Below are 72089 nucleotides of genomic sequence, written 5' to 3'. Positions count from 1 at the left end.
AGACTGAGTGCAGTGTGCCTAATTCCATAATGACGTAGCTTCCTGGCCAAAGTTTCGTGTTGCACACAATCAAAGGCCTTAGATAAATCACAAAATATCCCTAAGGCATCCTGTGTCTCCTCCCAGGCCCTGTAAATATTTTTAACGAGCTCAACACCATCGTCAGTTGTCGAGCGACCCCTTGTAAATCCAAATTGTTTCTTGTGTAGCAACTTGTTATTGTTAAAATGTACTAGCATTTGATTTAATAATAACTTTTCAAAGATCTTGCTAAGAGTTGGTAGTACAGAGATGGACCTATAGTTGTTGGGGTCTGATGTACTAACTGACTTAAATATTGGTAATTCTCTACTATGTTTCATGAGGTCAGGAAACACGCCACTAAGGACACATTTATTGAATATAGTGACAAGGTATAGTGTGATTACATCAATTATTGAATTGACTACCTTGACAGAGATCCCCCACAGATCGGCCGTTTTCTTAATATCTAGTGATCTGAAGGAACTTATTACATCACTTCATCACTTATTACATCACTTACACTTACTGTATTAAATTTAAAGCTAATATTACATTCTTCCACATGGTTTTTTAATAATACATATACCAAGCACATATTCCATATACCAAGTAGTGACCGACACCTCATTTCGTAGTGTGCGTTAAAACAACAAAGCGAAGCGCCGCAGGTGGTAGGCTAACGACCAGGTCATTACAACTAAAAATCGCAAACACTAGAGCCGTCAGGAATACTACAAAGTAATTATACTGTTTGTTTTTTTTATTCCTCGAAGTCCTCTCTATAATTATGTAGAATGACTTCTAAATATATATTTCGATTAAAATTCAAGATTAAAAAAAATTTATATATATACTAGAAATAGTGGGTTCGTTACCCGGCACTGTTGAGTTTCATGCGATCAATTTAATGAAATAATAAATAATCTCGTACAAAATAAACGTCAAATGGAAATCTGCTTGTGTCCAATAAAAAATCTACCTCATATTAAATCAACCTATCCGCGTCGATGCAGGAGATTTTTCTAGATTTTTTCGTCATTTTTTTTTTATAAATAAATATAAATATTGGACAACATCACATACATTACTCTGATCCCAATGTAAGTAGCTAAAGCACTTGTGTTATGGAAAATCAGAAGTAACGACGGTATATAAAGGACCTCTATTATTAAAACTATTTGTCTAATGATTGTCAAATAAATTATTTAATGAAATATAAATAATCTCGTACAAAATAAACGTCATATGGAAATTGCTTGTGTCCAATGAAAATTCTACCTCATATTAAATCCACCAATCCGCGTTGAAGCAGGAGTTTTATTCGCATGAATGGATAGAAAATCGATAAACATGTAGATGGCACGCTCCTACCACTTCTGAATTCATTGTTCTGTACACCGTCATAACTTCTAGCCCGTTAACCGCGCACATTCGCTACCTTGTTATGACGATGAAAATAAATGTTCAAAACAATAAACTGGATAACATCAAGTACCTACTCTAGAGCGTGTTATTGTGACATAAAATAATGAAACAGATCGTTTCTAACTAATATTTTAAATATCAATACAATTCTCTCACAATATATATGATACTGTAAAAGCTCGAACTAAGGTAAATCTTAAGATTTACCGACATGAGTTGGTAAATGTAAGTATTTATTGTAAAGGGACGACTTTTTCGGACTTTTACCATTCCAACCTAACCTAACCAACATATAAATCCTAAGATTTACCAAGTGAATGATGGTAAAAGTTCGAATTCCAAAGTTTTATGGACATTTACCATTCATAATCGGTAAATCTTGGGTTTTACTGGAAAATCTTAAGATTTACCGTAGTTCGAGCTTTTACAGTAACATATACATAAATATTTAATCATCTCTTTTTGTCGAAAATAAAAAAAATGTTGAAAATATTCAATGCCATATCCGCCACTTATTTCCAAATAGTTTTCGCATGCGGCTTCGCCCCGCGTTAGGGGCTCTTGTTGGTGTTAGGTATCAACAAGGAGCCTATGTTGAAGTTCAAGATTTTATATAAAATTTCCGTGAATTCAGTTTACCTGTGAATGTCTTCCTGACATTCTTAGCCAGTATTTAACGAAACATAAGAGTAAATAATAACTTTGATATGATATTATATGAAATGAATAGTTTGCCTAAATGTTTTAGATACCTATATATTATTTAATTTAAAATAGGTATTCAGACTAGCAAATAGGTCATATGATGTAAGTAGTCTCCCGTAGATATTTGTACTGTAAGAAATATTATCAATGAAACCCGAACATTGGGAACTAAGTCATATCAGGTCCCTTGTGAAGGTATTTACACTGACCCTTCAACCCGCATAACAACAATGCTAAGAATTGCCGTTTATTAGTATTCCTACCCAGGCGGGTTTGCACAAACCGTACAACCTAATATATATAAAAGTTTTTATTGTATTTCACCATCATACCCTAAAGTATGAATATGTATGACACATGAAGTATGAAGTAGGGATGGGTTTCATATTGCGATTCAAAGATTATTTGTTTATATTTTGCAGCTATATCCAATATGAAGTATGAAAAAAACGACTTGATAGTATTAGTATGATAAATTGGTAGTCTAACATTCTCGTGCTGCGACAATCCCTTTCTAGTCGTGTCGTATAGGTCATCGGACTTACGACAGTGAGGTACTAAATATATTCATGCATTTATATATAACCTACATGGTAAGCTAGTTTCCATGTCAAAATAAAATGATACTAAGGAAGGAAAAGTAAAAGTAAAGTAACACCTGTAAATATTCCACAGTTGGGCTAAGGCTTACTCGCCATGTGAGGAGAAGGTTTGGAGCTTATTCCAATACTGCTGCTCCAATAGGTTGGTGTATATACATGTGTCAGAATGTCATTAAAATTAGACACATGCAGGTTTCCTCACGGTTCATTCACCGAACACGAAATGAATTAGGCATACAAATAAAGCGCGTGAAAATTCAGTGATACTTACCTGGGTTTGAATCAGCAATCATCGGTTAAGATGCACGTATTCTAACCACTCGACTTATAAATGTGATAACAAGTATTTAAAAAAGTAATCGACCGGTGCGTGGCCATACCGAGTAAAAAAATGAACCATCACTTAAGTATACATAAATTCGCTCCATTTTCATAATTATGTGTTCAACCGACGAAGGCAAAACCCACCTCGGAATCTGGGGTAGCGAACAAACGGCGCAAATATTCGCTATTCATTCAAAATTAAATTTTTATACCATTCGCAGTTGAAACATTTAGATCTTGGAGTATTAGTACACTTGTACTAAACGTATAATACTCTACTGCCTTCTCTGGTGACAGGGTAGAGCTGGTTTATCGCCTAGACTCTGGAAAAAAGGAATTGCGATTAAACGAGGAAATGCCGATAGCGTTCTAACTACCCACGCTTTCATACATATTTGTACGGTAATTTTCTATACGATTTTGTCAATACTCATTTAAATCTTCTATACAAATTTGTTACTCTACAAGCTTAAACCGCTGAGTCGAATTAGATGAAATTTGTTATGGAGATAGAAGTCCCGGTGACGGACATAGGCTACTTGTTTCAATTCACCCCTTGAAGGGATAAAATGGTTGTGACGGTTTGCGTACTACAGTTTAAGTTTTATAAATTTCACGCGTGTAAAAGCGTAGTTTCAGCTAGTTTTTATGTAATGAAAATTGCAATTAATAAAATTAAAAAGTATTTTTTATGCGTGCGACAGACTATCGTTATGAATGAGTGTAAACCACTTATTATTGCATCGTAAAAGCTATCGTGTCAACATTGATCATTACGCTTCCAAGGTCTAAGCGTTAATTTTTTTTTTTTGTAATAAAATTTATAGCAGAGTCGATAACGACCAATCGCTCGTGAAATAATATGAACATAATAATATGTCCTATGTCATGAAATTACTTTAGCATATATATTTTTTTATAATTTATCTACAGACGTTCTTTCCGTAACATAGTTATCATAATATTTATGATTGTTATATTAAATTATTTATTATTTAATTTATCTTTTCTGCGTTTTATTTTGAGGCAACATCATAATTTGAATTTTGGATAGCAAAATGTCGAAAAGTTTGCATTAAGCTCCACGAAGATGACTTTTCATTGACTCTGAGCTGATCTTTGATGAGTAGTTTTAGTTTATTACTTATCATGTAATTCTACATTTATCAGCTGATCTGGATAGTATTTAGCGAGTTTGTTCATTTTTATCTGGTCATTTTTATTATGAATCGTCATTTTAGGATTGTATATTTGACAACATCACATACATTACTCTGATCCCAATGTAAGTAACTAAAGCACTTGTGTTATGGAAAATCAGAAGTAACGACGGTACCACAAGTACCCTCGTACCACCCATACCCAAGACAACATAGAAAACTAATGAATTATCTACATCGACTCGGCCGGGAATCAAACCTCGGGACCTCGGAGTGGCGTACCCATGAAAACCGGTGTACACACTATTCGACCACGGAGGTCGTGATAGATTGTAATCCAGAAGGTCCTTGATGCTCTACTTTAGCATAATTATAAATATTAAATTCGAAATTCTATTTATACCGACGAGTATAAACGACTAAGTTCATTATAGTGTCACATATTTATTGCAGGCTGTGACCATCCTCTAATTATAAATATAGTGATTCGATACATTAAATTTTCCACTTCGGTAAAATACACATAAATTAACAAATTAAAACTTAGAGGTACTGCTTGAGATTGCATCGCACTACTCGCTTAAGATTCACGTGGACCTAACCACTTGGCCATCTTGTTTACAGATTAGTTTTAAAACTTTTACGTTTTAAATTATCGTTATTATTTATCATAGCGATGTGCACATATTAAATTCAGTAACTAGCTGGTGCCCGCAACTCCGTTCGTGCGATTTTAAAGCTATATTATATAGTTGACAGATCTGTGTATCTTTGAGTCGGTCGCATCCAAATCGGTTAAACCGATTCCGAGATTAGTTGTAACAAACGAACAGATAAACAGACAAAAATTCTAAAAATCATATTGTGATCTATTGCGTTAATAAATACCCCCAATACAATTTTTTCTCAAATATCTTCAATGTACAGATTTTAATCAGTTACAATTTTATTATATGTATAGATAGATGAAATAACGAAATCCATATCTGACAGCGGCCCGCATTAAAAAAAAATTTACTAATCACTTTTCGGAATACACTTTTTAGTTTAATTCCAAAATTTATAACGAACTTCCTAACTTTACCAGCTTTGAATAAAATTTATGACTGTGAGTACTATCTTTCGTTTTAGTATTATATCATTTTAATTTAATTTTATACGTTGATGTTTATATAAGTGAATTTTACGAAGTCAAATAAAATTAAATAAAACATACCGATACCATTGATAGAACTAAGAAGCTCTATTCGTGAAAATAACGAGAATCAAATTAAGATTTGGTGCAATTATTGACCTTGATATTATTGTATACAATTTGATTTAAAAAAAAATCTCATCGTAAATATATTCTACAAAACATTGTCAAGGAATAACTTTCATATTCATCTCATGTCTCACTCTCACTCAAAATTTCAAATATGAAAAGATTGTGTCACTTTTTATATAATAATTATTTCTAAGAAAACTAGGTAAGGCCCTTATTACTTAGTAATACGAATACTTATAAGCCTTTTAATCGAAGCTAAATTTTCTTTAATGTCATTTTCAAAGCTAGTTGGGGGAGGTGCGGCCCACCGGTGAGCAGAAATAGTGTGTAAACAAATTTGTTCTTTATATCGATGACTATATGAGTCAAATTTATTTAAATCAACCTTTTAATACTTTAAATCGTTTGTCAACCGCAATCAGAATGAAAAATGGTTATTTTTATAATAACTTTTCCATATTAACGTTTATGCAATGCACCGCCTGACGTTTTTCTTTTCAACATCATACAGTAAAATCACTCTATAAGAACTAACTCGATAGTCATCGTAGAACAAGATCGTAGATGCCGGATATGGATATGCGAAATTAACTATTAAAATTATAATATTTAAATGATACACGGATCATAATAGCTTATGACAGTAAATCGATTTACAACATTTAGCGAGTGAGATATTAATAAACCTTCGTGATAAAATACATTTGAATTTAATTGAATTATGTAAAATCTTATTTAAATATTTTACTTGGTGGTAAGGCTCGGAGCAAGCCCGTTTAGATAGGTATTCCTCCACCAAAGAGTAATAGTCAGTATTTTTGTGTTCTGGTTTGAAGGGTGCGTGTTCACTTGTTCAGTCTAACTACAGGTTCGAAAATCATAACATCACCATTCCAGTATCCGTGACTATGGGCAGTGGTGAACAGTTACCACCAAGCCGATCTATTGCCCATTCATTTGAACTGTCATAAAAAAACAAACAATAATAAAAGTTTAAATAAAACTGTATATAAAATAAAGAGACAGAGAGAAAGAAAGGGGAAAGTTCGCCTGGAGGGGGCGTAACGCTTTTTCCTTACTTTTTTATATCTGCTAGTTCTTTCTACTTTAAGCCGCACAAAACAACATCGGTCGAAAATATTAGGATTTTGATTTTATCCGTAACGTTTATTACTACACCTAATTAATTGGAACAGAGATACACCTTTAAAGTTTGTGTATCTCTGTTCCAATTTAAAGAATATGTTCGCTGGGTTATTTAAAAGTACCTACAAGGGACATAACATTTAAAATTCTACAGTTGGCAGCTCTTTAGGCCGTTGGTCCTGTGATTGAATTCATTCTGATCTTGTCGGATTTGTTTATTATAGAGTTAGGAAAAATATTACATACCTAATTACGTTAATTATAGTTGCACAAAGTATTAATCAATAATTATATTCTAAGAATAATTATTGAGCCCAGTTGGCTCAGTGGTTGAAATGCGTGCATCTTAACCGATGATTACGTGTTCAAGCCCGGGCAAGCACCACTAAATTTTCAATGTGCTTTATTTGTGTCAATAAGGAAACCTGCATGTGTCTAATTTCAACGAAATTCTTCCACATTTGTATCCAACGAACCCGTATTGGAGCGGCGTGGTGGAATTTGCTCCAAATCTTCACAATGGGAGAGAATGCCTTAGCTCAGCAGTGGGAAATTTACAGGCTGTAAATGTAAAAAAAAGGTATATTCTTATACCAATATTTATATACGCGGCCAAGATTGATCAGAAATATGTCAATCTACCACCCCAGGCGCATTTTTTTTTTTTTATCCCAATGTAAGTAGCTAAAGCACTTGTATTATGGAAATCAGAAGTAACGACGGTACCACAAACACCCAGACCCAAGACAACATAGAAAACCAATGATTTTTTTCTACATCGACTCGGCCGGGAATCGAACCCGGGACCTCGGAGTGGCGTACCCATGAAAACTGGTGTACACTCTACTCGACCACGGAGGTCGTCATATTCGTCGCATTGAACTCTTAAAAACAATTGAACCAATAATATTTATATATGAAATTAATTTTCTCAGACCTTCCTCCACGATCTTAGTATTTTAGGTCACAGCAGCAATTAACTGCTTGAACAATAGTTTCTGCAGTGTTTCCTTGTACCCGCTATCGAAATTTTCATTCATAAGGCTACAATAATAACTTAAGGCTATTACAATCTCTTTACGAGACAGAAAGAACTCGTAAATCTGAAGTTACACATAACTTAGAATGAATCAAAACGAATTATCGTATAATGGATCCGTTTTAAGTTAAAGTTCGATTACTTATTAAAGTTTACATTTTCTCGTTGAAACACTTGTACCTGTCACTTGTACCTTTCATCTTTACCTCACTATCCGTTAGTCGTAGCAAAGATAGAAGCTACCTTTGCGTATTGCGCCCCGTTGTCAATTTTACTATCCGTAAGCAATACGATTAGTTATTGGAATATAGTGACCGGGCGTAAGTAGAATTGCTTTATTTATAATTTATCACTTATATTTAAATAAGTTTATTTAAATCAAATAAGTAATATAGGTATGTTAAAAAGGTTTTTACGCCGATTGAAATTGAAAGCTTAATTTTTTGTTTTTAATCTAACTGATTTGACTACTGTACACCTTAATAAGCACGACGCTACCTGACTGTCCGTACAAAGTCCTACTGATTCTCCAAATTAAATTTGCGCGAAAAAACTTTAACAAAGACCTGATTACCGTGACAATAAATAAATGTCGCTAACAACAAAATTTTTTTTTTTTTTATCATTATTTGTTTTTCCTTGTACAAACGCCGTTAAATGGTCGGTTTAGTCACAAAACGTCATATTAACACGCAACGCATTACAAAAGAGGTTTTATATGTGCTGTTTTAAAAAAACATACATATGAATTCTTGTACATTACCTCTGGATAACAGCTCGTATATTACCAACTGGTACGTATAACGCTTCCTGTTCTGTTCAGGAGAATGATTTAAAGCTAAACCACTTCCCTGCTGGTTGGTAGAATACATGTGTTGCCTCCGCTAAGCCGCGATGGCCCAGTGGTTAGAAAACGTGCATCTTAACTAATGACCTGGCATGCACCAGTAAATTTTTTATGCGTACGGTATCGACGTCATTACATATAGATTTTAAATACTGATTTTCGTTATACCATAATTATTTTCTTTGTCAAGTTCGGTTTTGAGTTAAACTGGGGATTTCATCTGAGATAAATATTGATCATAATTTACATTAAACATTGATAATATGTTTTCTACGTAACATAACCCAGGTTTTGGTTTCAGAAATAATAATTGCAGGTAATTATTGGTTATATTATAAACGTCTAAAACGACTTTGTATTTGACGCCACACTGGAGGGATCCTTATTTTCATGGTCATTCTTCTTTGCAGTTTATAGCGCTGCCTATGTGAATTTCATATTTGTTTTTGTACATTCATAATTACTTAGGTAATTAAGTACTTTCTTAATTTTTGTTGACTGTATAAATTGTTTAAACTGCATTTTAGTAACACTCCATCTTTACATACTTTACCTACATATAATGATAAAGTAATTTATCTTATATATTTATTAAATTTCATCAAATTTTCAAATTATTAGATAAGGTGTAAATAAATAAAGAAATGAAAGAAACGATGGATGAATTTTGTAAAAGACGATATGGCTGGAAAGAATGTTACTTGAAGATGACGTCAGACAGAGAAGTATGGAAGAAGAAGACATACCACGCTGACCTTGATAGAGCGAAAAAGACGGTATTTGAAAGTCAATTGCTGAATATTTATTGTTGTAATAAGTTCGTTTTAACTTCTATGGTTACTTTTAAAAATAACAAACTCTATTTTATACAGTTTTCGCTCTTTGTAGTTTCAAGTCGGACATCTATACTAATCTATATTAATATTTTAATTGCAAAACTATATTATCTCTATGTTTACGACCAACCCCAATGCAAAGAAGCCGCGGGCGATAACTAGTAAACTATAAAGTAGCTCAATATGTTGCATATTTCTTTAGATATACATAGATATATTTTAGATCGGTGAACAACTGATATAATCCTAATTTTACTTGAACGTCGTTAAAGGCAGCTAGTACGTAATATAACTATTATAAAAAACATACAAGTTTAAGTGTTAGGTTTGAAGCGCGTGAGTCCGTGTTACTACAGGCACAAGACTCCATCTCAGTTGGTGTGAGTTCCCAACGATGGTGGTGCATTAGCGTTGTAAGTAATATATATATATATATATATATATATATATATATATATATCGTAATTTTAAAGATAAAATTTTAATTTAACACAGTTTCGAATTGTAGATTGTATCTAGAAAAACCGACAAGAAACTTAGTAAATATTCTTTTTCACCATTTAATTATATTTATCCTGTATGAAAATCAGACTATAAAAAATATTCAAACTCTCACCCTAGATGGTTATGTAATAAAAAATAGGAGCCTATTGTTTATCTCCTTTTTTTTATTTAAAAGAATAATATCAGTGTAATAACTTCATGAATAGAAATCTAGAAATAACTGTATACCCCCGATGTAATTTCTCGCTTCGCTAACGAAACTAGTCAGACCTTTCTCAAGCGGACCGAGTAATTTCTTAGCAATCGCGTATATTATGACTATGACTGACTCGTGACGCTAATATATTTATTTTGTCAGTTTTGCAAATATATATATTTAGAAGAGGTTAGGAATTTTTCCATTGTTTAATAAATTAATATTAATTGAATATATAAATATCTTCATATTTTAAACTGTCTTGCAGTTAAACACCATTTATATTGTATGTGTCCCTCGTAGGTCTAATTATGATTAACTTATGAAGCTATGATGATCTAGAGGTTCTGTGTTCGAAACTGTGTGTGTAAATCGTGCTTAGGAAGCACGTAAGCCGTAGGTCCTGCTCCTGAACTTTTTCCACTAGTGTCGGTTTTGCCGTTTTATCGAGCTAGGAAAATTAGGGAATAGAGATTGGACACATAATAAAAACTTTATTCATAAAAGAGAGATTGAAATTAGTAAAACATAATAGTACAAAAATAAGTTTATGGAATTAAATTCCAATCAGGTGTTCGCGTACGCGTTCACTAAAATATCGACAGCAATCAGGTTTGCCATCCCTATTGCTAAGAATTGTTTGATGAGTTCCAATTGTAAGAGTAGAAGGAGACGTTACCACGTTTCTCATATGTGGTATTCTGTAAGATCTCACTTCGTATCACACTCGTAAAATGTTGAAAAACCGATCGTATGCTATTTTAACGCGCGTATCCTTTGAATTTTCACAATCCACGATCATGTTCTGCCGTCAATTTCGAGTTCTCGATTTTGTCAAAATTACTGACAAAAAACCTCTACAGTCCACTGATACTGATTGGTTTTTTGTCAATATTTCAAATAATACACCAAGTAATTATTTAATCCATTAATTTTCAAACTTGTATACAATTACGTCTTCATTTAATACAAATATTGGTGGTGGGCAAATAGACCACCTAGTAGTAAATGGTCATAATCCCCATAGACGTTAACGCTGTAAGTAATATTAACCATTACTTACATTGTTAATACGCCGCCTACATTAAGAAGTAAGATGTTATGTCCCTTGTATTTATAATTACACTGGCTCACTCACCTTTCAAACCAGGACACAACATTACAAAGGTATTAATGGTAGATACAACCAGTCGTAGAGTATTAAATTAAAAAATTAATACAGAAACTTTAGATGATCACATCAAAGGAGTCACGGAACTTTAACTTCGAAGTTTAGTTTATTGTTCTTTACCAAGTAGCTTGTTAGTACCCAGCGTATATTCAGCCGGAACATGTGTATTTAGGTCACTCATACACACGAGACCACCAAATCAATAAGCACTATGTTGTTCATCCTAACACTTCTTACTTTAAGCGCATGATAATGTTAGCTATATGTCATATCTATTCAAAGCCATTTCATTATTTCATAGATTCGTAAGTCATTTCATTTTGTTATGAAATAAGTAAGAGGATTGGCAAATAGTCTACCTGATGGTAAGTGGTCACCCCGCCCATAGACATTGGTGCCGTTAGTAATATTAATCATTCCAAAGCACCAACAATATTGGGAACTGAGTTATTATATCCCATGTGCCTGTAGTTACACTAGCTCACTCACCCTACAAACCTTACACAACAATACAAAATGTTTTGCTTGGCGGTAAAGTATATGAGTAGGTGGTACCTACCTAGACCATCTTACACAAAGCCCTACAACCTAGTTAAGCTTAGCCAAAAATCTATAATTAATAACTCTTGGATCTATTGAATAGCCTGTCGGAATTCAGATCAAACATCCCCTGAGAAGATTCTCATTACATCAATAAATTGTTGAATTGGTAACCGTAAAGCACGCAGTTTTTTTTCTATCTGACATTAAGAGAAAGAGTATTCCTTTAAAGAGATATAGAGTCTGCCTGTATTCACACATTTTACTCTACTGTAATATATCCTTCCCGATTAGCTTTCCTCCTTTTAGAATGGTCAACGTGATCGCAAAATACCAGGGAATCATAATTTAGAATAACCTTGTTATTGTAATATTGTCCCCGAGAATGGAAGCTATTGAGTAGTAAGGATTACCATGACCGAGACACATTGGCAGACACAAGGCTATGACCATAATATTAAAGATACGCTAACTGTGGGCTCTACGTAATGTCTAACTGCTCCACGTGTTAAGCGTTACACGTCCCAAGTTAGTTGTAGCTTCATTTTATTTAGTCTTAACCTTTGTTAAAAATTGGGCTCTGATATCTTGTGATTAAGACGTGCAAACAAACAAACTCACTTCAAAATGAAATTACGCTCTTTGTTATATGTTACTTAAAAAATATATAATAACTAGTTGTTACCCGCGGCTTCGTTTGCGTTATAGGGGTTGGTCGTCAGCTGTTTATTATAAAAAGAATGTCTACCCTATGTATTTCCTTGGAGTTCCAGCTTGGTTCTCTTTAAATTTGGTCCAGTGGTTTTGTTTGTTTTGGTCCGAGAAAAAGTAGGACACAGAATTACTTTCGCGTTTATAATATTTGCATAAATAAGACAAGGTTTCGAAAAACGAATTTACACAATTGTATATATTATAAATATACATTTTAACCACGAAAAGTGACTTAAAAAACAGTACTTGCAAATATTCAATTAAATAATAACGTATTATTCTTAATTTTAAACAATATTATATATCAACAATCATAACTACATTATCATCTTTATGAGTACGTAAGAAATAATATGCCATTTATATAAATTAAAGTTCAATTGCTGCTTAAACGAATGTATTGGAATATAATTTGAAGTAGATAACCAATTCTTAGTGTGCGATACGTGACCCACCCAATACGAACTGCACGATCGACATGCCTCTATTGCATGCCAAGGAACCATACACTTTGGAACGGTTATTTATTTGATAATCACGATACGTCACTGTACATCGCCAAGTACCTTTACGTAAAAGTCTTAGATTTAAAATTGGACAATTATATTAAGTAACAAACAGTGGCGTAGCTATCGTAGGGCCAGGTGGTGCAGTGCACCAGGGCCCCGGAGCTCAGGGGGCCCTCTAACCTAAGCTTTGAATAGATATGACATATGGATTTAGCCTACTAATGTTCGTCTCAATGTATCCTTTATCCTATTTTTATTCCTATCTATAATTTTGAAGCGCAATATAAGTTAAAGAGACCTCTTTAACTGAGGGCCCGTTTCTTTTACTATGCACCGGGGCCCTTGTCCCCCTAGCTACGCCACTGGTAACAAAACTGGAATGTCGTAATTAGAATTTGAATGTGTTAACATAATTTGCTCTCGCGAGCAACAAAAGTAAAGATATATTAACATACAATTATAATGTTCTACGAAGTTTTGAACGGTAATTAAATCGTATGAGTGTCCGTTAAATTTCTATCTTCGTAAGCTACAAATGAGAAAATTTCGAAACGTCGCAATTGCTTTGAAAATTTTAATAATATACATTAAACCTATTGAAAATTTGAAAACTGAAAATTGAAAACTTGGTAGGGGGGTTTGTGCAAGCCCGTCTGGGTAGGCACCAACCACTCATACATTCTATCGCCACACAGCCATACTAAGCGTTATTGTGTTATGGTTTTAAGGGTAAGTGAGCCAGGGTAGCTACAGGTACAAGGGGCATAACATCTTAGTTCCCAAGGTCAAAATGAGGAATGATTATTTCTCACAGCACCATTGACCTTGAGCAATGTAGAACACTTCCGTCCACCATAATACAGTTTTAAAAAAAAAACTAAGTCTTCAATTATTACTTTTAACGATGATATGTGAATACTATGGTTGTCTTATTTTGGAGTAGAACATATCACGAGTACGCAGACTATACAATTTTCTACATGCTCGTCCGTATAACCGTTTCATTCAACACGTAAAGTTAAATCAATGCGAAATTATAAAGATAGAAATGCTACTGATGCCTGGGCATATATTTCATGAACAAATCATTTTAGTTACGGATAGTAAGATTTACCATCGGCTCACTACTTAAGGATCACGCTACGAATAACGGATAGTATAGTAAATTTATAACCATGAGAGATACAAGTGATTCAATAATAATATGTAAACAATAATTAGACAAACTACAATCCGTAAGTTTTGGGTTTTTTAATTATGTAACCGAACTCAAAACAGGCCCATTATACGATAATTCGGTTTGATTCATTCTAAGTTATGTGTATATTCTGCAATTATGTCCACTGTGGCTGTCATTACAGCGTAATATAAATTAATAAATTCATTATGTTTATATAATATAATTATTATTTAACCGGTTTATATAATACTAAGTGTCACACAGCTTCGCTTGCGTTTTAGGGGTTAGTTGTCAGGTGTTAGGTATGAAAAGCATATTTATCGGTTTTCGAAATTGCTCATACCATATTTAATCAAAATAGGTGCAGTCATGCGGCCGTGAGCGCGTCATAGATAGACAGAGTAACCTTCGCCTTTATAATATTAGTAAAGAGTGTTCTATCTGTAATCTGTTTCGCAAAATCTTAAATATACATATGTCATTTTAATTCTGTATTCATCTCTATGGGGTAAGTGTAACGCTCTTATTTAGAATCGAATAAAAATTAAATGAAACAACTCGTTTCAACTAGTTCCTTCTAACAAAATTTATATTCTCTTCGCGTACGACCGGTACGCTCGACCTTGCGAGTTCTCTATCCATAAAAAATTGACTTTAAATCACAATTAATACAATATTTCCCTTGCCGTAGCTTCAACATAATATGTGTGTCTCTAATATATTCAACCTTTGTATAAAAATTTAGTCTATTTATACTTATAAAATAATTCGTCTTAACTATTAACGTACGATTAAAACTAAATCTAGAAGTAATCTGTAAAGTTTATCATTTTTAAATATACTATATTCTGTACTAGTAGTGGGTACGGGATAAGGGCAGGAGGATGAGGATGATGATTTTACTATAATATGCATTTATTATACATATAAACCTTCATCTTGAATCGCTCTATTTATTGATGAAAACCAAATTAAAATCAGTAGCGTAGCGCCACTGATTTTAATAGGTGGGCAAGGGCCCCGGTGCATAGAAAAATAATCGGGCCCTCATTTCCTCTGTTCACTCCCGTTTTAACTTATATTGCCCTTCAAAAAAAAGAGCGTACTTATTTCTTAAGGGCCGGCAACGCACCTGCAACCCCCCTGGTGTTGCAGATGTCCATGGGCGGTGGTAATCACTTTCCATCAGATGAGCCTCCTGCTCGTTTGCCCCTTATAACATAAAAAAATGATAGGAAAAAAAAAACTTGTGAGGCAGGTCTTCTAGCTGTAGGGTTTTCTAGCTGCGGGAGCCGGCGGGTTGTATGACACGCTCTTTTCAACGCTTAGGTTTTAGAGGGCCCCCTGAGCTCTGGGGCCCTTTTGCACTACCATGCACGCCACTGATTAAAATCTGTTGCGTTGTTTAAAAGATCTAAGCTTGGAGACGGCGGGAAACGACATAGTATAAACTATGTTATAGATTTACTCAATTGTTACGTAACACGTTGACAAAATGTACATGTTTTTAGCTAAGCACTGTCAACTGAAATACACGTTTTTACCCAGTTCGAGGACAATAGGATTTTTTGTACCCTTTTCTTTCTGTCCTGTCCTTCCATAAAACGTATCTTCTCCTATGCACACGAAAAAACTAATTAAGTTTTATGAAAGAAATTTAATCTTCGTCTGTATTCAAAAAAAAAAAAAAAAATTTCATAAACAATAAATTCATAAATGTTTTTACACCTTGGTGATGCCTTGACGAGTTTTTTTTAACATTTAATCGTTAAAGTTTTAAAGTAAATAATTACTAAGAGTTATTACTATAGTAATCAAGGTCATCGATGAATGCTAAATGATGATGATTGAATTGACTTTGAAGTATCGGAAAGATAAATATATATTATTGCAAATCTAGAAAATTCATACGATAAATTATTATATTAAAAACTATCTTATTTTTCTAAATAGCCCCCTTTTCAAACAAAAAACAATAAGATTTAACTATTGTATGTTTTGACACGACACATAACAAACTTGTTTTTTTATGATGTTAAAGTAATCAAGGAGTATATAAAAAAATATATTTCTATTTCCAACGAACCAAATCAGGTGTAATCTTTTTTTTAATATAATAAATATAAATTTATCGTAATATTATAATTTGTACCAGTAACACATAATTTCATTTTAAACGTATGGTAAACTCTTAAATGTACACTAAAATATTTAATAAATATTTTTATTACATATATATCAATATTAAATATAAAAATAAATATTTTATAATAATAAATCTTTAATTAATAAATATATTTCGGATATTTTCCGTTATAATAAAAAATAACTTTCATAAAAATCGTCTTCATTCTGCAGAACCTTACTCGATTTTTGCACGGCTTTGAACCTATATGACACTGGGGCCGATAGCAATTAAACATCAAAATATCTGTCCAATAATATAATGATAGTAATTAATTGATTAATATTATCAGGGTGTGGTCGGTAAAGCGTCAATACACTTCGAAGAATTCTCCGACCAACCTGTAGAGTCGCAGATGCGGGGGCGGTCCCAACCTGTTACACTCTGAACTAAAAACCCAATTACATAAATATAATATATCAATTGATGTTCAAGTAACAAACGAACACACTCACCCTTCGCATAACACGCAGGGAAAATGATGAAGCCTTCATGTTTATTTTTTTTAACGAAACACACACTTTAAAAATATATAACGACTTACGCACTTTTAATTTATATAAGTTTTTTTAATAATTATTTATATGCGAATAAGCAAACACTGAGCTAAGGACTATTTAATATATTAAAAAATATTTAATTCAGTTTTACATCCGGACAACAATATAACCTACAAAATATATATCAATGTCAGTATTATTTATATGTAAAATATTTTCTTTAGTGAGAACGAGCGACGCTCCGGACGGTATATTCGCGACTGATTGCTTACCCTCTGAAAGCGGGGTGAAAAGGACACATGATTTGTTTCAGATAAAACACCCTAAGTACCACCAAGTCCAATGGAATTACGACTCTATATCTAAACGTTAGAATTGATATTTGTTTGTGGGAAAAATAAAACTTTTGAAGGATATCTAGCGCGATCTCGCTTTTGCCTTCGTCTGGTTGGACGGAACGGAGAGATACAGGATGAATTGAATTTATATGCTCACCACAGAACGTTCCTATTAGAATGTTATACTCGGAATTTTTCCATGAAAACGAATACATTACTGCTGCAGTTATGGTAAAATTAACCTTGACATATAAGCGAGGTAATGGAAATTAAATTTATGGTTGTATCTGTTTTGAAAATTGTTATTGAAATCGTATTTTCAAAGAATTGCCGTCATTAGACCATCGCGGGAAAGGATTGTGTATCGCAGATCATTTAAGCTGCTTTGAATATAAATATTTAAAAATGTGAAGTTTATTTTTATCGTATAAAATTTGTATCATAATTTTATATACTTTGACTTCTTATTATGAATACATAAATTGCGGACATTTTAAATATAATCGATCATACGTCATGTTCTTAAAGTTTTAATATTTTTTTTACCTCGAATTGGAACTATCACAGTATTCTCAAAAGCAATCGATAAATAAAATAATTGCTCAAGAGCTGATGATAATTTCCGATGGACTGACATTAGCTCCCTGAGAATGAGGAGGCTCTACTGTGGGACGCTACATGCGTTGACACGCTGGACCGCGATGGACGCAGCCGTCGCAAAACAAGTTAAAGCGAACAAACGATCCAAATATTCGTTTCGTAATCCAAAACATGCCATTATCCCATTTGTAGTTAAAATACTTGGACCTTGGAGTATTAGTACAGAAACCTTCCCTTATTGGGTCCACTGGCGACAGGAGGTTCTTTTTTTTGCCCCGAAGATCGGAATTGCGTTTCAATGGGGAAATGCCGCTATTTTTGCCACCATTCCACACGGTCACGATATACAGTTACTATTTATAATTTTTATTTGTATATAGTTAAGGCCTTATTGTACATAAATATTGCTTATGAATTTTCCTTAACTAACCTTCGCTTAGAAAAACAATTGAAGCTTTACCTTTACCATTCCAATATAAAATTATTTAATGCCTTAAAATATGTTCTTCAGCTGTGTAAATAAATTTTACTGTAACTACATTCCACATTGAACTACCAGGTCAAAAACATTTCTTTTTTCTTCTTTAAAATGGGGGACGAAGATTGTCAACGAACGTAAATACAGACACATAAACATACTTCTAAAAATAAAACATTTAACGTCAATATTTGAATATTTGAAAAAATTCTTACAAACACCTTACTAATTAATAAAGTACTTTACATATTTTAAACTTATATAAGTAAATCGTTTCAATATTACAAATACGTGTATAGATCTAATCACTCACGAAAGCGTTATTACAAATAAATTACAGACAAGAAAACAAAAACAAATTAGATTATATTTTTATCATTTTATCGTGGACCGCCTTCGTGAGTGAATAGATCTATATATACATAAAAAACGAGCAAACTCCAATGTTCTTGACATTACTTCAGAATTGTAAATAGAGTACGCCATCTCGGACTGGACAGATTCAAGTTAAGAATTCCCAGAATTACTCTTATGATCTGTGTTAAATCAACTACAGTCACGATCTCCTAACTTTACTCAGGATCTATTTAAATTATGACCAGATTTCCCGATGGAAATAAAACTACTCAATCGTTGATAGCATCTTTTGTATACTTGGTAGGGCATTGTACAAGCCCTTCTTGGCATATATACTCATATAGGTACTTATCAGATATTTAACCGCCAAGCATAATATTTAGTATTGTTGTGTTCAGGTTTGAAAGATGAGTGAGCCAGTATGACTAACTACAAGCACAAAGAGATATAAAAACTCAGCTCCCAAGTTTGTTGGCACAATGGGGATGTATGAAAACGTATATTTTTTTTATGGCTCACATGTCTTTTGCTTAACATCAGGTGGCTTACTTGCACGTCCACCCACAAGTGCCATAATAAAATGCTCAGCGAGAAAGTTTATCTTATATCTTCGCTCTCTGAGGTACCCTCTCATCAGCAGATTAATTCACATTTTATCCAACTCGGGCGTTTAGACCACTATTCGTAGTGGCAAAACACCAGCTAAAAACCCTGATCCGATCTTTTTCTCGGATCAGTTTAAATGTGAACAGTTTCATATAAATTTTACTACCACTAGAATATTTGTCTCTTCAGACGGACTGAGAAAAATGACGGTCCGTCTTCAAAATATTACTTAGTTAAAGATTCCTGGTCAATCAATATTTATTTATTATTGGTATTTTATTATCATTATACCAGGAAAAGAATATCATTTAGTGTTTATGTAATAAAATTTAAACATACTCACCAGAGGTACCATACACCTTATATCGTCGTTTTAGTTAGACAAATAAGTATTAAATATAACGCCGTTTATATACCTCAGTACATAGAAACTTAATGTATATGGAATAAATTATAGATAATGCTAAACATAATAAAAATATGTCATATAGAGGTTAATTCTACTAATTTGTAACAGTCACTGTACGTTCCCTTATTATCCCTTATTATCTTCCGATCCAACTTCGACCAAACTGTACATGGATCTTTGGGTCAGTGGAATAAAAATGGGATACGGTAGCTCAGTATTAATTACAGTTAGAAACAAATGTATTATGACATAAATTAAAATAGAAAACATTAACAAAATTTTCGTTAATCCTGTATAAGATCACTTCTAAGTGATAAGGCCGACTTTACATATTTTATGCAATTAACTGCTCTTCGTGAATTTACACTCGAACTTGTCGATGACTACATATACCTGAGACAAACGATCCAATTAGGTAAGTCCAACTTCGAAAAAGAGGTCAACCGTCGAATCCAACTCGTCTGGGCAGCGTTCGGGAAGCTACGAAAAATCTTCTCGTCCCATATACCGCAGTGTCTTAAGACAAAAGTCTTTGACCAGTGTGTGTTGCCAGTGACGACTTACGGCTCTGAAACGTGGTCCTTCACAATGGGCCTCATAAGAAGGCTCAAGGTCACCCAAAGGGCAATGGAGAGGGCTATGCTCTGAGTTTCTCTGCGAGATCGAATCAGAAATGAGGAGATCCGCAGAAGAACTAAGGTCACCGACATAGCCCTAAGAATTGCCATACTTTAGTTTCAGTGGGCGGGGCACATTGATCGAAAAACCGATGGCCGATGGGGTCGACGAGTTCGACCATGGACCGGAAGACGCAGCGTGGGTAGGCCCCCCAACAAGGTGGGCCGACGACCTGGTGAAGGTCGCGGGAAGCCGCTGGTTGCGGGCTGCACAGGACCGGTCGTTGTGGCGATCTTTAGGGGAGGCCTATGTCCAGCAGTGGCCGTCCTTCGGCTGACATGATGATGATTCTATATATTATATAGAATTCATTGTAATTAGTGTTTAAAAATAAGTATAATTTATTGTTATCGTTTTAAATATACATTGTTTCCTTATAAATTGGTTTTACTATTTATTTTGTCACCCGTTCTCTCACATATATATTATCTGTGTAATTATGCATCTGTCATCTCGAGTGACACACATCGCGAAAGCGCGGGAAAATAAGATACATAAAATTGGCGCGTGGTGACGACGATGTGTGTGCACAGCGAACTGATTTAAATATAATGTCTATTTAATCTAATTTGTAAATCGAACTTACATGTGAACATAAACATACAATATATATTACGAACTCGTTATGGCGATCCGAACAAACACTCTGTTCGACTAAACTGAACTGCAGCCTGTTTACGTGACATTCGTGTGGATTTTTTTTTTCATGAACCTGGACTCAAATAACAATGCACCAGTCGAGTAAGTAAAATTACCGTTTTTTCAAGAGATTAAATACTTAGCTAATAATATCGTAATACTACAAAAGAAAAATATGTATTTATCTAAAGTCGACGCTATCCTATAGTCTGTCAAATCTATGGGGACGACTCATTGTTGCACTGCGTTGAACTAAAAGCGTAAGCGCCATGAGTATCCCGGCGCTTACGACATTTTGATCACGAAAAAACTATTCTCTATATATGATCTAGCGCTGTATGTTTTCACTCTTTGATTAGATGACATAATTAAGATGTATCGCTGCAGCGAACTTTAGTTTGAACAAATAATTTACATGAATGTATGTATGTGTTGATCTATATGATAAACTAAAAAAGAAACATGATAATATCTAAGCGAAGCCGCGGATAATTATTAGTCTTATAGAAACTCAAGTCAGCTGATTCAGAAGAATTCGTTTGAAACTATTCTTTTAGAATTCTGCTTAATTTAGCTTTCCATTTGAGTAGGACGTACCGCGTATCCCCACGGACGAGATAAACTCAAAATCTAATAAAGCTAAGCCATCGAACTCTTGAATTACATATGATCTCCAATTCCCTCGAGGGTTCAGTGAAAATTTTAAAATGCAACGAGATTTTTGCTGTTTCACAGACACTCCTAAAAATGAATTATAGTGACCTCATAAAATACCAAAAAAATTCTTAGTCAGCATATCTGCATAAAGAGTTTATACTTCATTATAATAGACACTTTTCCATTATTCATTTCAATATTTCCGGTTACTTCGTGAATTTAAAATTATATATTCCTCTATTTGTATACTATCCTTGCAAAAAAGTTCTAGAAACTTCTACAGCACTAACAAACAGCATGCTTTATCTCACTGCTGGACTAAAGTTATCCCCCCTTAATGAGAAGAGTTGGAAATTCTACCACACTCATTCAATGAAACCAAAACTATCGCTTAAGATTCATGTATTCATATTCATATACATTGGACCATCTCAAATCGCAATACAGGTCTCCATTCTAAAGGGTTTCCCGGAGTACAAAAAATCCTCTATTCCTTGCGACGCTTGCGGCAGGGGAATGTCGCTGCCGTCCACGACACCATATCACTCTAACCGATAGGAGTCTCAACGGCCCCAGCAGAAGCACTCTTTTTAGCGGACCAATGGATACACTATAGAATGCCATGGAATTCTTCCCTTTTTTCTCGCTAAAAACGTATAACGCGTTACCCGTACGTGTATTGGGGTGGGTCTCGCAGGTGCTCAGGACGCCAAGTGCGCCCCGGTTCACCGAAATACCCTATAAAAAACCAGAGGTACCCTCTCTATTTCTTCGGCGAGCCTCACGGGATCATTTTCGAGCGCTACCGTAACGTGAAATGCTCCCCTAGGTTATCTGGTAGAAATTAAAATTATTTTCAGCAATGAGGTCGTTCGGTCTGTAAAGATTTTAAAAACTGTATATTTTTGTAACTGTCATTTTCTCTATTTTGGTGTAAATTATAATATTATAATCATGTCATATTGAATTGAGAAGTAGATCTAGTATATACGACAGATGTTTTGTTGTGTTACAAAACGATTTTTAATTAACAAGGTACTTATTTAAATACACTTTATTAAAGTGTAATAAGTCTGACAATTCCCACGGAGTTGGCTAATGACTCTCTCGAGGGCTCGGGCCGTTCCTTCTAATTTCACTATATACAGCCGGACTATTTAGTTTTAACTGCGATTGCTAAAAATTTAACAGGTACGTAATTACTTAATACTTTTTTACTTGAATTAATAAAAGCTAAACTGATATAAACTATAAAAAATATAAGCTATATCGTACCTTGTAGGAATTATTTTTGCGTTAGAGAAATTCTTCGACGCATACCCAGGACCTAAGGGGAAACTGTGTTAGGTATGCCCATTAAAACCGTTCTCTCCTCACGGCGGAGTTGAGGAGGTTAAGAGAAAAAGTTTTATATATTGTACATATAACTTTAAACAATTGAAATGTTATCATCCACACGTTAACGCTTTCACAAGTATTAAAACTGTTTTTTTATTTTATATACATTTTTTTAACTCAAATGGCTATTGGCGTTAAAAGCTTTTAGTGCTATTAAAGGTTTATTTTACAACGAATTCGAGTAAAAAGTGAATCGCTTTTTATCCATTTGTAGATGTGCATTTTTATATTAACGTTGTATTCAAACAATTTTATTGAAAACCGCGTTTTCATGAGGTAAATATATAAAATATATCTATTTTAAATATTAATAAAAGATAATTTATAATAAAATTATATATGTCATTATAAATAATATAAAAATATGAATGATTTATTTTTATATCTACACAAATAAAAACTTAATAACAGTTTTTTACTAGGGCCTTTGATATTTTTTTTATCACGCTTCGTAAACAATTGAGTTTTTAAAAGTTTTTGCGTGAAACTAGTTCCAGTAAGTATTTAATTAAAGAGATTTTTTTTAAACTGACATGTATTTGTTTCCATGACAATTAATACTCTGTTAACAATAAATTGAATACGAATGATAATCATCACTTGTTTTTTTTTCGATATATTAAGACTAATACTTGCTAGTTTGTTCTGCACATATTGTTTTAAAATAAACAAATAGAAATGATTATACATAATAAATCTTTATAATTAACCTCTCTCCACGAAAATCTACTGCGCTGAAGGTATAATATTCACTTGGTGGTAGGGCTGTAGGCAAACCCGTCTGTGTAGGTTCGGTTGCGGTTTGAAGAGCGAGTGAGTCAGTGTTGCTACAGGCACAAACGACATATCATCTTATCTCAAACATTGGTGAACTAAGGAGAGTTTTACGAATTTTTGTTTTCAAGGGGGTCACTGGCGCTTGAGAAGTTTTATTCTTATTGGCATATCGTGACAAATAAATATTATTTTACATTTATTTTTTATGAGAAAAACGTATGACCCAGTATACATGACATGTACATACATATTAATACTTTCGTGCAAGTCCACGACAGACCCGAACAAAACTGATCCACAAATTTAAGATCGTTAAAAAATAATTATTTTTAGGCGATAATATATTTCGGCAAAATTTTTATAATCGAGATTTTTTGATAGTAAATCCATGAAAGTCATGATATAACAGTTCAACGGGCAGCCAATGTTTGACGTTTATAGGTGCGTTCAGAAAGTATGTTCCAAATAATAATTTCGTGTAGGGGTGTTAGTATATTTATAATTTTTTAGTTTTATTCATTTTACCCTAGCGAAGCTGAGTTTTCATCCAGTAAATATATATAATTATTTATAATGAAGATATATATCGTTCGTGATATTTATTTCAAAAAGAATAATCGAACATCCTGTACAAATAAATGAGTCACAAAAAGGTGCGTTCACAATTTACTTTATTGTTGTTCTACTGTATATATTTTACAGAATGAAAGAAGGTCAAAGCATTATCTATACAGTTTCATGTATGTATTCGATTTTATGTTTTATATTCTATTTAAAAAAAAATTATTATATCATAGATATTATGTTTGTGTCTATGGTAATATATGTAAATGAACTTTTTTTTCAAAATCGGCACGTCATAGCTGAAGAAAAGTACAAATAAAAAAATCGACAGTCACCAGTCGCCCGAGACGAAACATTAAATTTGTTGGTTTTTGAAAGAATTAATTAAAAATAAATATTATTTTTTATACTATAATAATATACACTATAACTTTAGTTACACACACAGGCACACAGGGCAATTACAGAGAATGCTTTCTTTATAAGGACCGTGTCGTTCCGTTTCTTTCATCATACCGTTTTCCAGTTTGAGTCAATCTTACAACCAAAGTCAATAGATCTGTCACATCAAAAGTACGTTGGACTCACTGTACGATGTGTAAGTACACTACGAACGGAGAGTTCGCTCCCCTCGATATAAATATTTTGGACTAAGTCGGGAAGGGTATATAGTTGAATATATTTTTAATGTAACTACAATATCTTCAAGCAAACAATCTTAAAATAAATTTGACAAACGGCCAATGCGTGCAGAGCTCATTAATTCGTAGCGAAGCTTCGAACTTTTCGCATTACACGAACTTTCTTGATTGGACTATATTAATATTGCTGTTTTTCGTATTTATATTACTGAAACTCTAAATAAACTTGTACATACATATTACGCATTTCGTAGCTCATAAAACTTTTTAATTAATCATTTTGTATCAGAGCAGATGTGAATGCGAACTTTATTAATTAGAAAATTAGCTAAATCATGATAGTCAATAATAATAATTATTATAAAGACGCAAAATTTGTTTGTATGTAGGTATGTAGCTATCTCCGGAACTAATTATCTTTAAAAAAAATAGATGTTAGAAATTTGTCATTGTTCCCAAATGCCTACCCTACAGGTACACCCGTACTGTAAATTGCGAGCATAACCGTGCTCAGTCACTAGCAAATTATAAATACAAACTAAGCGAACAAAATTTTATCAGTATTACTAGTCGGGATTTCAACATTCAGTTGAAATCCAGGTTTTCTCCTCATCCTCCTCATATAATACTTATCTTTATGTATTCTCTAGGTGCTATAAGATGTGCCAATGGAATTTTTCCATTGGCACATTTAACAATGTGAATTAAATTCATTTGTTTGAAACAGAAATTCTTAAGTTTGATAACAATGTAACAAACACGAGCCAATTACAGATTTTTATAAACACTCGTATGGTATATTAGAGAGCTATATTATCTGGAAGCTTTGCATTTAGGTCAAGGGCGCATTGCACGCATTTGTATTCAGTGTGCAAATCAACCTTTAACATTTTCGCATAAAGATAAACTCGATATGGTGATGCTTCGTTAAACTTGTGACGTTTTCCGTTATACATTTTTATCTAAGTTAAGCCAGGTTTAAGTCCAGTTAGCGGTGTTTCAATATATTACGGACTTAGCTAATATCTAGATAAGATGTAGCTTTACCAGTCAGCCAATATTTGCTGATCAGCCTTCTATAATTCTATTATTAAATATATAAACATTAAGTCCTTAAATATATAAATTGAATATTGACCGCATGTGAATAGTGGCAAGAATGAATCGCAATTCTGATTCTCTGGGCAAAAAACGAACCTGCCCTCCTGCCACCAGTGGAGGCAATGAGGCAAGGTGTTCTACTTTTAAAGAAGCTTTTTGCACTACTACTCCAAGCATCAAGTGTTTCAACAGCATAAATTGACGCAGAAAAAAGAAATGATAGAAGGCGAGTACATTATATATAATACGCGTATATAAGTTTAATGTATGTTGTTTATGATCCACGCAATAAATTCCGCGTCGGCTTCTGGAACTGAATTAGGGTGGGGCGTCACTACCAGAATGCGAGATGAGACACACATGCCTTGACCTTTGTATGAATACTCCATTTAAAAGCGCTTTGTGATGAATTATATATTCTACGACAATATATCTTATTATGACAAGTGTTTTTTTTTATAATTTGTTAATTATATAAATAAATAAATGCATAAATAACCTCCGTTTCATTTTAAAATTTTATTTAAATTCATTTTAATACCTACTAGTTTAGTTATGTTTTAGCAATGACCTCTTAGCACTGTTTTATGTCATTTTCGTGCTATACAATATTATGTTTTTATTTATTTTTAATTTGATTAGTATTTTGTAGTAGTACTGTAAAAATTTTGATTAATAATTATAAATAGTTTTATTTTGACAAAACTTGGTTATTTAAGTTCATCTAGTTAGTATGTGGGACATGCGATTTAGCAATTATAATTAATTAGTAAGATATCTATTTTAATTATGAATAGATTTTAATAATATCACATTAAGTATACTTTTAATAAATGATCAAATATTACAAAAAAAATAATAAAACTAAACAAACAATTCATAAAATGAGAGGTGTCCTGAGAGGCCTGATTGGAACGAAGTTCGTTGCATGTTATGTATTAAATAAAAGACACAATTAAATAATGACAAAAATATTAATAAAAACCTAGAGTGAATAAAAATATAGGCTTACGTAATATTAAGCCGTATACAAGAGAAAAAGAGAAAGGGATGAAAAGTCCCTTTCGTTTACGTGACGATGACTGCTAGTTCACTCTACGTAAGCTACGTAAAAGAAATTTGTTCCAAAAATAATAGAAAACAAAACAAAGCCTTGTAATATTCTTTCACTTCTCATTGAATACCTGAAGCTGTCATGACAAAGATCGTAATCAGAGTTCCTTGAGCGCAGTTTTTAATCTTTAAATGTGTGCTTTGATGCATTGTTACCAAGATTTATTATAAAATAACCGTTTGCAAATATAAGACGTCTATATCTAGGTAGACCTTCATATAGAATTGAATAAATCTTCCAACTAAATTTTAAAAGATAATTGTATTTACAATCTTATACTCCATAGGAAAAAGTTCGCTAAATATCATTACGTCACAGAATAAATTCTAAAATATCAATTCATACTTAAGTAATAAGACTCTTTAAGTATGTACAATTTAATTATCCTTGCTCTTTAATTGTTACGTAAGAGAATAATCAACAGTTAATAATAAAAGTGGAATAAAATATTTCAATCAAATTAAATTAATTAACTAATCGCTTACACATTTTATGAGGGCGCAGTAATAATTTCACCAAAGTCACGTAGGTGGGACGAGACACGAAGGAGATGATTTTGTAAAAAATATTTATAAAAACCTTCTCCTCAAAAGGAGGAGGCTCTTAGCCCAGCAGTGGGATATTTATAGGCTATTCTTTTACTTACAAAAAAAAACATTACGCGATACCTTTGCTCTTAATTGGTAAGTTGGGCAGATTCTAGACAATCTCACAGAATCAGGTCAGGATTACTATACTATTGTCAAATCATTGAAATAACAGAATTAAAACGGTTCATTCGCTTTGGAGCTACGATGCCACAGACAAACACACACATACACATTTAGACCACCGCTATTTTTGCATCAGAGGCTAAAAATTTAGATTAAAAAGGGCATTTTAATGCACTGCATTTGCCTTCGAGCTTTTAAAAAACCACAATGCTATCAACATTTACTTTAATCGTCGTGGTAGAATGCTTTCAACGAAATTGACCACATTCTCAATTGCAATTTATTATAGTCTGTAATCGTCCAATGATCAGGTGCTAAGCGAACAATTTGCGGAGTACGAGCGCCAATGGGCCACCACCAGGGAACGATAAATCTTCAATTTGGCCCAGTTACCAGCTAATACAGTCAACAAAAAAAATTAATGTATTTTCTTTTTTTTTACAATTCATTATGCATTTAATTTATTATTATATCATAGCCAGTAAATGGTCATAATCGCCCATAGACATTGATGGCGTAAAAAGCTATCTTGGGAACTACTTAAGACATGATGTCCCTTGTGCCGGTTATACTGGCCCACTAACAATGTTCAAGCTCTGATTACGAGAGTACTGAGTTTTTGGTAGAATATGTAATGTGTGGATGGTACCTACCCAAGTGGACTTGCCTAAAGCTCTACTACCAAGTATACATAATAATATATTTAAATAATTTGAATACGAATTTAAGATAATCTGTAATATATTTGAATATAACTAAAGACATCATTGACCAATTATCCCTACCGATAGTATAAAAATATTATCTGTGTTTATACACAGATAATACTTTATACAACAAAAACATAAACATTTCAATTATTCAAGCTTTATGTATATAAAGAGATTTATATAAATTTAAATAAGGTATTATGTTATTCATCCAACGGTACTTTCATAGAAAATAAATATTCCATGGTATTATAGCTTTTATTTTTATTGAGATAAGAGCTATTACTCTTAAAAGGTCTACTGTGTTGGCTATCTGCTAGCTTTATTTTATAACCCATTGTATAAATTGACATCTAAACGTTTAATCTGCGATACGTGCTCAATGTTGCTAGTTTTTCTATTAAGTCCAGAAAAATATGGATTTTGTGCTATTTATTTGGATTCCGTGTGACGTTATCCGTGGTTTTTTTTTTATTAAGCTTTTCTTATTAGACGATTACAAAATACAAATTATAGTAATAATAGTCAAAACAAAATTTGTAGCAATCTTTAAATGCTGACAAGTATTGTTATATAGTGTAAGTCGCTTATCACGAGCTCAAATGAACATCAGGATAAGCAATTTATTTATTTATTTTATTTATTTATTTAATGGAAACAAACAGTACATAATAATTTTTATACATATCAAAAATATTTACAAATCATTACCAAAAATAGTTTCCAATGATTAATAACTAACACATAACAGGCGTAGATGCATAGTATAACGGAAAAAATTAACGATCAATCAGAGATTACAGGTACAAAAGAGAGTGGGCGAGATGACAAATTCATTCAATGACAACTAATTCAATCAGTACTACCATTTGATAAGATATTATTGATATAACGATTAAAGCTACTGAAAGAGACATAAAATATATCACAATCTAAAAACATCTGGTTATATTTAGAACAACTCCTATTAATGAAAGAATTCTTAGCGAATTTAGTTCTGGTTACAGGAACATAGAACGTTTCCTTACGCCTAGCACAAATACGCGGACAATGGAATTGCACCTTCGAGAGCAGATACGGAGAATCAATATAGTTATTAATGATTTTATACAGAAGAGTCTGATCACGTTGAACACGCCGGTCTGCGGCCGACATCGGCATTGAAAAGTTATTATTTTTTTTGTTAAAAATTGATTTCGCGCTAAGGACCCCGATGAAACGCTTATATATGCGTTCAATCATATATATATGGTTTTTAAATTGAGGATTCCACACCGAAGACGCGTACTCTACTATGGACCTTACAAACGCATTATATAATAATATAAGCGTAGACGGAAGTTTAAATTCCTCAGAGACCCTCAGCACAAAACCAAGCATACGATAAGCCCTATCTGCCACATAACCGACGTGTTCATTGAAAAGCATCTTAGAATCGATTAAAACACCAAGATCTTTAATCATATTGACTCTCGAAACCACTTCGCCACTCAATTTGTATATAAAATCAATCACCAATTTCTTTCTGGTAAAAGTTATAACATTACATTTTTTTATGTTTAAAAATAAAGAATTTTGTGAACAATAGTCACAAAGACGATCAAGGTCTTTCTGGAACTCCAAGCAGTCGTTGGGGTTTTTGATAATTCTATACATCTTATTGTCATCGGCATACAACAAAAACTTTGAGTGTTTAAAAACTGAACCGATATCGTTTATATAAATGATAAATAATAACGGACCTAAATGCGATCCTTGTGGCACCCCAGACGGCACAGGTATAAAAGATGAGCAGAAACCTTTAATTGTTACTGCTTGGCTTCTATTAGACAAATAAGATTCAATCCAACGCAGAAGGTCACCGTGTACACCGATGTATCTTAATTTTTCGAGAAGAATGAAATGAGAAATTTTGTCAAATGCTTTAGAAAAATCAGTGTACCCGGCGTCCACCTGGTATCCCGCATCCATTGCGTTCATGATAAAGTCGGTAAATTCACATAAATTAGTTTCGGTAGATCTTCTGTTAATAAATAGGCTTATTATAGGCTGTATAATGTCATATATTATCTTCTCAAATAACTTCGGGATGCAACTATGTTTCGAGATAGGACGATAGTTTTTAACGTCGCGCCTATCCCCGTTCTTGAAGATAGGAACAACATATGATTTTTTCCACTGGGCAGGCATAACACAGGTTTGTAACGAAAAATTAAACAAAATATATAGTGTAAAGCAAAGTGATCCGAAGCAATTTTGTAGGAAAATTGCTGGTATACCATCTGGGCCACAACCTTTAAATGAGTTTAAAGATTTTAAGTACTTTTCTACAGTCAACAATGAGATATTAACAGAAGACAGGTCAACACTGTTAATATTGGTATTGTGCGTACCTACTTTGCCATTAAAGGAAGATTTAAGTGGGTTTTGCTCAAACGATGAGTAAAAATAACTATTAAAAAGGTTAATTATTTCATGACCGTCGTTAGATGAAAGATTGTCCAAATAAACAGTATCAGGCAAGTCCGAACACTGTTTTTTAGATTTGACATAAGTCCAAAAGAACCTAGAATTGTTAGCAATAGAATTTTCGGCATTGTCCAGATACTTATTGTAGCAATCTTTTAGTGAGATCATATATGAGTCATAAAAGATCATCATGGTAGGCGGCAGAATTCTTCGCGGGCAATCCTCCCTGGGAGCTCCAGGCGGAGGTGCTCGCGGAGGTGTCCCGTTTCGGGTCGAGACGAGGAACCGCGGCGACCATCCAGAGTCGGCGGAGGTCGGGCGGATCAGGGCTCTAGCCCAGCAAGCCCTGATCGCCCGATGGCAGGAGGATCTGGGGTCACCCACGGCGGGCCTGGCGACAGTGGAGGCGATCCGTCCCCACTGTCCGCCGTCGCTGGGTCGCTGGGTCGAGAGAAAGAACGGCACACTCACCTTCAGGATGACACAGGTACTTACCGGGCACGGATGCTTTGGTAAGTACCTGCACAGAATAGTGCGGCGGGAGGTGTCACCCTCCTGCCACGAGTGTGGTGCGCCAGTGAGTGTGCTGCGTGGGGGCCCCAAAGACACGCCCTGGTGGTGACTATGGGCGGAGACCTCTCGTTCAAAGACGGAGGGTGTACCGCTGGTTTTTTTGTGGATAAACCCGGCGTACCTGAGCGCACTCGGCGTCCAGGGCTCCGGGGAGTCCGTAAAGCGTTTTTCCAGTATGTTACGCAATAGTGTAGCATGTATCTACGCGCCACGATATTGTAGCAGAGCTACGAAAAATAAAAAAGGCGTAACATTTGGATTTTTTAAAGTTTTTATTCACCTCGTAATATTTTTAATACTTTTACCGTACTGGTTTTAAATATTTGGTTTCTTAACGTTCTTTCTTGACAAATTTGATTTAGATTTTAGAGTCAAATAAGGTATTCAGAAAATTACAATTCAGAGTAACGTTTGCCCGAATAAAAAGACGTTTTTGATATCCATATTTCACTCACATATTTTGGCATTGATATCCAAAGAATAATACACAATTATACCTACGAATAAAGTAATGTGTAATACTATGACACAGCTATTAATCTTATTTATTTATATAGCATTGGAAACAAGCTTTTCAGTCTTAAAATTCGTACCAAAAAACGGCACAAATTCATAGATACATACGTACCTTCACATATATCTCACCTCGATTATAACCCTAAGTGACAGCATATGAGTATCATTAGTCACTAAGACCGAGATGAGCACAGCCATAAGCATACCCAAGCTCGTATTAGAGTAATAAAAATTCTCATTACAACCTTCGGGCAAACATCGTTCGCTAATATTGAGTATTCCTCCCACACTTCAAGGAGAAAATATTTACTTTCTTTGATATGGGAAATTTTGTGAAAAAAAAAAAGTTTGTGAATTTTGTCTTGAACTTACAGCTTAGTGAACAGAGCACGGCTATTTTATCTTATCTGTCAATCTGAGCAAACAAGACTGAACCTTTACGTAAGTTTATATGCGTATGAATCGAGCAAATTATATTGGAGGACGTTGCGTCTATATAATAAGAAGGTGTCCTCTTAATACGAGTGTTCAAGTGCATTAGTTCAAGAAACTCTCATAAAGACCTAATTTTAAATCACCAGTTTAAAGGTATTTGAAGCGATAGAAAAAGGATACGCGTCAAAACTTCAAATCCTCCTTAATGCTTTCAGTGCACTAGACATAATAGCTGAGTAATTATTATGACGTCTATAGGCGATAAAGGTACTAGACAATGTTTATTGCTAAGTAATAAGTCTTGATGAAAAATAAATATTGTGTTGAATTCTGTAAACTCACAGATTTTCAGATTGGAAAATACGACTAGCATATCTTTCTTCTACGGCTGTTAAACTAATATTTCTTCATAAAAAAATTATGAAAATAACCCATCATCGAAATAACTATGTTTGGAATCGTAAGTTATTAAATAAGCAAATTTTTGTAATGAAATAAATTCCGAACGAAGTTGCAAAGCTATTAAAATGTATTACGACTTAATGGTGACGTAATTATTAAACAAATTGATAACGGTAGTTCCCTTGATATGCATTTAAATTTAATGAAGAAATAAAATAAATATGTACATAGAATACAAGCTACATGTCCCGATTTCATTGACGTGCTTTCACTGACTAGAAGCATTTATAGAGGTTTACACTTAGTTTTCGTGTATCAGTAATACCTTTGGCAGTACTTGAACCGACAATTTTTAATCCCACTTTAATGACATAATTGGATTCATCTAAAAAATTCGCTACATATATACTATACAATCTACGGTTACGTCCTAAAACTAAAATAAAAAAAGTTTCGTATGAATCAAATAAGTAGTTGACTTTGTACAAGCCCATTTGGGAAGGTACCACACTCTCATCAGATATTCTAACGCCAACAGCAGTACTCAGTGTTGTTGTGTTGCGGTTCGAAGGATGAGTGAGCCAGTGTAATTACAGGCACAAGGGACATGAGATCTTAGTTGCCAAGGTTGGTGGCGAGTATTATCGATGTAAGGAATGATTATTATTTCTTACCATCAGATGACCCAGTTGCTCGTCTGCGATAAAATAAATTGTTTTTGTAAGACGGGAAAACACAAACGAACAAACAAATCTTACATATTTATACTTCATATAAATATGATTAAGAGGATTTACGTTTCCAAAACAAATTCAGTACTTATAAAAATAATGATTAAAATGAAACTATTGTTACGCGCATTGTAATTTAATCGAAGATTTAAAATTTGTTAAAACGATAAATGAATACAAATATTTAAACCAATCAGCTTTAATTTAATCTTCGTAAATCCGATCACCGTGTTTATTCGATCATCCAATAATGCGAAGGATTCGTTTTAAACTTCAATATGACTGTGACAAAGGGTTTTTCGTTCGTTATGCAAACAATTAAATTATCCCAGAATTGATCCGAGCGTCTTTGTTGATACGTTAGAATTTCGTCTTTAGATTGCATATTCTAAAATATCATATTCGATAAATATTTGGATTATTAACTTGATTTCTCTAAAAGAATATACTGCCTATTACTTAAACAGGTCATTTAAAATATTTATTTTAATAAAAGTGTACAATAAAAATGCCTACACAACGACCGTCTCAGTTAAATACATAATTATATAAATACGACCCTAAACTTACAAGAAAGAAATATATATGTTGACCTACAACCTAACCTTAATATACATTTGACAATATTATAAATGTTCAACATAACTTTTTTTAGATATAATGACTGTTATTTGACGATCTCCTTGGTCGAGTAGTGTGTACACCGGTTTTCATGGGTACGCCAATCCGAGGTCCCGGATTTGATTCCCGGCCGAGTCGAAGTAGTAAATGTTTAATAGTTTTTTATGTCGTCTGGGGTCTGGGTGTATGTGGTACCGTCGTTACTGATTTTCCATAACACAAGTGCTTTAGTTATTTATATTGGGATCAGAGTAATATATGCGATTTATTTAAGGATATTTATTTATTTATACATAACTTAAACCATTTAAGAAATATATATTTGATAAAAATTTAAAAACAATGTATGTGTAAGCTTAACATAGAATATTTCATGTACGAGTACCTGTATGTTGGTAAGTATCAGAGCAGATCATCTCTTGCAGATTCTCTCCGTGCAGTGACGGAGTAAGAATACAATTCACTGCCCCTCTCTCTCCCATGGGTGTCGTAAGAGGCGACTAAGGGACATCTGAGCGACCATCTGCTCGTCTGGTGGTAGGATGTCAATCATCCGCCTGGCTTGTTACCACCGTACGCATGGTGAAACACTCGTGAAGTGGCTGCTTGCAGCCGCGTTTCGAGATCAGCCAGCGTACAGCCAGTGCCCGAGCGCGCATTGTCGCGATAAGTGTTGGTCCGGTGGATGTTGCTGTTGAACCAATGCTGGAGGAAAGTATATTGACCCGCCGGTCAGGGAGACCCGTAGAAACGGTTGTTCCGCTGGCCGCCCGTGGCAGAGTACAGGGGCCCAAGCGTTCCTAACCAGCTCGCGAGGCTGCCCTACCAGGCCACGCATAATCCCGGTGTGGACCGTCGTGCCGGTTGGTGACCGGACGGTGGGGTCCCGGCGGCCACTACCGGGAGGGTTCGGGGGCCCTTCCGCCCGGCGGGTCGGTTTATTTTCTCTTCTGGCAACTTATTGGGGAAACACAGCTCCACACTTTGACCGTCCTTATCGTGGCAATGCATCGCTCGCTTCACGTCTCTTCCTCTTTTTTCCCCCTATTCATGACAGTGCATAAAAGAAATGACGGTCGTACAGCGGTGCACACCCCCACCATTCCCACGCTGTTTGAGGTTGAGTTCGTTAACATCCGTGGACTCCACGCTAACCTCAATGCTGTCCACCACCATCTCGAGACAGCACGGCCAGCAATGTTGTTTCTGACGGAGACTCAAATACTCCGTCCTGTCGATACCAGCTACCTTAATTATCCCGGCTACATGCTTGAAGGATCCTTCAAAGCGAAAGCCGGAGTATGCTTGTTCGTCAGGACGGATGTTTGTTGTCACCGTCTGCACTGCTTGGAGGACCCTTCCTTCTCCCTGTTAGTGGTACGTGTGGACTTGGTTCGTCAGAGTCGGGTCTACGTGTGCCTCTACAGATCCCAAAATGGTGACTTGGAGACAAGCCGACTATTTGACCATCTTAGTCGGGTGGCAGATGCTGCGCAAGAGCAGTTTCCTAACGCGGAACTGGTGTTTTTGGGGGACTTTAACGCTCACCATGAATCATGGTTGAAGTCCTCCAAAACTGACCATGCGGGAAGGACTGCCCATGCTTTCGCTCTCACGCATGACTTGACCCAGTTGGTTGATCAGCCCACCAGGATCCCAGACATTGACGGGCAAGCGCCTTCCCTACTGGACCTTCTGCTGACTAGCCACCCGGTGGAATATCAGGTTGAGGTTCGGGCTCCACTTGGTTCTTCGGATCACTGCCTGATATCTACCAAAGTGCCACAGGCCAAACTGCCGCCACCAACGGTAAGCAAACGTCGCATTTGGCACTATAAGTCGGCAGATTGGGACGGTTTGCGCGATTACTATGCGTCAGTCCCTTGGAAGGAGCGTTGTTTCAGTGAGAATGACCCGACAGCTAGCGCCGCTGCTATTGCTGGTGAGATCCTGTTGGGGATGGAATACTACATTCCTAACTCAGACCTCGCCAGTAAGGGTACGCGTAACCGTTGGTTCACTCGCGAATGTGCCGATGCTGTGTCTTCTAAGCAGGCGGCATATCGCGCGTGGATCAATGGCTGCGTTAGTGGGGCATCTAACATTGACTCACTGAAAGCAACCTACAATAAAACTTCCAAGTCTTGTAGGAAGGCATACACAAGAGCGGATGCACAGCGCATTGCGCGGTTTGGCCATGACCTTATTTCACATCCTAGAGGCTCCCGTAGCTTCTGGCGTCTGACCAAGTCTGTGCAAAGCAATTTCTGCCAACCTTCGCTGCCACCGCTCAGGTATCCGGACGGATCACTAGCTCACAGTCCGCAGGAGAAAGCTGATCTTCTGGCAAAACTCTTTGCGGATAATTCCGTAATCAATGATTGTAGTGCGCTGCCACCAACAATTCCTTCATGTGGCTACACGATGCCTGACATCAAAATCAGGCAACGTGATGTACGTGCAGAGCTACAATCACTTGATGTGCGGAAAGCTAGCGGTCCCGATGGAATACCAGCCATAGTGCTGATGAAGTGTGCAGCGGAGCTGTCTCCTGTGTTAACGCGCCTGTTCCAGCTGTCTCTTTCTACAGGATGTGTGCCGGATTCTTGGAGAGAAGCTAATGTGCAAGCGGTTCCCAAAAAAGGGGATCGATCTGACCCGGCAAATTATCGGCCAATAGCTATCACCTCAGTTCTTTGTAAGGTGATGGAACGGATCTTAAACAACCAACTGATCCATTACCTAGAAGATCACTGTCTAATTAATGATCGTCAGTACGGGTTTCGACCAAAACGGTCCACAGGTGATCTTCTAGCGTACGTAACACACCTCTGGAGTGAAGCTATCGATAAGCGTGGAGAGTCGTTGGCCGTCAGCCTCGATATCTCCAAGGCTTTCGACAGAGTCTGGCACAGAAGTCTTCTCTCCAAGCTGCCGGCATACGGTCTGCCGGTTCAGCTCTGCACCTGGATTGCTAGCTTCCTACACAAGCGCAGCCTTCGCGTTCTAGTTGATGGTTGCGCTTCAAAATCCCATGTAGTGAATGCTGGAGTCCCCCAGGGGTCTGTGATATCCCCCACGCTCTTTCTTCTGCATATCAATGATATGCTCTCTCTCGGCAACATTCATTGCTATGCAGATGACAGTACAGTGCACGGGGGATACCACGGACGCGCAGCGGCTGGACGGGCGGAAACTGAGGAGAGACGGAGGGATCTTGTTGTTGAACTCGATAGGACGTTAGGACTCATCGCCAAATGGGGCTCTGACAATCTTGTTGAGTTTAACGCCAAGAAAACACAGGTGTGCGCTCTCACAGCGAAAAAGTCACCATTTTCCCCTCCTCCTTCCCTCTGTGGCACTACGCTGGAGATACATAGCAAAGTCGCCATACTGGGAATCGACGTTCGGTGCGACCTCAATCCAAAGGATCACATCGAGGCTGTTATAAAAACAGCCTCACGTAAACTCGGAGTCCTGAACAAGGTGCGGCGTTTTTTCACGCCTGCTCAACTGCTCCTGCTGTATAAAACACAGGTACGGTCCTGCGTTGAATATTGCTCGCACCTCTGGGATGGCTCCGCTAAGTACCTACTGGAGGCCTTGGATCGGTTGCAGCGACGTGCGGTTCGCATTATTGGCGATGTAAAGGTCACCAACACCCTCGAGCCTTTACAATTGCGTCGAGAGATAGCGGCACTCAGCGCTTTCTATCGAATGTGTCACGGCGAGTGCTCAGAGGAACTATTCTCCCTTATTCCTGCTTCCCCTTTCCTTCACAAGTCCACGCGTGCTGGTTCTCGATGTCACCGCCTAACTGTGACATCAATTCCATCGCGTACAAAGAAATTTGGCAACTCTTTTCTTTGTCGCACTTCCAAAACATGGAATTCTTTACCAGCGCACGTATTCCCCTCCTCTTATGACCTGGGTTCCTTCAAACGAGGCGTGAAGAGGCATCTTGCGGGCCGGCAAGGCGGGGCGGCTAGAGCAGATCACCTTTCCCAACTGCACTAGCCGTCGTCGCGTTTGGACTCTACTACCACTTACCATCAGGTGGAGCAGAGTCATTTGCCCTCCCGGGCTATAAAAAAAAAAAAAAAACTAAGACCTACGCTGAGTTTCTATTGGTAGTTGACATATTAATGTACAGGCAGGCACCACTGAATTATCATATGCTTAATTTGTGTTTATAATTCATCTCGTGCTCGGCGGTGAAGGAAAACATCGTGAGGAAACCTGCACGTGTCTAATTTCAACGAAATTCTGCCACATGTGTATTCCACCAACCCACATTGTAGCAGCGTGTTGGAATATGCTCCAAACCTTCTCCTCAAAGGGAGAGGAGGCCTTAGCCCAGCAGTGGGAAATTTAGAGGCTGCTAACGAACGAACGAATAACGAATATTAATGTAATGAGCGCTAGTTATATAAACTAAGCTACTTTTACTTTAACTAACTGCGCTACGTCAAAGATATACGTATGTAGTCCTCTCAAGCTTCCCATCTCCCTTTAAATTTTTGGGTTAGTGTTTGTGGACACTTTATTAGTAAAGGATTTATTTAGTAGAATTATTTAGAAATTTGGCGATAGTACTGGTACCATAAATTGCAATGTATATGAACCCTATCCAAGTCAAGGTCAAGTCAAAGTCAAAAATCTTTATTCAATATAGAAGTGTTTACACATGCTTATTGATTGTCAAAAATCTACCACCGGTTCGGAATTTAGCTCCTCGGACCTGAGTGAAACCGGCGAAAGAAACTCAGCGGGATATTTTTTTTTTACCAATTTGTATGTAAAATAATAATTATATTTTAGTTATTTGAAATAGCCTGGTGGCGATCATTTCATTCCCAAGGTGTGCAGTCAACTAAAAAGTCATTAATGTTGTAGATTATCCGAATGAGACAGTGAGGAAATAAAAGTTCCTCTGCAACCACACATCGCAAAATTAGTTAAACGTCACCGACACTCAGTCGGGATGATTACAGATAATATAATACATTTAGATACTGTGTACTGTTATGTAAGGTTTTCTGTTATATATGTACCATGTAGAATGTTCGATGTGCCTGTTTAATTTTTGCTGCGTTTAATCATTTTTGATTCATCATCAATGGGAACTAATCGTATATCCATCAGGTAATTGGTCACCACCTTCCATTAATATTCTCGCTGTAATAAATATTACCAACGACATCGCCAATGCGCCACCAACCTTTGAGATTTAAAGCTTTAGAAGAGACTCTCTACGGGATGTTTTTAACAAAGTAGGAATACTCACTGTTGCGTCACAATATATTGACAACATTATGAATATTCACAGGAAGATTGATTATTTTGATAGAATTCGTGATAATCATTGTATGTGCACGACAGGTGAGGATACGCTTATCACGACAAGTTTCCGATTCCGTTAAAGTCAATAAATCCTTCTTGAGGCAAGGTATCCGTATCTATAATAAAATTCCGAACACATAGGACAGGACAGCACAGGTATATTATTCAATACAAGATTATATAGATGATAAAAAAGCGTGCAACTAATACTTGTTGACTTCCAGGCAGCCTAACATGACTTGTATTTTGAAATGTTGAAAAAGAGTAACTAGTAAGTTTCTTGCCGGCTCTTCTCGTCCGAACCGGTGGTAATCGGCTTCACCTAATAGAGTTTGTTAAATAACGATTCGACGATTTTAGTTGCATCGACTCGCCCATTAAACTGTAACGCAACTTTACCGAGTACTTCTATTTGATGGTAGAATATGTGATGTGTCTACCATCAAGAAACTATTACAAAGCAATCTAATCTTAGTCGACCTCAATTCAATCGAAAATAAAGAATTTTATTTGTGCTCAATTCTAATCATATGGTTTATCTTATTAATTATTATTTATTAATAATAGTTTAAAAAATGTATTGTATTTCTCATTTTTAATTATTATGCTTATGTTTAATTCATATTTTCAATAATTACATTGTGTAATAAGATAAGATAATGCATGGTGAGACTACCTGTAAGTAGTAGAACTTTTGCCTTGATAATTTTGAAATGTAATTTTTTATTTTGGATGTGATATTGTATCTACTGTTGGTTGTCCTAAAGAAAAGAAAATAACTAAATAAACGAAAACAAAATAAAAATAAATGAAGATTAATGAATCGTTGCGTTGTTCTGAAAGTAATGCAGCTTAAATCGTAAAAGAGATTACAACAATAGGAAAAAGAAATGGGCCAAGGTTCGTTCGTGAGAATTACTGAAATGGTTCAAGCGAATTAGGAAAAATTACCTTTTAAGCGATTTCCACGAACTCGAACTCGCGTTTTCTCTTCATGTTCTTATATGTTACAATTGTTATATTTATCTGCTATAAATGTACCTTTATTGCCATTTGTAATTCTCTTAATTGATCGTTCTCTTTGTTTAGGGTTTCGTGTATAACTAGTTGAAACCGCGGCTTCGACCGCGTGGAATTTGGCTTTTCTCGAAAATCTATGGTCATCGTTAATGTCTACTACTCTAATAACAAAAACTTATCTAAATTGTACATTGTGGAGACTTCTGTAACGCCAAAACACAAGGCAGACATTTCTGACTTTCCAGCGTCTTACCAGCATTAGCTAGCGTGGCTGTACTACTTTTTCAATACTGTGTCTCTAGATTTCGCGATGTAATCAATAATTTTTAAATTTAAATACTAATAATGATTCAATTTTATTAATAAAAACGAATAAAACCTCATACCAAATTACGTACATTACATAAATAGTTTTATAGTAATGGGACAAAAACGTTAAAAAGTCCTTTTTTTTGTGGCATATGTAAGCGGACGGCCAAATGTACCACCTGATGGTAAATGTTCACCATTGCCCAGACATTGCCCCATAATAACATTAATCACACCTTACAATATATCAGTGGGAACTATCATTCTATATATTTTGAACCAGTTACACTGACTAACGTGTTCCTTTAATATCTATTTAGGTCCCAATCTAAGTAATTAATTTTACATTTATTCCTTTTAAAGTTAAAATTACTATTTCAAAGGAATAAATCTTAAATTAAATTAATTGAATAAATCTTAGCTATATTGACAGCGTTAAAAAAAAAAGACAATATTCATGCGTTAAGTTATTATTTATTAATGTCCAGCTCATTCATCAGGCCATACGATACCCTCAATCCAATCAACGAAACTGGAAACTCTGGTGTAGACGCCGGGCAGGTTGGGTCGAGCGCATCCGACCCCAAATGAAGTCACGCCGATCACGAAGTGCATTGAACCTTCCCTAGATTCATGAAGAGGTATTTTCATTTGAAGAGGTCCGCCCGAGTCACCCTGTGATAAAATTCATTGTATTCTATAATGTTTCACAAATATTTCAACCGCTCGTTTGTTCTAAGAGCGTGTAAAATAAAAATAAACCACTTATAATAAAAAAAAAAATGAACAAAATAAACATTTAAAAGTAGTTACAAATCCAATAATTTATAAATTGTAGAGAATTGTTTAGAATTCTATTTTATTCTATTAAAATCAATTATATTATTTAATAATTGATTTGAATCTGTCGTTCATGATTAAATTCAAGTTATTTTATAGTGCTTGGCCTATTTTCTTTCGGCTTGTATATTTTTGATGGCAATTATTAACGTGTGCTCTTACTATAGGAAAGTTTCTTGGTTGATGCTTTTTATTTTATTCATTTAATTATTATTTTTTAATTATAAATAAATAAAATTATCATTTTTTAAAATCACTTGAAATTGCCTAAGACATCTTAGTCGTTCTAGTTGTCTTGATATGTGAAACTGTCTCGTTAAGTTACTACGATTTTTTTTTATTACACAATATTTATATTTAAAGGTAAATTGTGTTAACAGAATCATCACGGAATTATATCAATTAATTTGCCTAAACTTGTCGAAAAATGTGAACGGAACATTGAATACACAATAAAACGCATAAAATACCAATAGATTAAAATGTTTTAGTTTAGATTCAATCTCATATTATTCAATACAAGATTATATAGATGATAAAAAAGGGTCGAGTTAATGCTCGTTGACTTCCAGGCTGGATATATTACATACATATATAATTGTATTAAACTAACATGACTGTATTTTTAGATGTTGAAATATAGTAATTACTGAGTTTCTTGCCTCTTCACGGTAGAATCTACATTCCGTACCGGTGGTAGCTTTACTTATTATAGTTTGTTAAATGATGATTCATAAGTACTTGTAAAAGCCTACTTGAATAAAGTATATTTTGATTTGATTTGATATAAGGTATTTGCCGATGTCAAAAAATTAGCGCCGTTCATTTTACAATCTGCCTAGACATAATATTCTTACAATTATCCGACAACATTTGTTAATTTAAGAACAAATTTACCTATTTGTTCTTAAATAAACAAATCTCCTCAAATCTGTTGCAAATGCCTTTAGTTGGTATTTTTTATCACAATCGAAATTATAAGATTACTTCCTATGTTGACAAGGACTCTAAAGTTCACGTGGTGGTAGGGCTTAGTGCAAGCCCGTCTGGGTAGGTACCATCATCAGATATTTTACCGCCAAACAGCAGTGCTCAGTATTGTTCCGGTTTGAAGGATGAGTGAGCCAGTTTAAGTACAGGCACAAGGGACGTAACATCTTAGTTCCCAAGGTTGGTGGCGCATCGGTGATGTAAGGAATGGTTATTATATTTCTTACAACGCCATTGTTTATGGGCGGTGGTGACCACTTACCATCAGGTGGCCTATTTGCTCGTCCACCTACAGATATTATAAAAAAAAAAGTTAAATTTTGTTACCTGTGCGCCTGCTTTCTTTAAAACATTTTTTGTAAATTATTATACTTGACAAAGATTTCAAAACTTGTTAGAATTTGGCGAGGTTCATATGAACACAGTCTGAACTAAATAATTATTTTAATCTTTAAATAACTATTAAAAACAACTGTGTATATAAATTAATGTATTCTGTGTATAATGTTTCGTAGCATATATCAAATTAATTGTACACATAAAAGACTTAGATCTTTCAGTTCAGAAAGATCTTGAAACGGAATAAGCTCTATTGTATTCACCTGACACGAATCGACTCCGCCCGATAGTTTTCCAGCACATATCTGGTGCTCCTGAATACCACACCAATGTCTGCTGCACGAGGGCCTCAGCAAAGTGTCACACTGCTCCGAATCTATGATGTCAACTACAGCTGCTTGTAATTCTGGAGGTATTCTTTTCGTAGCTGAAATGTTTTAGTTACAAAAAATTTAAGTGTTTAAAATTTTCCAATGTTTCTGTTAAATTTAAATATAAACTAATAAGAATAACTATATGATTGATAACATTTTTAACTTTTCCATTCATAATACATAGTTACTTGCCGGTTCTTCTAGGTTGAACCTACATTCTTAACTACCGGTGGTAGCGTTTTTTAGAACTGTAAGGTTCTAAAAAGTGACGATTCAAGAGTACAACCACTAAGATAAAAAAATAATAAACTATATTTTAACTAGCTGTTACCCGCGGCTTTGCCCGCGTAGAATATGAATATATTTACAAATTACCTTAAAAAATTACGTTAATGTAAGACCTCTTTGTATACCACATTGGTGTGTATATCAGCCCTCAGGGTAGAATATTCAGAACCGCTTAAATACGTATCAACTCATTTTTAATCAGTAGCCCAAAAATAAAGTTTCTATCTTTAAAAATGACGGTCTTCCAGACTATCCTATATACAAAATGTCAACCCGTATTTCCCTCCTTAGCCGTAAAATATCAAGAAACGCTTAATAACGCATCAACTATTTTTTTATCAATGGCACAAAAATATTATTTCTTGCTTTTAACTTCAAAATGACGGACTTTCAGACTAACCTATATAAAAAATAACAACCCTTATTACACCCTTTATAAATTGAATATGCAGAAATGGTTAAATACGTATCAACTCATTTTTAATCGGTATCCCAAAAATAAAAATTCTAACTTCAAAATGACGGACTTTCATACAAACGTTCAACCTCTATTTCACCCCTTTATGTGTAGAATTTCCAAAATTCGCTTCTTAGTGGGTATCATGATATGTTATATATAGCCTAAAATATAAGTTTTATGCTTCTAGTTCTAAAATTGACAATATTTAATCCCCCTTTTCAACCCTTTACAGCACTTTTTTCCAATTAAAGTCCTTTCTCAGACTTTAGACTATTTGTGTACCAAATTTAATTTAAATAGGTCCAGTAGTTTCGCCGTGAAAGCGAGACAGACAGACAGACAGAGTCACTTCGCATTTATAATATTAGTATGGAAGTATGGATATGGATTTCGAATACGAAATAATCACCTGTTTCAACAACTCCCCATCCAGTTAACGTAGCTGATGTTCCAAGAGTGTCGGTATTAAAATTATTCCAGAGGCAGGCTGGTTGCACGTTCGTTGAGAATTCAACACGTTCAGCCAGTTCCATTAACGCTATATCATAATATTTTTTTGGTGCCGCATACTGCGGGTGGACTATGATTCGTAAAATCTTAGCATCTATTGGTTTATTGAAAAAGAAGGGCTGTAGTAAAAAAAACAAATATACATTAGTTATATAGATAGTATATAATATAACAACATAATATAATCTCTTTTTTTAAATGTTATTCTATAATCCATATCAAAACTATTCTGTAAATAATGGTAAGACTTAAACAGATAATTATAAGAAAAAACAAAAAGTAATATGTTATAATTGTAAAGCCATAATAGTAGACTGGATCATAATTGTATTCTAACGAATAAAAAAATGTATTTTCGTTTGATATAGTTTACCGAGTGACGTCGACGTCATCACATCATATGAAACAATGATTAATACTCGTTGATATAAGGCTGTTAAAATTATCAACAAAAACAAAAACAAATAGACGAATAATAGAAATGGTAAAATTTCCAAAGAATTCACACGGAACTTAAAGAAAAGTTAAACACTATTTGCAAAATTACTTCCATAACCTGTAAAACCGGTTGTAAATTGAATGAATTTTATCGTTTTTTTGTGATTGGTTTTAAAGTTATTGGAGGTATCATTCAATGCGTTGCAGTCACAGGCACATTGTAAATGTTGATTGGGCGTATAAAGCCTCTACTGTTAAATATATAAATATCATTGGCATGGAAATTAAACTCACTATGTCGATTATATTTTTGTCGCCAAGTCTGACAATCTCAGGTATTGGACTCGCCAAACTCGGATCACGTGGAGATTTTGTACAATGTGCAGCAGTTAGGGTGAACTTCGGGCTGATGAGAGTGCACCCGCACTTAAATATCCATGTCCCATGTACGACCCTCCACCCGACTGCTCCCTTAAAAATGATTATATTTAATGCAATTATTTTCAAACTTGTTACTTTGAGCTTATGCAAAATCTTTAACAATAGAACATCTGTCTTTCTGTGTAATTAATATGATACTATATTTAATAAGTTTTGAGTTGAAGCATAAAACGTCGGCCATACTTACCATATGTGGGAATTCCCCCGGTGCTGTATTTCTACCGCCGATTGCAAAGTGTGGTTTATTTTCGAGTTTACTTAGCCATAGCTGAAAACCTTCACCAAAAATAAAATTTAACATGCTGCTTCTATCAATTAAAAAAAATGCTGGAATTTAATTAAAATGAGCTGCAAGATTTGACACGCACATACTAACTTCCAGAAAATAAAACTACTTACATTCTTTTCTCTTTTTCCTTTTGTTTTCTCTGTTGGTTCGTTCCCATATATATTCAAAACATTCTGGAAAGAAAATATTTGTATTAATTCTATTTCATCGTCGACTTCCACTTCATCTGCGCAATGTGTGCAAATTTCACCGTAAAATTATTTGACTTTGACTTCTGGTCGCCAGTCCCTTGTGACTGACACCCCTTGTACCCTATAATTGTAGAAAAAAGTATCCCTGCAAAGTCTCACCCTGCGCTCATTTTTTTAAACGACAGAGAGGTTGCTTTGCTATTTGTACGAAAAAAAAACTTAGATAAGTTGACTGCATATAAGCCGATGGTTCCCTTAGTATTGTGTGTCTAAATATTTCAATGTAATGCTAATACTACAAATTAAGAGGGATTCAGACACTTTGCATATTTATTTCTAAAATTTTTATTTTTTTTAATTTTTAAGTTTTTCCGGTAACCATTCAGATCAAATCAAATCAAAATAAAATATTTATTTAGTAAGGTTTTGTGCTATCATTTGAACTACTGTAATCCTGCTTAAAGACTTAATCAGCTAGTGCAATTACTACCGTATAGATCTTTTAATTTAATTAAATAAATAAATAAAAACTATCAATATCTTAGCACCCAAGATTAGTGGAATATTGGCGATGTGAGGAATGATTATTATTTATTACTGCACAAAAGTCTAAGAGCGTTGGTGATCACTTACAATCTGGTGGCCAAATAAACGTCCATCATCAATGTAGGTTACCACGGCTCACTGTCAGTGAAATTTATAATTGTTTATTTATAAGGGGAGGAGGGAGAAAGTCTTTGACCCGCAATGGACACTTGTACGTCTTATTAGTTAGTTAAAATAATAATTGTCAATAGAATAGTAGAGCTTTGTGCAAGCCCGTCTGGGTAGGTTATTCCACCCACTCATCAGATATTCTACCGCCAAATATCAGTACTCGGTATTGTTTTGTTCTGGATTGAAAGGTGAGTGAGCCAGTGTAACTACAGGCACAAGGGACATAACATCTTAATTCCCTACGTTGATGCCGCATTGGCTATGTGAGGAGTGTTTAATATTTGTATCAGCGCCATTGTCTATGAGCGGTGGTAACAACTTACCCATATGTTCGTCCGTCAAACTATGCCATAAAAAACCCATCTTAATGTCTTTGATGTGAGATCTATCATATCATTCATCTATATAATTTGACAGAACGAAAGAACAATATCTGTATGACTATCCCTGATACCCTTACAGTAAATAATACGTAACCTATACAGTACTAAGCGACACACGAGACTAACGATTTAAAATTAATAATACAGACAGTTATTTAATTTTTATTTAAACATTAGTATTACAGTATAATTAAAAATATTTTATTAATTAAAATATGACATTACTAGCTTCACTTATCCTGCGTCCTGGTTTCTTGAAATCCGGTTTATATGGGCTATAATGGCACGGATCATAGGTGGTAGTGGCAGGAGTCGAGGTCACAGATGGAGGTAACAAATCGAGATTATAATTTGCCTAAAAAGAGAAATACGTCTCTTGAAATAATAGAAAACCTGAGTTATTTTTTGAACAAATGATATTAATTATAATATATACATATAATTTAATACATAAAGACGTATTTTCTCAATATATTGTGATGAAAAATAAATAAAAACTGATACTAATCAATAGTGTAAAATATACTTACGAGAGTTTCATTGAAATTTATATAATTCCAAAGCCAACGGTGTTGCTGAAATAAGAGATTACGAAAATAATTATTCTACCTATACATATGTATACACTATTTATCGTACTATTATAGCCAAATGAAACGATTTGATTTCGAGTAATCGGTCAGAAGTATATATCATGAAATTGTGCCATACAACATCAAAGCGATCTTCCAATATTCTACTCGCCTCTGAATTTATTTACTTGAATATAATTTCTTTAACTACATACTCTTTTGTTTCGCGTCGAGGTTAAAGGCGTGCTGCCACCAGACCCTGTGAAGTAGATAAAGAAAATTTATAAAACTTTAGACATATAACAATAACAAACTTTTTTAAATTTGGTAGTAGAATATAAGAATATTTACTTTTTTTGCATATTAAGTGACGTCGTTACCGAAATATAGTAATTATATTAGAAATAAAAATATACACTTTTTAGTTTTGTGCTTGAAAAATAAATTTAATGAACAAATGCTTTCAATTTCACTCTTAATCCATACTTCCATACTAATATTATAAATGCGAAAGTAACTGTCTGTCTGTGCGTATGTCTCGCTTTTACGCCAAAACTACTGGACCGATTTAAATGAATTTTGATACACAAGTAGTCTAGAGCCTGAGAAAGGACATAGGCTACTTATTTGGAAAAAAGTACTATAAAGGGTTGAAAAGGGGGATGAAAAGTTGTAAGTTGTTGAAAGTATTGTCATTTTTAGAACTAGAACATGACATATCATGACACCAGCTAAGGAGGGAATTTTGGAAATTCTACCCCTAAAGGGGTGAAAGAGATTAAATGTTTGTATAGATGTCCGTCATTTTTTAAGATAGAAACATGAAACTTTATTTTTGGGATACTGATAAAAACGAGGACAACATCACAAACATTACTCTGATCCCAATATAAGTAGCTAAAGCACTTGTGTTATGGAAAATCAGAAGTAACGACGGTACCAGAAACACCCAGACCCAAGACAACATAGAAAACTAATGCACTTTTTCTACATCTACTCGGCCGAATCGAACCCGGGACCTCGGAGTGGCGAACCCATTAAAACCGGTGTACACACTACTCGACCACGGAGGTCGTCGAAAATGATTTAATACGTATTTAAGCGTCCGTGAAACTTTATTTTTGGGCTACTGATTAAAAATGAGTAGATACGTATTTACGCGTTTCTGAATATTCTAACCTAAGGGCTTAAATACACACCAATGTGGTATACAAAGAAGTCTTACATTAACGTAATATTTTAAGGTAATTTGTATATATATTCTACGCAAACAAAGCCGCGGGTAACAGCTAGTATATGGTATGATAATATATGATTTCAGATTTCTGATTTCAGAAAAAAAAATTATGGCCAAAGAATATGTGCGAGGGTTCCCGCATTCCCGGGGTCGAGCAACAGCTGTTACAGGTGATATGAGCAAAACAAAACACATGACGGTATGGCCGTTGTTCTTTGTTGTATGACCATACTGTATACGTTCGTCTTTGGCTGTTTGTGTTTGTAGTTGCAATAGTTGCGATGCAATTGAATCAATCTAAAGCAGACAGCCCTAATTTAAACTTTGAAAACAGAGCAAAAGTCTAGGAAAATTTGCAATCAGCTCTGCTATACACACTAGAAACAGTTCTTGATGAATGTATCTTTGTGTATAAAACAACACAATTCCACTAAGTCTGTATCCACTTCTCATGTTACTTCCAAAGTTTCGATATCAACTTCGTCGATATTCAAAATTTTTTCGCTTTTTACTCGAGATCTCGACCAATTCCATGTCAAACTTACTTATTTCTCTTGTGGCTGAAGTACGCTTTTTCTGAAGTGATTTATGACATGACGAGAAATGAAAATATTCAAGTAGAATCATAAAAGCAATTTTAAATCATAAATGTAAAGCTACCACCGGTTTGAAAGTAGATTCGACTGAGAAGAACCGCCAAGAAACCTACCACCATTTTAATTAGAGTATATCAGTAAAATATAGTGGTAGCGACTAGCCCTGCGACCCAATATGGTGTTATGTCATTGGATTGTATCATTAATAATATCACATTATTATTATTATTAAATATTATAAATATATACAATTATTATTGTAATTAATTGATCAATAATTTGTACAATTTTAGTTCATATTATTTTAAATGGAATAACGTTTAATACTGGCATGTAACACTATTTCTCATTTTAAAAATGATTGAGCTGTCATGAGGGAAACAATTGGATGATTGTGGATCATTGTAAAAATATAGAGAGATAGGAACATCATTGTAAAACATAATTTTATTTCGCCATCCCGAACTAATGAAATTCCAATAGTTAAGTTTTTATATACCCTGCCTAGATATCAATAAATACTAAGTTCACGCTTTTTCATATTAAATACAATATTTTATTGAGTAATATGCCTTCTTTAACAATGCTTTAAAATTAGCTTTAAATAATTTAATAATCCGTGTTAAAAATAACCTTAATGTGGAATCTTATATGATAAACTATTCGTTTCTATTATAATAAAAATAATAATAATAAATAATAAATATTGGACAACATCACATACAACATTACTCTTCATTCATTCATTCATTCATTTCATTGATCAGAATGTAAGTAATAACTAAAGCACTTGTGTTACACCCAGACCCAAGACAACATAGAAAACTAATGAACTTTTTCTACATCGAACCCGGGACCGGACCGGACCCATGACCACGGAGGTCGTCATTATAAGTTTCCACATTAAAATCCGGAAGAAGAATGTATTAACTTTAAAATGGAACGTAGGAGTTAGTGGTTCACCCTTCGCGATTGTCATCGGTTTTATCAAAAAGTTCTATATTATTGTGAATTTAAATAATATTTTTCTAAACATATTTTGAAGCAATTGTTTACCGACTTTATTTAAAACACATCCCGAAGTTACATGATATTAATGGGCTACCTATGTACTTACTTTTAACCATCTACTTTTATTTTTACTCTTTTAAATTTATTAAGTGCCACAATGTAACATTTATTTATGTTTAAATTAAGTTAAATAAATATTTAATGTGCTTGAGGTAGTAACTTTAAAATTCAATTAAATATTGTATAATAACCAGTGATCGAATAATCGGATGCATATTTACCTAAAGTTGAGGTGTTTGCTAATATGGAATGCACTTTTGTATCGATCGTAAAAAATCAAGCTATTTCAGAATTATCGTTAAGTGCTTTCCGACTATAGATCGGGTGCTGGCTAATGTTGGCTTTTAAATTCATAATACTACACGCTAAATAAGTCGTCTCCATGCTACGTATGCGATTAGTTTTGCATTCCCGAATTTTTGAAATCCCGGGATTTATATTTAAAAAATATGTTTTAAGAAGCCGCTTCCATAATTTCTTAGCCAAAAAATAACTTTAGGTAAATATGCATCCGATTATTCGATCACTGATAATAACATACAATAATTTTAATGTGGTAGAAAACAAGAATAAAATATTTATATGACCTCAAGACTTCCAGTACGATAAGTGGAATCAAACTTGCTGAACAAAATAAACAAGTATTATTAATTAAATATACATATAATTAACATACCGATAACCTTTTCACATACTATAGTCTTTATTGGAAATAAATATCTGTGTGATATTAGTCTTGATTTAAATGATTATAAAATTTAGTTATTAAAATTAGGTTTAATTTTTTTTTTACTTAATTCATATCAATATAATTTAATAGTGACATTACAAACAATAGTCCTAAAATATGCATTATCCATTATCCCGATCCTACGCTCAAAAGTAGTAGTACAGATCCTTGATGCAAAAATAATTACTATAAAAAATAATATGTCTAATCATAATGAAGCTGCTCACGAAAAATTCCCTTAATTGTAATCAAGTGCTAAATGGACCATGGATCCTGTACTATAGGTTGGTTTGTTATATAATTTTGAAGGTCAATGGTGTTTACACCTTACAAGACGCATCACTTTGAATGTTACCTACATCAGTTTTTAATTTTTAGTGTTTAGTGATAAGTTGATGATGTAAATATTTCAACAAGTAAATAAATAAATAAATAAATAACATTGAATACAATACATATGTGTGTGTATTATGGTTCTTTTAATCACAAATTACGAATTTTAATACAACTATTTTTTTATAAAATAGGTAGGCGATCGAGCAGTACCTACCAAATAGTGCTATTTGGCGATAGAATATGTGATGAGGGGATAGTACCCACCCTGGCGGGCTTGCAGAAAATACAAATTTGATAAAAAAATACAGCCCTCAACTGACTGAAGGCAAAAGCCTAAATTACAATGTATTCTAGTCACTAATTGAGAATAGTACAACTCAGTTTGGCTATAAATAATTATAAATTATAAAAAAAACCCTCAGTTTCATTCGCCGATCACGGGCTCTTAGTTACATCCCATGCGTTCATTAACGATGTAAGGACTAAGTGATATTGCTATCCGTATATGGCTTTGTCTATGGTTCGCGATTGAGGTGATCAACCTTTCGAATTTAAATTTTAAAATAAAACTCAAATTTTTATTGTGCCGGTATTTGTATCCATAACTTCCGTTCCACATATACATGAACAGGTTACAATTATTAGAAATGAAAAAACTTACTTCATTGTACTTAACATTTGTATACATTAGTACGTAAGGAAGGTACAAATAAGTTTTTTATAATAATTATTATTATTATACATAATGGATTCAAAAACCTACCTATTATGAAACTAATAGTAATTATCCACAGTTTCATTTTAACAATGTTTAAATTATTAATAAAAAAATATCACATTCGACACATTACATAAACACAGTATTTATTGACTTCTTCAAGTTAAACTAAAGCTTTTTTAGCTACCTTCGTATAAAGGAACGCGGCTATGTTACGAGTGATACTAACAAAACAAATGCCAGAGTTTTGTATTTATTTCGCTTCACAAGCTGCAATTTCACACTGGACGTTTTTTAAACGAACGTTACTGTAAAATAAAAAATAAAAATAGTTTAAACGGCTTAGATCTATTTTGAATTCAAATAAAGTAGAAGCCTACGAAATGTATAATTTTAACTTTAAAATATTCCACACCGACCAAAGTCATTTCCTATAAAAGGAACTTTCGTCATCGTCGGCCCATGTTGGGCCACGTCTTTCAAGAAGGACGACGAGTTCCAACTCCAGCGAAGATCAGGTGATGTTTAGTAAAAAGAAAATTGTAAACCGTCACATCTAACTAGGAGAAAGGAGGAAGACTTCAAAAGGGGAAGAGGCCTTAGACCAGCAGTAGAAAATTTACAGAAATTATTTTAGTAACGACGGATTTTGTATGTATTTTTTTACTTAGTTAAAAATCTTTTGTCTTTTGTTTAATGTTTAGCAAAAATATTTGGATGATCTATTCATCAACAACATTTTTTTTCGTTGATCTTCTGTAATCTCGATTCGGCCAACATTGCTACTAAATTTAAGTATTTAAACGCCCCGTGCTAAAGTGCTCATGATACATTTTGCTCTATCTTACAGGTAGCGAGGGAAGTCCCTTCTTAATTGTATATATAAATATATATAAATAAACTATAAGTAATTAAAGCTATTAATTTAAATAATAACATTATGGATTAATTATCAGAATGATTTATGCATAGAACTATAGAGATAACATTAGTATAACTCTAATTACATACATAGACCATTTTCACACGGCTTATAGATTCTAATTTCAAATTCAAAGATCAACATTATATCAAACAACCAGTCCGACCACCCCTTTCGCAGGTTTTATAAACACAAATTAAACACATGAAAATTTTCTGGTGCTTGTCCGGGTGTGAACTCGCAGTCGTCGGTTAAGTAGAGGTTTTCTTGTAACTAGGATACTCCGGTTTTATTACGTAATGTAACATGTAACATTATTATAAGTGACGGTATTTTAAGTGATTAAATTTAAATTGCTTAAGGAGTGAATGGTGAACCAGAGATGGGCATTTGTTCACCATTGATGCAGCATTTTATTCTTTAGCTTCAAGTAATTTACACTAATTCGTCTCTGCTTCTAAATTAAATTTTCCTTGATGGTAGGGTTTTGTGCAAACCCGTTTGTGTAGGCACCACCCACTCATCCTATATTTTTCCGCTAATCTTTCATACTTAGTATTGTTGTGTTCCGGTTTGAAGCGTGTGTGAGCTACTGTAACTACAGGAAAATTATATAACATCTTAGTTCCTAGAGTTTCAAGTACTTTTCAATCATAATTTTACATAAGCGTATTAAACTTAAAGATAACACCGGTTCGGTATGTAAATTCTTCTAAAAATAACCTGAAATACAATTATATACGAATAGCTGGCTCCGACCGCGTGGAAATTAGCTTTTCACAAGAATCTATTGTCATCGTTAATGTCTATTTTAAAGCTTAGGTTATTTTCTAATAAAAACATATCTAAGCTGTAGATTGTGAAGACTGTTGGACAAACGCTGATATATCTGACTTTCCGAAGGTACGTCTTGCCTTCAACCTGCGTTGGTTAGCGTGACAATACTACTTTTTCTAAACTGTGTAAGAACACATTCCGAGATTGTAATCAACTATTTTCGTTTAAAAACTAATTATGATTCAATTTTATCTTCAAAAACGAACGTAACCTCATATTAAGCTACATCTATTTATATATTTTTATAGTGAAGTGACATAATATAAGCTTAAATCTTTTTGAGGCATAAGTAAGCGGACGCGCAGACATTGGCGCCATAAAAACTTTAATCCCACCTTACATCAACAATGCACCACCAACATTGGAAACTAACATTTTATATCTTTTGAACCATTTACACTGACTGACTTGTTTCTTAAATCTATTTAGATCCCAACCTAAGTAAATAATTTTACATTTATACCTTTAAAAGTTAAAATTACTATTTTAAAGGAATAAATCTTAAATTAAATTAATTGAATAAATCTTAGCTATATTGACAGCGTTAAAAAAAGAAAGACAATATTCATGCGTTAAGTTGTTTATTAATGTCCAACTCATTCATCAGGCCACACGATACCCTCAATCCAATCAACGAAACTGGAAACTCTGGTGTAGACGCCGGGCAGGTTGGGTCGAGCGCATCCGATCCCAAATGAAGTCACGCCGATCACGAAGTGCATTGAACCTTCCATAGATACAGGAAGAGGTATTTTCATTTGAAGAGGTCCGCCCGAGTCACCCTGTGATAAAATTCATTGTATTCAATTATACTGTGACAAATTTCATAGCCTCCATAAATTGCTTACTAAATATGTCAAACACTCATTTGCTCTAAGAGCTTTAAGAGCTTGTAAAATAAAAAATAAGTAATATTAAATCGAAAATTAAATCTTAACAACTAAACGTAGGTATAAAAATGCAGTGAATTGTAGAAAATAGTACAGAATTCGTGAATAGGCAAATCAATTGTATTATTTAGTAATTGATTTGAACCTGTCGTTTGCGTGATTAAATTCAAGGTATTTTATAGTGCTTCCTATATTTGGATTTGTTCAAAATAAAGCCTTACTACGATTTTTTTTATTAAACAATATTTATATTTAAAGATAAAGATACATTATCCAATTCTAACAATTAATAAAACTTTGTAAGGAGCAGCTTAGATTTGTTAAATATCAAATGTATTTCGCTTATTTTTCAAGGTTTTTTATTATTGAAAAAAACTTATGGACAAATCTGCAGTCCTATATGGACCAGAGCGTGGGGCCACAAAAGGCATCGATGAGAGACAACTGAATGTAGCGGAGATGAGACTGTTGAGAGATGTGTGGTGTTACGTGAATGGGTAGAATAAAGAATGAGTACATAAGAGTATATATAAGTCGGCTGTCATGGTATGGGCATGTTATGCGGAATTATAACGACCATGTTATGTGGAAGGTCTTGCGCATACGTCGATGGATATAAAGAAAGGGGACGATCAAAAAAACGATGGATGGATTGTGTGAAAGACGGTATGCGAGCGACGAGCTGGAAAGAATGTTACTTGTGAGAGAAGAGTGGAATAAGAAGACATGCCGTCACAAATAAAATTGGGATAAAGTTAGGATGATGATGAGAAGGTTATTTAATGAAGCATAAGTATGATATCATATTAGCTCAGTTCAGAAAGATCTTGAAACGGAATAAGCTCTATTGTATTGTATTCACCTGACACGCGTCGACTCCGCCCGCTAGTTTCCCAGCACATATCTGGTGCTCCTGAATACCACACCAATGTCTGCTACACGACGGCTTCAGCAAAGTGTCACACTGCTCCGAATCTATGATGTCCACTACAGCTGCTTGTAATTCTGGAGGTGTCCTTTTAGTAGCTGAAATATTAATTTGGAACAATACTTCAATTGAAGTGCTTAAAATTATCCAATGTTTTTGATGGTTTTCAATATATACTAATAAGAATAACTGTATGATTGAAAAACCATTAATAAATCAAGCATATCATTATATATTATTAATAATAAGCATGATATATTCAATGCAAGAATATATAGATGATAACAAAACGTGGAGCTAATATTCTTGACTTTCAAGCTGGATTTCAAATGTTCGTAAAAAATAACTACTGAGTATTCTGCCGGTTCTTCTGGCTAGAATCTAGGAGCTTTCTGTTTAGTACATTTCTATAAAATGACGATTAAAACGTGCATGTAAAAGTCTACTTGAATAAAATACATTTTGATTTCAATTTCGAAATAAATACCTGTTTCAACAACTCCCCATCCAGTTAAAGTAGCTGATGTTCCAAGAGTGTCGGTATTAAAATTATTCCAGAGGCAGGCTGGCTGCACGTTCATTGAGAATTCAACACGTTCAGCCAGTTCCATTAACGCTATATCATAATATTTTTTTGGTGCCGCATACTGCGGGTGGACTATGATTCGTAAAATCTTAGCATCTATTGGTTTATTGAAAAAGAAGGGCTGTAGTAAAAAAAACAAATATACATTAGTTATATAGATAGTATATAATATAACAACATAATATAATCTCTTTTTTTAAATGTTATTCTATAATCCATATCAAAACTATTCTGTAAATAATGGTAAGACTTAAACAGATAATTATAAGAAAAAACAAAAAGTAATATGTTATAATTGTTGAAGCCATAATAGTAGACTGGATCATAATTGTATTCTAACGAATAAAAAAATGTATTTTCGTTTGATATAGATTACCGAGTGACGTCGACGTCATCACATCATATGAAACAATGATTAATACTCGTTGATATAAGGCTGTTAAAATTATCAACAAAAACAAAAACAAATAGACCAATAATAGAAATGGTAAAATTTCCAAAGAATTCACACGGAACTTAAAGAAAAGTTAAACACTATTTGCAAAATTACTTCCATAACCTGTAAAACCGGTTGTAAATTGAATGAATTTGATTGTTTTTTTGTGATTGGTTTTAAAGTTATTGGAGGTATCATTCAATGCGTTGCAGTCACAGGCACATTGTAAATGTTGATTGGGCGTATAAAGCCTCTACTGTTAAATATATAAATATCATTGGCATGGAAATTAAACTCACTATGTCGATTATATTTTTGTCGCCAAGTCTGACAATCTCAGGTATTGGACTCGCCAAACTCGGATCACGTGGAGATTTTGTACAATGTGCAGCAGTTAGGGTGAACTTCGGGCTGATGAGAGTGCACCCGCACTTGAATATCCATGTCCCATGTACGACCCTCCACCCGACTGCTCCCTTAAAAATGATTATATTTAATGCAATTATTTTCAAACTTGTTACTTTGAGCTTATGCAAAATGTTTAACAATTGAACATCTGTCTTTCGATGTAATTAATATGATACTACATTTTAAAAGTTTTGAGTTAAAGCATAAAACGTCGGCCATACTTACCATATGTGGGAATTCCCCCGGTGATGTATCTCTACCGCCGATTGCAAAGTGTGGTTTGTATTGGAGTTTACTTAGCTGTAGCTGAAAACCTTCACCAAAAATAAAATATAACATGCTGCATTTATCACTTTAAAAATAATTTACTGGAATTTATTTAAAATGAGCTGCAAGATTTGACACGAACATACTAAAATCCAGAAAATAAAAACTTGGTACTTACATTCCTCGCTCTTTTTACTTTTGTTTTCTCTGTTGGTTCGTTCCCATATATATTCAAAACATTCTGGAAAGAAAATCTTTGTATTAATTCTATTTCATCGTCGACTTCCACTTCATCTGCGCAATGTGTGCAAATTACATAATAAAATTATTTGACTTTGACTTCTGGTCGCCAGGCCATTGTGCCTAACACCCCTTGTACCCTATAATTGTAGAAATAAACAAATATTTTAACAAAAAATACCTACTTCAAATTAAACACTATTCCAAAACAAATTAATATGCGCTAAAAATTAAAAAATAATAACAACTTAACAAGTGTAACAACTTAAAAGTCGATTTACGATCATATAATGTAGTTACAATTAGGTTAGTGTACAATTATTGTTAGTTTTGGAGTTAGTGTCAGTTACGGGCACGCGTCGCGCCATTAGATACATAATCATACACATACACGTACACGTATACGTACACGTACACGTACACGTTGTCATGGATTCCATAATCAGAACGTAACCAAACTCTCATCAAACTATCCTTAAAGTATGTCCTTTCCAATAAAAAAATAATCATCAAAATTGGTTGACGTGATATTAAGTTATTCGTCCATTTGTCGCGCAATAATTAAGCACAGATTAAGAGGGATTCAGATACTTTGTACATTAATAATATATAATTTTTAACATATATAATTTTAATATGATATAGTTTTTGAGTTTTTCCGATCACCATTACCGAGAAAGCAAGGAATGAATGTAATTCAAATGAAGTGTTAATCAGATCATGCGACACTCAAGGTACCGTAAAGGGATGACTTTATTCAACTCGATGTTCGAACATTTGTTGTACATACATCAGAAAATATTTATTTAGCAGCGTTTTGTGCAGTCATTTGAACTACTGTGCTGTCCTGTTCCTCATTTGAAGACTTAATCAGCTAGTGCAATAAGAAGCAGAAGCGCAATAACTACCGTGATAGATCTTTTGATACATTCTTTGATCTTTTGTGCCAGCCTGTCTGGGTAGATACTGCCCACTCATCAGATATTCTACCGCCAAATAACAGTAGTCACTATTGTTGTGTTTCGGTTTAAAAGGTGAGTGAGTCAGTGTAACTACAGGCACAAGGGACATAACATCTTAGTTCCATAGTTGGTGGCTCATTAGCGATGTAAGGAATGGTTAATATTTCTTACAGCGCCATTGTCTATGGGAGGTGGTTACCAACTCCTCATAACTCAAAAACTATTTGTCATAAACGTATCAAATTTGGCTCATATATTGAGACTCGCTCATATATGAGAACTAGCCAAGGCAGACCTTAGGCTACAATATATTATCCTAAGTTATAAGAAGAAATGATATTTTATGTAGTTATAAATAAATTTCAGGAAGGACCATTGAACTTGGAACCCATTTAGATCTCACTTCTTTTTTCGTTGATGTCAACAACCAAGGTATATATCATAATATTGGCTCTCATTTATACATTTATGTTTTTGATGGGATTAGTATTACAGTATAATTAAAAATATTTTATTAATTAAAATATGACATTACTAGCTTCACTTATCCTGCGTCCTGGTTTCTTGAAATCCGGTTTATGTGGGCGATAATGGCACGGATCATCGGTGGTAGTGGCAGGAGTCGAGGTCACAAATGGAGGTAACAAATCGAGATTATAATTTGCCTAAAAATAGAGATACGTCTGTTGAAATAATAGAAAACCTGAGTTCTTTTTAAAAATATATATTATTAATAATTAAAAAAAAAAAAACCTCCAAATCCAAAATTTCATTATTTATGAATCAATATAGTGTAAAATATACTTACGACAGTTTCATTGAATCTTCTACCAAGCCAAAGCCAACGTTCTTGCTGAAATAAGAGATTACGAAAATAATTATTCTACCCATACATAAGTTATCGTACTATTATAGCTAAATGAAATGATTTGATTTTGGAGTAATCAGTCAGATATAGGATATAGCATGAAATTGTGCCCTACAACATCAAAGCGATCTTCCGATATTCTACTCGCCTCTGAATTTATTTACTTGAATATAATTTCTTTAACTACATACCCTTTTGTTTCGAATCGTGTATGTTAAAGGCGTGCTGCAACCAGGTCCTGTGAAGGAGATATAGAAAAAATACAAAAGTTTAGACAAATAACATACTTTTTTTATTTGGTAGTCGAATATGTTTATATTGTACATGTATTATACATATAAACCTTTCTCTTGAATGAATTTATCTATTAAAACAACCGCATCAAAAATCGTTTTGTAATTTTAATGATCTAAACATACATAGGGACAGACAGCGGTAAGCGACTTTGTTTTATACTATGTAATGGTGATGTAGGTATATTTATATTGATATTTACATCCGCAAAGAACGAGTTCATAAATTATGTAAAAATACAAAAAGCAAACTACCTATTCGTCTTAATAACGTAGTCGTGATGATTATAACAATACAATATTTTATGGTTAAATGACTATTGGTTCCTTGACCTTGACCTTTGACCTTGACCTTTGGTTCTTAGAAGACAAAGGTAAAAAATAAACTGCCAAGTTATACATAGTAATAACGCTAAATTAAAATCGAATTCTATCAATATTAAATTGTAAAAGAAAAACATATCAATTTAAATATATTATTACATAACAGATATATTTTAGACTATCAAAGAATCAAGACATAAAATATATAAATTAAAAATAAAATTACAATCATACTGCTTGAAATGATTTTGATTAGTTGCTAAAAACACTGTTAGTACTACTTTTGATAGTTCGTTATATCAATATACATTCCGTGTTCTTCCCACACATACTACTACAAAGATGTATAAGAACGAAACGCATTCCAACAAATATTAATATACAAAATAAAAAAAGTAACCCTCAAATTTTCTAATAAAACACATACATAAAATGGGCGAAGCAATCTTGTAGACTAGGAAGAAGAAGGAATTCGGAAGGAAAAGAGGATGAAACCGAATCTGCTGAACGAGAAATGGCGCGGCGACGGCAATCACCTGTTCTTTAAAATACACTACAGCATTTTTACTATTGCACGTAGAAACAACGACTTTAATGTAAATAACAGGAGTGTAAACATGAAATTAACCTTACTTTTTTAATGTTAATTTATTTTTAAATTTTCTAATAAATATATTTAGTTTTTACGATGTTATTAGAACATTACAACATATTCGGAATTAATGCTTAAAATAATTTATGTTAAATTTTATATGATAAATATAGTTTTAATATAGATGTAAGGGCGATATTTAGCACAGGCCCTATAGTAGGCTATAGGGCCCGTGCTAAATAGTGCATGAGGTGAGTGTTTTAGATCTATGGACCCTAAACTAAACTAGAGTCTATAGAGATTTCGGGCATCATCATTCATAAATTAATTAATTCATTGATTTATTTCTGTGTGTGCAACTGCTGACTGATTTCAGTAATGGAATTCAGCTGCTTATTACAATGGCTAATTATATTTTTCTTATTCGCTTACGTAGTCGTTTTTGTAAACATAGCAAATACCCATTAAGGTACATTCCCTTTTCAATATCGTTCAATGATAGAATTCATTCGTTTCGTCAGGTTTAAATTTGCCTTTATATGAATAAAATTGAAACGTCGTTCAAATACACGTGTTAAGGAAAATTATATCTCGAAATAAGGAAAATGACAAACTTCTAGAAGTTCTCACGTGTGTTAATAATCATTAATCACATTTTTCAATAAAATCTTCCAAAATTTTAATTTATAAAGTATTTATAGTCCAGTGCCCAATACTTTCCTTATTGTCCAAATTACAAAATAATAATACAGGAGTTTTTTTATGTTTTTTTTTTTTTTTATCGTAATTTACACATTCGTGGTCATCATTCATTTGCATTTATTCTACAAATTTATAGTCAATAATTAGGGTCGGTGTGTGAAACTAAAATTTTGGGAACAAGTATTTTTATAGGGAATTTAGTGTATAAGATTTTGAGAAAATGTATCATTTCAAACTAAAAAACGAGGTGAGATTAAAAGAGTCTATTATGTGTCTGCTATTATTTCAGCTCGTAACTGAAGGTTAGTAACCGGAAAGAAAAAATCACATATTACATACTTCCAGCATGATAAGTGGAATTATACTTAGTGAACAAAACAAAAAAGTGTTATTAATTAAATATATTTGACAGAATTAACAACCCGATAACCTTTTCACGTCATCATTAGCAGCCTGTAAATTTCCTACTGCTGGGCTAAAGTCCTCCTCTCCCTTTGAGGAGAAGGTTTGGAGCATATTCCACCACGCTGCTCAATTGCGGGTTGGCGGAATACACATGTGGCAGAATTTCGTTGAAATTAGGCACAAGCAGGTTTCCTCACGATGTTTTCCTTCACCGCCGAGCACGAAATGAATTATAAACACAAATTAAGGGTTTGAACCCGAAATCATCGGTTAAGATGCATGCGTTCTAACCACTGGGCCATCTCGGCTCTCCTTTTCACATATAGTCTTTATTAGGAAAAAATATCTGTGTGATACTAATCTTAATTTCAATGATTATATAATTTAGTTATTAAAATTTGATTTATATTGCACTTGATGAATGTCAAGCTAATTTTTCGTGACAAGCTTCTTTATGATATGATAGCTAACAGAGGTAGCAAGAATAAAATGTCGTTTTGATGATTCTCAACAATTTATTACTAACTGGTCGTTTTTTTTGTTAAATCACAAAATAATTAACTAAATTATTTGAAAAAATATTTGTAGTACTAATTGTTTGGTTTGATCAAAGAGTCACCTCCTTCCAATATGTATCGATAACGAAGTCATCAAAAATTATTACTAATCTAGCAAAGATATTCAATCAATTAATCAACGCAACTGGAAATGGACCATGGATCCTATACAGGTTAGTTTGGTTTATAATTTTGAAGGTCAATGCTGTTTACACCTTCCAATACGTATCACTTTGAATGTTACCTATATCAGTTGCTATTTTGTAGTGTTTTGTGATAAGTTGATGTTGTAAATATTTCAGTAAATAAATAAATATATATATATGTGTGTGTGTTTGTGTAATATGGATTTTTTTAAATCACAAATTACGAATTTTAATAGAACTATTTTTTTATAAAATAGGTAGGCGATCGAATATGTTGGGTAGGTACTATCCCCTCATCACATATTCTATCGCCAAATAACCCTGGCGGGCTTTTTATTATAAATTATAAAAAAATACCCTCAGTTTAATTCGCCAATCACGGGCTCTTAGTTACATCCCATGCGTTCATTAACGATGTAAGGACTAAGTGATATTGCTATCCGTATATGGCTATGTCTATGGTTGGCGATTGAAGTGTTCAACCTTCATAATTTAAATAAATAAAAAAAAACTACGAAATTTAAAAATGTTTGTGCCGGTTTTTTTTTTAAAAATGCATAATATTAATACGTACGGAAGATACGATAAAGTTTTTTGTATTAATTATTACTAACGGATTTACGTAATGGATTCAAAAAACCTACCTATTAAGAAACAAATAGTAATTATCCACAGCTTCATTTTAACAATATTAAATATTTAATTTATTAATAATAAATATCACATTCAACACATTACATAAGCACAGTATTATTCACTTCTTAAAGATAAACTTAAGCTTTTTAGCTATCTTCGTATACAAAGGAACGCGGCTATGTTACGGGTGATACTAACAAAACAAATGCCAGAGTTTTGTATTTATTTCGCTTCACAGGCTGTATTTCACAATGGACGTTTATTTAAACGAGCGTTTCTGTAAAAATAAAAAACATAGTTTAAACAGCTTAGATCTATTTTGAATTCAAATAAAGTAGAAGCTTACGAAATGTATAATTTTAATTTTAAAATGTTCTACACCGTCCAAAGTAATTTCCCATAAAAGAACTTTCATCATCGTCGGCCCATGTTGGGCCACGTCTTTCAAGGAGGACGACGAGCTCCAATTCCAACGAAGATCAGGTGTTGTTTAGTAAAAAGAAAATTGTAAGCCGCCACACCTAACTAGGAGAAAGGAGGAGGACTTCAAACGGGGAGGAAGCCTTAGACCAGCAGTGGAAAATTTACAAAAAATATTTTAGTAACGACGGATCTTGTCTGATGTATTTTTTACTTAGTTAAAAATCTTTTGTATTTTGTTTAATTTTTGGCAAAAATAGTTGGATGATCGTCGATCTTCTTTAATCTTCATTCAGCCAGCATTGCTGCTAAATTTAAGCGTTTAAACTCCCCGTGCTAAAGGTACCAAGTTATGTTAATAATACACGATCATTGTGTGCAAACTTGTTAAGCCTGATGATACATTTTGCTCTATCTTATAGGTAACGAGGAAAGTCCCTTCTTAGTGGAAACAATAAGTACTTAAAGCAATAAATTTAACTAATAACATTATGGATTCATTATCAGAACGATTTATGCATAGAACTATGGACATGTATAACTCTAATTATATAGATATTTTTTTACACGGCCTATAGATTCTAATTTCAAATTCAAATGTCAACATTATATCACACAACCAGTCCGAATACCCGTTTTGCAGGTTTTATAAACACAAATTAAACACATGAAAATTTTCTGGTGCTTGTCCGGGTGTGAACTCGCAATCGTCAGTTAAGTAGAGGTTTTCTTGTAACTAGGTTACTCCGGTTTTATTATGTAATGTAACATGTAACATTATTATAAGTGACAGTATTTTAAATGATTAAATTTAAATTGCTTAAGGAGTGAATGGTGAAGAAGAGATGGGCATTTGTTCACCATTGATGCAGCATTTTATTCTTTAGCTACAAGTTATTTACCCTAATTCGTCTCTGCTTCTAAATTAAATTTTCCTTGATGGTAGGGTTTTGTGCAAACCCGTTTGTGTAGGCACCACCCACTCATCCTATATTTTTCCGCCAATCTTTCATACTTAGTATTGTTGTGTTCCGGTTTGAAGCGTGTGTGAGCTACTGTAACTACAGGAAAATTATATAACATCTTAGTTCCTAGAGTTGGTGAAGCATTGGCGATGCAAGGAATGGTTAATATTTCTATCAGCGCCAATCAGATGACCCATTTGCTTGTACGCCAATCTACAGAAAGAAACAAAATATAATCGGTAATAATATTTACACATTTCTATTACTTTTATATTTTTTTTCTCGCTGGAAAAACGCGTTACACGCTTCCCCCACGTGTTGCAATGTGGGGGGGTGTGGGGGTCTCCCCGGAACCCTGTACGCCGAGCGCGCCCAGGTACGCCGGGTTTACCCACTAAAAAACCAGCGGTACCCTCTCCGTCTTTCGGCGGGCGCCACGGGATCGCTTGCGCATGCTTCCGTGACGCCCTGACGGTCGGCCCGCCTATGTGGGCCTCCAACACCTAGAGGGGGTTCTCAGGGTACTGAGATCCCCCCTAGTCCCTGCGACGCCTATTGAGGCGGGGGAGAAGGTGCGCGTAGCGCTTCTTCCTCCTCCCCGGTCGTCTTCGGCGGAGCGGGTCTGCAGCGGCATCCTCTTCCCGCTCCCACTCCGCGGCTTCCTTCTGCGACATCTTGTTTTCGCAGAAGGAGCGCATCTCCAACCAGCACATCTCGCTACCGAGGATTTCGTTGACGATGCTCGGCAGCGAGAGGTCTCCGCCCATAGTCGCCGCAAGGGTGTGCCTCTGGGGCCCCCACGCAGCACACTCACTCCTGGCAGGAGGGTGACATCTCCCGCCGCGCTATTCTGTGCAGGTACTTACCAAAACATCCGTGCCAGGTAAGTACCTGTGTCATCCTGAAGGTGAGTGTTCCCTTCTTCCTCTCAACCCAGCGATTCAAGTGGAGACGGATCGCCTCCACTGTCGCCAGGCCCGCCGTGGGTGACCCCAGGTCCTTCTCCCATCGGACGATCAGGGCTCGCTGGGCTAGAGCCCTGATCCGCCCGACTTCCGTCGATCCTTTCCGTGGTTCCTCGCCTCGACCTGGAACCGGTACACCTCCGCCTGGAGCTCCCAGGGCGGATCGCCCGCAAGAAGTGTCGCCGCTGTCCACGACACCGTACGGTACCCTTTGATGCCTCTCACCGCTATGACCCTATGCGGCTTTCGCAGAAGGGCCCGATTATCAGAGGTGAGGGTATCTACCCAGATCGGGGCACCGTACAGCGCCATCGACCTCGCTACGCCGGAATATAGACGCCGGCATAGTGACCCCGGCCCCCCCACATTCGGACGGAGGCGACCGAGGGCGGCGGCGGCGTTGATGAGCCTCGGGCCGAGATGTTCAAAGTGCTGCCCGAAGCTCCATCGCCTCATTTCTATTACTTACTTTACTAATAAGAAACAAAAATAATAATAATGTTCCTGTTTAAATTATTATTATAATATAGGAAGTTTTACTCATAAAAAACTCAGCAAACTACAACCTGAAGTACAGACAGCAAAATAACAATAACGTTTCTCCCGTTACATAGTTCTTCCCTTTACCGTTCTCCCATTATGGTTCCACGAAGTTATTAACTACGAAACAAATTTTCAACTCGATGCTTAACCAGATTATGTACATATATACATATCTACTCGTATATACATACTTCTATATACTATGCATATTGTAAAGTGAAGAGAGTATTCGTTTGATTGAATGAATGTTGAACATTTTTTAGACTTCTTTAGCTCATTTATTGATAAAGATTTACCTATACTTGACTTGATTATATAACATCATGCCAAGATCTGTAACTTTTTACGCATGTGTAATTTGCCAGAACCAGATAATAAAATAATATAGCTGAATAGTTTGTTTGAACACGAGTCCAAGTGGAAAATAATAGCCCATTAATTGAGAGAGGTTAAAGACTATCATGATATGAGCAACGTGGGCGGAGCAAAAACGATTAACGAAACCGCCTTCATATAGCTCAAATATATAACTGAAGAGTTTGTTTTGACGGAAAGCAATTTAAATATAAAACTAAAAATTTTAGCTCAGAACCTTCAAGTAGATATAAATTTATAAAAAATAAAATATTTTTTAACAAGTTAGACCATTTATTGATAAAGACTATAGACTAAATAACACTGTACCGGGCCACGAGGACAATCCGAGTGAATTTATTATCGAAGTCACTGCCAAAATACACAATATGAAGTGTTGTCTTAGATTTTCGATTATTACACATTGAAATAAAACTAAAACGGTCTGCCCGTGACCACGAACACTGCAAAGTGCTCGAAACGTCGGGATGTTAAAATAATTAATATACGCGATTAAATCCGTTAAAAACTAGTTTTATTTCAACAATATGAAGTATCACTATCTAGTTTGGTGAGGCGTTTCGGGTTTGTTTATATAGAATAACTCGGCTTACAATATCTGAAATTCAGAAAGTTTTATAGCTTCACTTCAGATTATTTATATAAGAATTTGAATGTTTGAAGTGTTCGACATCAAAGCCATTTAGGGTTCAAGTTATCTTCTAATTGGTTTTAGCAAAATGAACGGCAATGTTGATAGCAATTACAACATTAAGCAATTAATATAGAATTGGGTTCAGAACTTTCAGAAATTGTTATTCGTAATTTTAGACAAAGTGCATTCTCTGTTTATATTTGGGTCATGACATAGGAATGAGGCTTAATATCTATCAGCTTTGGAGTAATTACTGCGCTGGATTTACACTGACTGCCCAGAGCGGCAGCTTTAGGAGGATGACAAAAAAATGCCAAAAATCGACTGACGGTGCGCGTTACGCTATACGCTATTTCGATGCGCGTTTACTTCAAGTGTCATAATTATGAAGTTAATGTTGCATGTTATAAATTTATAATAATATTTCTGTGCCAAGATTCAAAATTGTTCTTACAAATTAGCGTTTAAATGTAATTTATAATCCTACCTATAATATTGTATATGCGAAATGTGTTTGATTGTCTGTTACGCTTTCTAGCTAAGAAGCTACTCAAACGATCATCGTGACATGCGTTCGTTACTGATTGTCAGAGATATGGAAAAGGAATAGGGTACCCAATAACTGTTATATAAATATATATAAAACTAATTATACTTTATTTACAAGTACTTTTCAATCATAATTTTACATAAGAGTATTAAACGTAAAGATACCACCGGTTCGGCGTGTAAATTCTTCTGAGAATAACCTAAAATACAATTAAATACGAATAGCTGATCCAGTTGACATTACCCGCGCGGAATTGATGAAACTATAAGCCGTCACCCCTTATTTTACTCCCTCACGGGGTTAATTAAATAAGCCCTTCCCAGGGACTTCCCAGCGGTTTAAGCATGAAGAGGTATCAGACAGAGATACTTTTGCATTTAAAATTTTAATATAGTTTATATAACATACATATTATTAACCTGCCGGAAAGTCAAACATTCGATTACAGTTCAAAGTTTTTGATAAGAAAACGAGTAAAGTTACTCGGATACTCATTGGAAAATAAAAATGTCGGCTTAGAACGTATCTCACTCGGCGATGTTTTCAGATTTAGTGTTTTCGTTACCTCAGCGTCGAGAATGTCAGCGCGGTGACAAATGCGATCGCACAAATGCTTTATCATATTACGACGATACTGACGAGTGCTTTCGACTGCAGTCAGTTCCAGACATGTTAAAATAATAAAATATCTTTATTATTAGTTTGAGACTAAGGTTTCTCTTTCAAAACATTATTTATTTTACGCATAATTTAATTGATTTCGCCTTACGTTTTGTTAAAATTATATTCAGAATTATTTGCATTAAGTTCGCCTTTCGTTTTAAATGAATTTATCTCTAAAGAAGAATGATAATAGATCAAGTTTAATAATTAGTTCAAACGAAGTTTTATTCGTAATTCTTTGTTAAAAATGAATACCTTTTATTAATTCTTATACAAATAATCTGAAGTGAAGGTATAAAACAGATGTGTTAACCGAAATTCAGAAAGTTTTATAGCCGAGTTATTCTACTCGTATATTAACAAACCCGAATTCGAAAGTGATGCTTCAGATTGTGTAAGTATTTCAGCAGTGACTTCGATAATAAATTCATTCGGATTGTCCTCGTGGGTCGGTACAATGGTATTAAGTCTATAGCCTTTATCAATAAATGGGCTATCATGCACAAACATATTTCATAAATTTATTTTATTTGCAGAACTAAAATTTTCAGTTTTATATTTAAATTGCTTTGCGATAAAACAAACTCTTCGGTTATATATTTGCGCGATTTGAAGGCGGTTTCATTAACTGTTATTGCTCCGTATTCTATTAATCTGGTTAAGCATCGAGCTTAAAATTTGTTTCGTAGTTAATAACTTCGTGGAACTATAATGGGAGAACGGTAAAGGGAAGAACTATGTAACGGGAGAAACGATATTGTTATTTCGTTGTCTGTACTTCAGGTAGTAGTTTCCTGAGTTTTTTCTGAGTAAAACTACCTATCTACATTTTACAAGGTGATGTTAATGTTAATATTTGTATTTTATGGAATAATTTAAACAGGAACATTATTACTATTTTTGTTACTTATTAGTAAAGTAAGTAATAGAAATGTGTAAATATGATTACCGATTATTTTTTTGTTTCTTTCTGTAGATTGGCGTACAAGCAAATGGGCCATCTGATTGGCGCTGTTAGAAATATTAACCATTCCTTGCATCGCCAATGCTTCACCAACTCTAGGAACTAAGATGTTATATAATTTTCCTGTAGTTACAGTAGCTCACACAAACTTCAAACCGGAACACAACAATACTGAGTATGAAAGATTGGCGGAAAAATATAGGATGAGTGGGTGGTGCCTACACAAACGGGTTTGCACAAAACCCTAACACCAAGGAAAATTTAATTTAGAGGCAGAGACGAATTAGGGTAAATAACTTGTAGCTAAAGAATAAAATGCTGCATCAATGGTGAACAAATGCCCATCTCTGGTTCACCATTCACTCCTTAAGCAATTTAAATTTAATCACTTAAAATACGGTCACTTATAATAATGTTACATTATTACATAATAAAACCGGAGTAACCTAGTTCCAAGAAACCTCTACTTAACTAACGATTGCGAGTTCACACCCGGACAAGCACCAGTAAATTTTCATGTGCTTTATTTGTGTTTATAAAACCTGCGAAAAGGGTGGTCAGACGGTTGTTTGATATAATGTTGACCTTTGAATTTAAAATTAGAATCTATAAGCCGTGTAAAAAAAAAAGATCTATGTAATTAGAGTTATAAAAAAGATCTATGTAATCAAATGTTATGTCTATAGCTCTATGGATAAATCGTTCTGATAATTAATTAATCCATAATGTTATTAGTTAAAATTATTGCTTTAAGTACTAATAGTTTCCACGAAGAAGGGACTTTTCTCGTTTTCTATAAAATAGAGCAAAACGTATCATCAGGTTAAACAAGTTTGTATGTACACAATGTTCGTGTATTATTAACATAACTTGGTATCTTTAGAACGGGGCGTTTAAACGCTTAAATTTAGCAGCAATGCTGACTGAATGGAGATTAAAGAAGATCGACGGAAAAATCTCCTTGTTGGTGAATAGATCATCCAATAATTTTTGCCAAATATTAAACAAATGACAAAAGATTTTTAACTATGTTAAAAAAGACATCAGAAAGATCCGTCGTTATTAAAATAATTTCTGTAATTTTTCCACTGCTGGTCTCAAGCCTCCTCTCCGCTTGAAGTCCTCCTCCTTATTCCTAGTTGGGTGTGGCGGTTAACAATTAATCTTTTTACTAAAAATTACCTGATCTTCGCTGGAATTGGAACTCGTCGCCCCCCTTGAAAGACGTGGCCTAACGTGGCCCACGTTACGCCGATGACGAAAGTTCTTTTATAGGGAAATTACTTTGGTCGGTGTAGAACATTTTAAAATTATACATTTAGTAGGCTTCTACTCTTATTTGAATTCAAAATAGATCTAAGCCGTTTAAACTATATATATTTTTTATTTTTGTAGAAACGCTCGCTTAAATAAACGTCCAGTGTGAAATACAGCCTGTGAAGCGAAATAAATACAAAACTCTGGCATTTGTTTTGTTAGTATCACTCGTAACATAGCCGCGTTCCTTTGTACGAAGATAGCTAAAAAGCTTAAGTTTATCTTTAAGAAGTGAATAATACCGTGTTTATGTAATGTGTTGAATGTGATATTTTTTATTAATAAATTAAATATTTAATATTGTTAAAATGAAGCTGTGGATAATTACTATTTGTTTCTTAATAGGTAGGTTTTTTCGATCCATTACGTAAATCCGTTAGTAATAAATAATACAAAAAACTTTATCGTATCTTCCGTACGTACTAATATTATGCATGTATATGTGGAATGGAAGGTTTTGGAAACAAAAACCGGCACAAATATTTATAAAATTTGTAGTTTTTTTTTAATATTTAAATGATGAATGTTGATCATCTCAATCGCCAACCATAGACATAGCCATATACGGATAGCAATGTCACTTAGTCCTTACATCGTTAATGAACGCATGGGATGTAACTAAGAAAACGTGATCGGCGAATGAAACTGAAGGTTTTTTTTATAATTTATAATTATTTATAGACAAACTGAGTTCTAATATTCTCAATTAGTGGCTATAATTGATTTCGTGCTCGGTAGAATCGGCTATGTTCATGCAATTGACACGTGTGTGACGGAATACATTGTAGTTTAGGCTTTTGCCTTCAGTCAGTTGAAGGCTGTTTTTATCAAATTTGTATTTTGTGCAAGCCCACCAGGGTGGGTACCATCCCCTCATCACATATTCTATCGCCAAATATCAATATTTGGTACTGCTCGATCGCCTACCTATTTCATAAAAAAATAGTTCGCTTAACAATCGTAATTTGTGATTAAAAGAACCATATTACACACACATATGTATTGTATTCAATGTTATTTATTTATTTGTTGAAATATTTACATCATCAACTTATCACTAAACACTAAAAATTAACAACTGATATAGGTAACATTCAAAGT

At 34.3% G+C, this 72089-nt stretch overlaps 3 protein-coding genes across 3 annotated transcripts in view; 1 reads left to right on the top strand and 2 right to left on the bottom strand.

Moving 5' to 3' along the window:
- Positions 1-41527: 41527 nt before the first annotated feature.
- LOC125068274 (serine protease snake-like) lies at positions 41528-52810 on the bottom strand. The gene is made up of 10 exons (XM_047677372.1): positions 52639-52810; positions 48121-48164; positions 47864-47908; positions 47559-47688; positions 46153-46215; positions 45941-46029; positions 45607-45783; positions 44774-44993; positions 43506-43669; positions 41528-41748 (listed from the first exon to the last, which is right to left on the bottom strand). The coding sequence occupies exons 1-10, from the start codon at positions 52673-52675 to the stop codon at positions 41563-41565; spliced, it is 1155 nt and encodes a 384-aa protein (XP_047533328.1). The 5' UTR covers positions 52676-52810; the 3' UTR covers positions 41528-41562.
- A 2106-nt stretch (positions 52811-54916) lies between these two features.
- LOC125068273 (serine protease snake-like) lies at positions 54917-63773 on the bottom strand. Its single transcript, XM_047677371.1, has 10 exons — positions 63601-63773; positions 60129-60175; positions 59878-59922; positions 59605-59734; positions 58046-58108; positions 57826-57914; positions 57492-57668; positions 56658-56877; positions 56105-56268; positions 54917-55134 (listed from the first exon to the last, which is right to left on the bottom strand). The coding sequence occupies exons 1-10, from the start codon at positions 63635-63637 to the stop codon at positions 54949-54951; spliced, it is 1158 nt and encodes a 385-aa protein (XP_047533327.1). The 5' UTR covers positions 63638-63773; the 3' UTR covers positions 54917-54948.
- Positions 63774-71161: 7388 nt separating this feature from the next.
- Positions 71162-72089, top strand: part of LOC125068128 (serine protease snake-like) — a 9566-nt gene continuing 8638 nt past the window's right edge. Inside the window, exon 1 of the mRNA XM_047677145.1 lies at positions 71162-71333. Within this exon, the coding sequence (XP_047533101.1) occupies positions 71297-71333 (37 nt within the window). The 5' untranslated portion in view covers positions 71162-71296. The remainder of the gene's footprint in view (positions 71334-72089) is intronic.

Source organism: Vanessa atalanta, chromosome 13 (assembly GCF_905147765.1).
Source record: "Vanessa atalanta chromosome 13, ilVanAtal1.2, whole genome shotgun sequence".
Lineage (NCBI taxonomy): Eukaryota > Metazoa > Arthropoda > Insecta > Lepidoptera > Nymphalidae > Vanessa > Vanessa atalanta.
This window is presented reverse-complemented; position numbering and strand designations above follow the sequence as displayed.

Coding starts and splice junctions, on each gene's coding strand:
- LOC125068274 (XM_047677372.1), bottom strand. CDS start 52,675: ATGAAACTGTGGATAATTACTATTAGTTTCATAATAG. Junction 47,909..48,120: donor CCTCGACGCGAAACAAAAGA/GTATGTAGTTAA, acceptor CTCTTATTTCAG/CAACACCGTTGGCTTTGGAA. Junction 44,994..45,606: donor ACAAAAATATAATCGACATA/GTGAGTTTAATT, acceptor TTTTTACTACAG/CCCTTCTTTTTCAATAAACC.
- LOC125068273 (XM_047677371.1), bottom strand. CDS start 63,637: ATGAAGCTGTGGATAATTACTATTTGTTTCTTAATAG. Junction 59,923..60,128: donor ACACGATTCGAAACAAAAGG/GTATGTAGTTAA, acceptor CTCTTATTTCAG/CAAGAACGTTGGCTTTGGCT. Junction 56,878..57,491: donor ACAAAAATATAATCGACATA/GTGAGTTTAATT, acceptor TTTTTACTACAG/CCCTTCTTTTTCAATAAACC.